This window comes from Gastrolobium bilobum, unplaced genomic scaffold, assembly GCF_033153095.1.
Source record: "Gastrolobium bilobum isolate Gb01-03AN ecotype WA unplaced genomic scaffold, APGP_CSIRO_Gbil_v1 utg13107, whole genome shotgun sequence".
NCBI classification, from domain to species: domain Eukaryota; kingdom Viridiplantae; phylum Streptophyta; class Magnoliopsida; order Fabales; family Fabaceae; genus Gastrolobium; species Gastrolobium bilobum.
In genome coordinates, this window is record NW_026895812.1 from 2,237 (window position 1) to 74,325 (window position 72,089).

The window sequence follows — 72,089 nt, forward strand, 5'->3', positions numbered from 1 at the left end:
GTGCAATGCATGCCCTAGAGGGATAATATTAGGTCGGAGAAATTAGCTTCCTGGTTAAGGGTTCTTGAATTAAAAGGGTAACCCTAATCAACTTGAACGATTACTCTTGAATAAAATCTATTCTTATTGTTTCCTGAGTTGACGATTTAGAATTGCATTTAATTAATATGATAATCCACCAAACCACTGCATCCATAAAAACAAACCAAAGAAGATGTAGGCATAGTGTTTGATGAAATGCTCGAATGAAAATATACTTGGAAACTGAATTGGAAGCCATTGCATGTAAGGTGTTTGAGGAATTGCACAAAGGGAATTAGGAAAACTGTGTAATCTTTTGTCATTTTGTTCTTATTGCTGTATTGTTGCATTTTGGGTATAGTTCTGTAAAACATTGCATCATGGTAAACTTTCCTAATGTATGCCTGCGTAGCGTTTGATATAATGCTTGAAGAAAATAGTTTGAAGCATGTATAATTAGTTAGGGGATTAGATTGAGAACCTCAATGTCATATGCATAAGTAACCAACCTGGTTCAACTATCATGGTACTAAGATACACATAGCTAACCTTCTATTCCCAATCACTTATTGAAAACAAAAGGATACATCAGTGACTTGTTTTGAATGTTATGATTTTAATGGGCTGACTGGCGTAATGCATGCATGTGTGATTCTAAATATCCTAAATAGGGTTTGCAAAATTCTTATGCAGTACTTCAAGTCCACATAATTGCTTACTATTTCCAGTTTGCATATTCTGTTTTTACAATTAGAAATTCTTATTATATGCTAAGTTCGGGAATATATGCACTCCTTTAGAATAACATGGAATAGATACAGCATGAACCTAATGCATTATGAGAACACTCTGAGATGAGATGTTACACTCAAGGTACATGAATTAGGGAATACTGTACTGAATTACATGCATGTATTCTGCAGTATGATATCTATTAATTCATAACTGTTCTGATATTAATCTGGGAATTGCTTTGTGGAATTGCTTTCTGAAATACATACTGATTTGGAAACCTTTCTATTTTTCAGGAATGGCACCCAAAGATAAAATTTTTGGAAAGAGGGCAAGGAAAACCAAGGCCACAGGGGCTGCATCTAGCTCCACCCCCTCCGAATTTTGACTCACATAGGTTCACAACAGCTGAGCATGAAGAAAGATACAAAATTGTGGCAGCCAAACCTATCATTCGAGAAAGGAAAATGGTGCTGAATGACGGAGAGCACCCAGATTTCTACAACAACTTAATCCGCAGGAGGTGGAACTCTTACGCAATATCACTGACAGATAGCTCCGACACAATTTGCAAGGAGTTTTACGCAAATGCCTACAATTTTGAGAAAGGGGCAAGGCAGATATACAAGAGTTATGTCAGGGGCAAGAGCATATTCTATGATGCAGATGCATTACAGGAACATTTGAAGACAGCCCATCATCATAGAACAGCACTGTGTAATTACAGAAGGCTACTCAGTAGGCTTGAGTATGGGCCTGTCAGAGGCAATGATCATGATACCTGGAATCTAGTGGAAGAGGCAAGACCTATTCTGCAAACCATTGCACTTCCAGAGCAAAATTGGGAGCTAACTGCAGATAGCCGCCGTCCCAAGCTGTTAAAGATAAGACAGCTGAATGCAGTAGCTAAGATATGGTTCCAGTTTATCATCAACAACATCCTCCCTACCACTCATACTTCTGAAGTTCAGGTCAGCAAAGCAGCTCTCATTTACACCATTATGACTGGTGGTACAGTGGACCTTCCTTGGCTGTTGGCAGATGGTATTTATGATTTTGCCCATCATAAATCTCATAAAGCTGCTCTTGCACACAGCTCCCTTATTCAGACCTTGTGCCAAAAAGCGGGAGTAGAGATACCCACCGAACACAAGCCGGTGGAAGTGTGCCCCCTATTCATGCTGCTTTCATTAACTACACCATGGGTATCCCTCCAGCACCTCCAGCACAGCATGTTCAGCAGGGAAGACAACCAGATCTCCCTGCTATATGGGAAGCGATGCAATCACTGCAACGCCAGCAGGGATCTATGCAGAGGAGAGCTCGGTACTCTCAGAGCAGGCAGATGGCCTTTCAGGATTATATGAGTGCACAAATAGTGGAGTTATTCCGCTAGAGAGAGATTCCGGCATTACCCTTCGAGTATCCAGCATATGTTGGATCTGATGAGGAGGCCCCAGGCACGACCACTGCTGCTGACACTGAGACGGCTGCTGCTGAGAGTGATGCAGTCCACATAGATGATGCCACTGCTGCTGAGGCCATAGTTAGAGATGACCAGGAGGATGCAGGAGATGAGGACACACCCACCACTGATATGGAGGAGGACTGATCCTCATATCAGTTTATCTGTTTTCAGACTTTTAATTTTCTTATTTTGCTGTTTTTACTATTAGTCTAGTGCATGTTGATATGGATGTATATTGAGCCTGACCTGACATGACTGATATTTTTTGGATATATGACATGCTGACGTAGTTTCTTTATCTGTGACATGTGTGCAGAGTACAGTATCATTTTTTTCTGATATCTTGCTTAGGATTCTTTTTAGATTTAAATTTATTGCTGAGGACAGCAAGATTTAAATCTGGGAATGGGTACCCACGCAATTTATCAGACCATAAACTTCACATGGTCGGAAGGAGAAACTCATGATTACACGGAGTACACAGAAATATCCAATTTACAAATGCAGTTTTTCAGGGGAGTTTCTTAATATTATTTTCATATTATAGTTCATTATTTTTTACATTATTTAGTATTAGTTTATTTTAGAATTATTTTGATTACATATTAGTTTATTTTAAGGTCTTCATATATATTAGTTAGTTTACTATTTAAGTTTTTCTTTTTAAATTAGTTTTAAGACCCATTCCATCCTTAGTCAATAAATAATTAGTGGATCTTAAGAGATTTTCCATTGTGCTTGATATGGATGCATAATGAATAATTACATGAAATTGGTTGATAGTTGATATCAAGAGTATAATGATGTAAATAAATTTTATTTTCGTACATAAATGAGCGTCAGTCAAGCATGCTTCATAGTTCACTGGAATAAGAGAAGAATAACTAGAGTAATCAAAGAGAGAGTGAAAAAATAAGTCTCACATCCTTAGCCGTAAGCTTTTGAGCCTAAACAGAATTTTTTGTGTGGTGTGAACTTTACTGTTGAATCACTCTAGAACTTGTTTTGTTTCTCTTTGAAATGGTCTGTAGTATACAATTGTTGAAATGATAGAGGCAGTTCTTTTTAAAAGCTAGATAGCCAAATAGCCACCCTGAAGGTTTATTCTTAGATTAAGCCCTTTTGAGCCCAGGCCTGTTTGTTCATTGACAGTACATTATGAATAGCCATTCCATACACATCCTTGCCTGAACTGATTAATTTTCAAAATTAAATGAGGAACTGGATAGGATTGAAACAAAAAGAGGAAATCAAACTCTAAGTGTATGGGAGGAAAAGGTGAAAAGAGGGAAATTGCCACAAGGTGGTGGAAAAAGGAAATGAAAAGAAAAAGGTTGAACTGTTTATCTGTACAAAAACAGAAAAAGAAAAACAAAAGGAAGAAGGAAAAGAAATAAAAGACTTATATTATATGAATAAGTGGAAGAAGAAAAGAGGAGGAAAATAAGAGAAATTTGTTTACTATATGTTGAACAGTTAAACTAGTTCCTCTTTGAAGTTGAATTTTAATCAGTTATCTTAAGCCACTTACCCAGATGATTCCTTTCCTTTTACCTAAGCCACGTTACAACCTTAACAAAGACCTCTTGATTGACTTTGTATACTAGTAAGACTGTGGAGAGTGAGAATATAAACAAGCTTATGGTAGTGTTAATTTAGTGAAGTAAGAGTGAAACACATACCCTTAAACACTGAATGTGAGTGAATAAATAAAAATCCAGTGAGAGGGTGTTGTGGAAATTAAATTGTACTACTCTTTCTTTTGAGAACGCATGTTATGATTTTATGACTGGTGAATTATGACTGTTTGCTTGAAATTGATGTGTCATTGATTTTTAATAAGTCTGAATACTTTGATATCTCATTATAGATCAGTTTTCTGCCTGTTATTCATCAAGCATGACTAGCCGTCTCCAAACTTTCCCATAGTTTTATTCTAATTAATTGCTGAGGACAACAATGTTCAAATCTGGGGATTGTTTGATAAACCTTTAGTTTATCTTATTTTATAGACTAAATTAATATAAAATATCAAGTTAAATAAGTCAAAAACTAGGGTTTAATATAATAATCATGAACATTATCTGAATTTTTGTTTAATGGAATCATCTTTGCTATTTTTTAGGGATTTGTTGACAAAAGGAGTCAAAGATGAAGATTGGATAAATAGATATCACAACTAGAAAAGATGAGATCAAGAGATGATAGAAGAAGATCAAAAACAATAAGATTGAAGATCTTATCAAGTTGTTAGAAGTGGGAGCTTAAGCCCCCATTCAGAAGCTTAAGCTCCCTAAAAACGCAAATAGCTACTGCCTCTGGGCGCTTAAGCCCCCAACTCAGGGCTTAAACGCGCCACAAGAAGAAAAAGTTGTCGCGAGGAGCGCGCTTAAGCGCCCTTCAGAGCGCTTCAGCGCGAGTCAGAAATCACTGTCCTAGGGCGCTTAAGCGCGCTACAATAGGCTTAAGCGCCCCGACAGATCCAACTTAGGCCCATTCGAGTTTTCTACTAGGATACAAACTCTTGGCCAATAAAAGGGCCATTGGGGACCAGAAATACATAACTTTTACATTGCTAAACAACTCTTGGGTGCTCGGAGGCTGAAGGAACGCGTAGGAACATCAGATTCATGTTCGTGAGGGGCAGAGACAGATCAACGTCAAGTGTTCACTAGAGATATTGAAGATCCACCAATCACCTATGGAGTTTGGGGGAGCTTTTCTATTTTCTTTTGTTCTTGATTTTGCTATTTTCGGCTAGTTCTTTAAGTAGTTAGGGTTAGATGGATTTTAGTCGATTTATTATGCTTTGAACAATTCGTACGTTAATTTTCCTTTTTATCATGAATGAAGTTATCTGTTTTTAATGCTTTATATAGGCTTGAATCTTATATAATGATCATCGGTAAATGCATGACAATAGGATGTTGGTGTGTGATCCATATCTGATAACTTCATCGTAAACGCTATGATTCTAGGGATAGACATAGAATTTGCGTAACCTTAAGATTCTTGAACTTAATGCTTGCATTCTTGGGGAATAACCGGGGAACTAGGGTTCTTCCAAGTTTGTAAAGGTTTTAGGGTAACAAGGGATTGAGCTCTAATAACACGCGAAAGAATTGGTTAGATTGATATTAAGGACGGTTAACGTAAAGAAGGACTTCGAATCATAATAAGGAGATTAAAGGAAATCGAACCCCTAACTACGTTTTTATTTTATTAGTTAAATCACATCTTTAATTTCTTGTCTTTAATTCTTGCAAGTAATTAGCTTAATATTTAATATTTTAATTTTGCAATTCAAATCCTGTTTCCAAATACACTTTCGATTGTCCAACTAAGTTTGCGATAGTGAATTAGTGCTTGAACTGTAATCCTCGTGGGAACGATCTCTTACTTAATCATATATTACTTGTACGATCGGTGCACTTGCCGTGAGTAGCAACAATTGGTTTACCAGTTTTCGGGTCGACGCGGCCGGGTCGGTCCGGGTTTAATAACACTAGTATTAAGAGTTAAATTGAGCAAGTAATGAATTTAAATTCGGTAAAAACACATGAAAATTGTGATTTAATTGTTGATTCAATTTAAGGAATATTTTCATGAAATTATTGTGTTTTATAGAAAATTTTCTGATTAAAGAATACGAAGTTTAGAGAGCCAAAGAGAGTTACAGACAAATGATTCCATTTCTTTTAGTTGGCGCTAAAAGTGTTAAAATACACTAAAGTTGGCGCTAATAGCGCCAATAAAGCCTAGTCTTCGATTGTGGCACTTAAAGCATGATGGCGCTAAAAATGCTAGTCTCAAATCCAAAAATTGTTGTTCTTTGTTTGATGCGCTAAAAGCGTCCATCCCTCACACATGGTGGTGCCAAATGCCCCAAGTTCCAGCAAATTCAGTGCCCTCTCACAACATAGCGCTTTTAGTTTGCGCGCCACTCTTGCCACTTCCTCAAGTTTGATTTGTTTTGAATTTAATCACAGGAAGATCTAATTGAAGATTCAAATTGGAGACTTTAAAGGATAGTTCTGTTCAAATATAAAATGGAGGATTTTAAGGAAATACGAGGAAGCTGATTAGGATTTGATTGGAAAAATTAAAGGAAACTTTCCTTGATTTAAAAGAAAAGGAGGAACCCTCGAATTCATTCATTCTTGCGCGGGAGAAAGCACAAGACGGGAGAAGCATTTAGAGACCAGAGATTGTGAAGACGATGACTGAAGGGAGATCGAAGCAATAGTGGAGATAACCCAACATTCCTCATCTAGGAATTTATTTTAGTTTTCTTTTCTTTTAGGGGGCGTTTGGTACATCAATTTTATTTGGATTCCAGGGAAAACAACATTGGGAATGGGAAAAAGCCATGTTTGGCACCGAAAAAGTGTCAAGTTTTCTGGGTAAAATATTTTCTGATTTTTTGTTTTTATGTGGCAAATCCTGTACGATCAGCAACCCTGGTTGTCCATGGATAGTGTGGAATTGGTTGTTGCCCGGGGAAGTAAAAAATGAAGCACGAAAAATTGGACCAAAATATCCTTCTTGATTGTACGATCTGTGAATAAATGGTTAAGAGAGGATTGACCTCATAGCTGGTGGAGTGTACCATGTATGAACAAATGGAGTTTGTGAGTTGTGGTTCTGCGATTGCTCCCTCCGTTCTCTATGCTCGTAACTGACAACGAAGGAACAGTACAGAAATAAAGGGAGAGGTTGAGAGAGGTTGCTATCAAAGAAGGTTATCTTTTATTTATTCTATTTTCTGATGAATCTTCTGTTTTACTTCAGTTACATATTTTTAGTTCACTTCCTCTCCAAAATTGTTGTTGTGCGCGCAGGAAGGTTGCACAGACAAGAACCACACTCTCCCACAGCACCGATGATAATCATTCATGGAGGAAGTACGAACAAAGGGTAAAGGTGGGACCCACATTCCCACTAATATTTCATAATCAACCAAACACAAACTCAGTAAAATTAACTTAATTTTTCCGAGAAAATATGAGTCTACCAAACAACTTTTTATTAACATTCCAGTAAAATATATTGCTCACTACACTCCAGTAATAATTATTTCCTGGATATAAAAAAAATTCTCTCGTACCAAACGCCCCCCAGTATTTTGTTTAAATCAGATATGTCTAACTAATTTTTTTATTAGTTAGGGTTATGGATCCGATGATAACTTTGATTTGATTTAAATTGTTTTTCAACAATATCTTTCTCAATTGAAATGTGTTTATCCTGAATTATTTGTTCAATTTCTTGTATGACTTGATCAACCATATAGAAATAAAGAGGGTTGAGTTCTAAGTGAAACACTTGGGATCTTAATCTGGACTAAGATAAATATCAATTTTTGCATGTTTTAGACATAGATATGCAAGAATGACAAACTTGTGAGATTCATTGTGGATAAGACTTATTCTAAAAGGAATTTCTAAAAAATTAGAATTATAATTAGGTTAAGGGGTAAATAACTAAGACATTACGAATTTAACCAATTATTATTTATATAATGAATCGTTTGATAACAAGTGAATTAAAATTTTATTGAATTAATTTAATTCATTTAAGGGGATGAGAGGTGAAGTAAACTTTAACTGTATCTTTGTTCTTAATCTCAAGTTCATCTTTAAATCAATTAAATATTGGTTACCTGTTCAAACCAATTTTGAATTGTCCAACTTAGATAAAAACGGTGAATTATTGCTTGAATTTAGTTCTCATAGGAACGACACTTACTCATCATTTTATTACTTGAAAACGATCGGTATACTTGTCATGTTCGTAACACTTGCATTATGCTGATTTTTGTACAAATCGTATATAAGATGATGTCTAATTTAAACACACACATTCATATTAGATAAATAAAAAATTTCTGAGAAGAATTAAAAGGGTGATATGTTTTATTTTGTTTTTGCATTAAAGCAGTAAACAAAAAAACTGACATACGTTTACTAAAAAAAAAAAAAAAAAAACTGACATACAATCACCTCCGCGTGATGCACATTTTAATATTTTATTATTCATGGTATGTTTCATTGGTGGAGTACCCGTAACGCCCCTTCCCTGTATGTAATAGCGGACTTAGAATTTTTTTTTTAATGTCTGCATACTTAAAATAAAAGAATAAAAGAAAAAAAATTTAAAGAAATTTTAAATATATAAAATACAAAAGAATATAAAAAAACATTAACTTAATATAGAAAAAGTAATCAAGAGTCAACTAAACTGTTACAATAGAACATTTTGGGTCCTCAACAAAAACTACGGGCCTCAATTTAATCTTTTAGGGAAAAAAATTTACTCTGATCACTCAAAATTCAAAAATAGACCCAGATAATTAAAATCATGGTCCTCAAAAATTCAAAAAGATCCATATTAATCCCTCAAAAGAACTACCGTGGGTCTATTTTGGAATTTAAAGTGATCATGAGTTGACTTTTTTTTAAGAGATAAAATTGAGTCATGTAATTTTTTTTTATAACCCAAAATATGTTTTATTTTATTTTTTTTCCAAAAGAATTTGTGTGTGCACTTGCACACACTTGCAAGTACACAGGTCCGCTTCTGCCTATATATAATGACATGATGCATCGATATTGACACAGGACACGACATAACATGTCGATACGTTAATTTTAAAAAATGTCATATTCCGACACGTTGGGACACGTTTTGATATTACATAATATTTTTAATATATATAATATAATTTATATTTAATATATATAACAGCCCATAATAAGTCATATAACTAATCAAATATTCAAATTTTATAATATAAATATAAATATAAATAATTTTTCGTACCTTATTAATTTTCTTGTCAAATTTCATAACAGAGAAAAATTGATTTATAAATTATTTTTCATGTTTAATTAATAAAATAAAATTTAGTTATAAAAAAAATGTGTCGGATGCGTGTCAAAGCGTTGATCGCGTGTCGAAAACAGTTGACTGCGTGTCAAAAAAACGTGTCGAAGTATTCAATGCATGTCCCAAAATATTTATCGCATGTGGAATGTGTGTCAAAAAGTGTCAAAGCATGTCAGTGTACGACACATATTTTTTGAAAAAATCAACGTGTTCGTGCATGTGAGATAATGACAATAGTGAGTTTTGGTCTTTTCATTCATGGTTCAGTTTTGAACTGATTGGCCTCTTTATTATTGACATTCCAATATCATTACCTTCTATGAAGTCCTTTTTTTGTTTTTAGTAATTATAGGATTTACTCATTGCATTTATTCGTGGGAGGCTTGAGTTTTGAGAAATAAGTCATGGATTTATTGTAATAAGTGGCGGACTCAGAAAATTTTGTTTATGTCCGCACATTTAGTAACGGGGGTTCAAGGGCAAGGCCCAGAAATTTTTTTTTGTAAAGAAAGTTTAAATCAATGCTTTATTACAAGGTTATGAACCCGCTCATATTCTAGTTGCTTCCATAACAAGCTGCAGGCAATAGTTTGACCAATCATTCCCCCTCTAAATATTACCAATCCTCCAAAATAAATATGAGAATAAACTCCAGTATATTCATCCATCATCATTCTATTTATAATGGCGAATAAAAAAGTCAACATTACATGTACAGAAGGCAAGCAAAATCACAGTAAATGCTCTTGTATCTAGAGATTAACTTATTTGAGAATGTCACACTTGCAATCAATCCTCTCTTTTTAAGCCAGAATATAGCACCAAAGCTGAAAGTAAACCCCAATAAAAAAAAGGTCACACAGAAAGTAGGACAAGACTCATTATAACTCACATTAAGAAACAAAGAAAAAACCTATAAGCTAAAAAATACCTTCTTGAGAAAAATATTCCTTCAATACATGCAAAAGCAACAAGTCTCTCCGCAAATGAAGTGGAACTGTAGCCCATGCATTACAAGAAGTATTAGAAAACAATATCTATGTTACATTTAGAGGATATAAAAGTCATTCCCTAATTAAACCCGACTACTGAGTCAAAGATATGAAGCAAAAAAGTTAAAGCAACACAATAAAAAATACCAAATAACAGCAAAAATAATAGAAGCTAATACCACGTTGGCAGTAGAAGATTACAAAAGCATTCTTCGATTTTTCATTCTTTGAAAATATTGCATTATATCTTCATCATCAATGTTATCAAATATATCACGTTCAACATAAGTTAGCATGCATGCGTTAAACCAATAATCACTTATCCGATTGCGCAACTTATCCTTAACAAAAGTCATTACAGAAAAAACTCGCTCAACACTAGCAGTTGCTACCGGTAGAACGAGTGCCAGCTTTATCATCAAATAAACCAATGGATAAACAATATCCTTTCTCTTCTCAACCATCTTCAAAGCAAGGTCAGAAATTCTTTTCAAATTGACAAAATCAGAATTAGCTCTTAAAACAACAATAAAATTACCGAGACTTGAATAAAGAAAAGGAATATCTGCAAGCTCATTAAACTCCAAAGGATAAAATCTAGCAAACTCAATCAATTTTTCTTTGTTAAAACTAGCAAATGAATCACGAGGATCAAGACAACTCAAAGGCTCAAGCATCTTGGTATTGACATTATCAAATCGATCACTCAACTCTTGAACCTGAGTATCTATCACTCTATTAAATAACTCCACTTTAAAGTAGTGCAAGAATGTGAATGATTCCAATCTCCGTCTTGATCTCCCTTTAGGATAATAAACATCCTCCGTATTTGGAATGTCAATATCATATTTATTTGCAAAAATGTTCGTTTCTTGAAGCAATTCATCAAAACCATTATCTCTCACCTCTTGTAAATGAGACTCGACAACCTTCACTAAACCAATTGCATTTGAAAGGTCTTGATCTTTTCTTTGTAGTGCTTGTGACAACTCATAAGAAATCCCTAAGATAAGTTGCATAAGATGCAACAAGAATGCAAACTCATAATCAGTTCTTGCAGCATCATTCCTAGGCTCGTCTTCAATAATTTTCATCAAGGAAATTATTGGAGAAAATAATGAGATAATACTTGTAATTGTACCAAAATGGGAACCCCAACGAGTGTCTCCAGGTCGCTTTAAGGTTGTCTCTTGATTTAAACCTTTTCCAGTTGGTATTTCACCGCGAGCAATTCTTTCAACTATATGCTCATATTGATTCATTTGAAGAATTTCCTTCCGCTTGCATGAACCCCCCACAACGGTAACCATCTTTTGAAGCATGTCAAAAAATCCTTGAATCTTTTTGTGATGTTTTGCAACCTTCACAAGTGCCAATTGTAACTGATGAGCAAAACAATGAATGTATAATGCAGATTTATTGTCTGCCAAAATCAAACTCTTAAGCCCTTTGAATTCAACCCTCATATTACTAGCACCATCGTAGCCTTGACCGCAACATTTAGACAAACTTAAACCAAGTTTAGAAAACAACCCATCAATCGCTGTTTTTAGTGATTTTGCAGTAGAACTCTCCTTGATGAATTCATGTAGTCAATATGTTTTAATTCAATTAATGACCTTAACTGAGAACTCTCCTTGATATAATAATTATGGGGTATGAAAACTGAAAAATTGTTAGCCTTCCAGGAAGAGAACTTTCCTTGATATATATTGCAATGACAAAAATTGCATTATGGATTCAAAATTATTTATAGAAACAGTTGTTTATATCACGGTAGATGAAGAGCTTGAGGAGATGTACCTCAAAAAGAGAAACTTAGGTAGATTCTTCCCATGGTTATTCCTACAATTGTAGTATTCAACCAAAACAAAAACTACCCCTACAAAAACACCGAAATGTCCTTGCTTATAATTCCAATGGGTTTCCTTCTCATGAGTGCCGATAAGTAGAAATTGCAGACAACAGGATAAAAACCATTATACACCATTAAAAAAAATGCTCAGTTGATACAAATGGAATTTTTGTCTGATGGCATTTCCATATCCTTCTAGACAATGATTCAGTTGTTCTAATGTGCCAGTTGATACAATCACATGTTCAAGCTATAAATTGTACAGATTTATAACTAGAGAAATTGAAATCATTTTTAGCAAAAAATAAATAAAAATGAAACAAATAATCAATTATACTGAAATAACTTTCTATACGTTTTCACAATTAAATTTTCTCAAATGAGTGCCAAATAAATGCAGATTTCAACCCACATAAAAGAACTTACAGAATAATAATTTGAGCCTTTTATTTTGTAAGCTTTTACTTTTGATGCGGTGCAGATTCCTTCTCCATGATTTTCTTAGAGTTTTTGCAGAAGCAATCATCCATCAAAGCCATTTGCTTGCCCTCTTTGTGGGCACATGTTTGATTATTTAAAAAAGGAAGCTTATAAGCAGAATTCAATTAAAAATGGAAACTGAAATCCACCACCCAAAAGAAAAAATTGAAGTAACCTGCAAACGCTTTGACCAAATCATCTTCCGCCTCCCTCAATTTAACATTAATCTCTTCTGGTTGAATAGGGAGGAAAGAAAGAAAAAAATTGAGTGAGAGAGTGTAGGTGAGAGAGACTCAGCTGATGAAGCGAAAGTAAAGAGAGAAAAAAAAAAAAAATCTAAAATTGAAATTTCTATGTCCGCACGTGCGGTCATTTGACCCCACGTGGGTCCGCCCCTTGTAATCAACAACAGAGGAAATAAACATTTAAACCTATGTATGCTTTTGTCCTTTTTCGGAATTATCTATGTAGTTCTGATGATTTGAGAATGTCTCATAAAAAATAAAATATAAATAATATCATTTACACATTTTTTATTCGAATTATATATTTTATGTAATAGATATTTATTTATTTTAATCTGTATGCATCTAACATTTCTGATTAAACGACCATTTTAATGCATTTAAAAAATGAATAATGAATTATCAATGTGCAACTAATTAATATTAGTCATGGTTAAATTGTGATTATTTTTGTTTAAAAATTACAGTAAACCTCCAACTGTAAGTGCATACGACACGTGACTGTCACATATGAGAGGCACGTAAGACTTATTATAATAGATTGGCATTATGTTTAAAAATTTATTGGTGAAGAAATTTTAAAAAAAGAAATTTGCATGAACAAAAGTCGTTTATGATGCACACAGTTACCTCATTTCACATAACCCAACCATTGATTTATGAAACTTTAAGTCAATCAGAATTTTGATCCAATAAGTTTGACTCAATAAGTATGACTCAATTATTTAAAATATCAAATTACGATCAAACCAAGTCCCAAAGAAGTAGCAGATATGATTGTGATTTGTTTGAAAAAAAAGAAAAATAACACATTTGACATGATTTGAGATTTATGATTTATGATGTGTTTTGAATGATGGGTTCGCTTTTGCTGCAGTTACTGCAGATAAGTTATCTGCAGTAAGTCCAATACGACGTTGTTTTGGACAGAAATCATGGTGTTTTTATAATTTTAATTTATTTCAGGATTATTATAGTCTTTATAATTATAATTTTTTAATCTTTCAATCCTAAAACGACGTCATTTTTGAAGTAAATGTAGATAACTTATCGCATTAACTGCAGAAATATTTTTCTGTTGAATGACTTAATTTTAATTAATTAATTATTTATTTTTAGAATTTAATTACTGTTATATTTATTTTTTCTTATTTTTTCTGTTTAGCCACTTTCTATGCGCTTTCGGCATCATTCAGTATTAGAGCACTAGGTTGTCTTCAACCAGTGGCTGAACAGAATTGTAGAGGTTGCCGATGGCGGAGTCGTGATGGCAATGGACTTGGATTTGTTCCTAAAGAAGACAATAACTCTATCAGATAGATCCGCGTGACATAGAAAATGCAGAGTTCTGAAGGCGGATCCGGGATTTGAAGCAACAACTTGAGTAAGCATTGGAAAAGAAAATGCAAGTTTTAGAGCGACTACTTGTGCGGGCGCAGAGAAAGAAAATTCAAGATTTTGAGCAACAACTCGTGTGGGCTCATACTGAGAAAATCCAATTTTTGAAGCGACATTGTAGAGGCACAAAGCATAAAAACCCAAGATTTTGGGCGACGACTTACGCGGACAAAGTTGGGCATTAAATCCTAGAAGGAATGAAATTAGAGGTAGGGGTGTTCATCAACCAATTCAAACCGCGGCGATCGAACCGAAAAATCGAAATCCGAATAAATCGAAAATCGATAACCAAAAAAAAAATCGTAAATTTTAATTGGATGAGATCGGTTTTCGATTTGGTTGATGAAAATCGATCTGATCCAATATATTAACTCCCCTCTACCTACTTGAGTATTTCCCCAATCATAGCCCAAAAAATTCTAAACTCAAGACCCATTAACCCATCAACTAAACCCAAGAAAAAAACTAGCAAAATTTCATCTATATAGAGCTTCATATCTCATTGCCAAAAAAAAAAACTCTATTATCGTTTACTGATGCTTCTGTATTTCAAAAAAAAAAAAAAGCCTTTACAAAGCTAATATATACACAAGATATGTTATTTGCACAATAATAAATTTTAGGTTTTTCAAAAAATTGAAAATTGATCTAATCCAAACCGAAAAAAATTGGATTGAATCGGGTTGAATTTAAAAAAAAAATCCAAACCGATTTTAAAAAAAATCCAACCGAATGGATGATTACCTGATCAAACCGAAACGATTGGATCAGATAGCTTTTACTTCCAAAATCAAATCCAATCCAGACCGCAAACACCCTTAATTAGAGGACGCATCTAATGTTGAAGAGAAGGACGTTAAACCTTTGGAGATTTTAAATTAGGGACAAATTTAGGAAGAATGACTTGAAAATCAGTCCACTTTTCAAGATATCGAGATGTAAATCAACATTCTTGACTTTTATGTCTACGATCATAACACAATTTATGATGATAATTCAATTTGTGATGATTATCCCATTTATAATGATTATCCATCTTATAATGAAAATTCAAATTATGATGTGTTGTAAATAGTAATTATGTAGTCATTTATTAGTAATTATGTAGTCATTTATTTGTATTTATTTAGTCCGTTACTTGTATATTGGGCCAAGCCCATTAGGTCAAAATTAGGTCAAGAAGTCTCTATAAATAGAGACCCCTATGTACAGATTCAAATACAAATCAATAATATTTCATAACCCTTTTTCAAGTTGGTATCAAAGCTCTCGATCCTGACTCTGCTTCTGCGCCTATTGTCTTTTTTTTTTTACAAAACCCTAATTTCTTTGCCTCTTGCCGCTATCAGCCGCCACCGGAAAAATTTTTCGGGGCCCTTTTGGACCAAGGGGACCACTGTTGACCTTCTTTTTTTTCGTTCTATCATTCTACGCAACGTTCCTCCGCCACAAACGACCCAAACACCTCCGACCGCCTTCAACTTGTTCTGTCTTCACCGTTTAGAACCCTTTCTGGTGGCTTTTCAACCGCAACCACCCACAGACAGGTGCGCACTCACTGGACGACCACACCAGAAATATTTCAGTCGGAGAAGCCTTGCCACGCGCTCTCACGCGCCGCCTCTTTGTCCGAGAGTAAAGCCCACGCGCAGCTGCTTTCTCCGGCGCGTGGAGGCGCGTCCGGCGGTGTTTCTGGACTGGACCACCACCATTCTTCTCGTCTCCTTGTTCTCTTTCTGGATCTGTGTTGTTTTCTCAGATCGGACATCGTTTGGTATTTTTTCCGAATTTTTTGGCTTCTTAGAGCCTTTTTCGTTGACTGTTTTTTGTACAGTATGGCCTCTTCTCAAAGGAGTTCCTTTACAAAGTTTTATGATGGTGCATCTTCTAAACCTAAGAGAGATGATCGATGGTGTTCTTATTGTAAAAGAACAGGTCATATCAAGGATTTATGCTTTCGCCTCCATGGAAAGCAAACTGTCTTAGAAAAGATGGCAAGGATGCGTGGTCAAGCGCATTTTACTTCCTTTGGAATAACTCCTGCACCTAATGAGACCCAACCTGCATTTCATCTAGATGAGTTAGAACGGCTCCGAACCATCCTTGATTATTTGAGTAAGCCATCTGATACCAGTGCTTTGGCTTTGACTGGTATGAGCCCCAAAACTCATTCTTTCCTTTCTTCATGTAATGATTTTAAACATTCTTGGGTTGTTGATTCTGGTGCTACTGATCATATGGCTTGTTGTGCTGACTCCTTTGCTTCTTATCATCCTACCATTGGAACTCATACTATAGCCATAGCTGATGGCTCACATACACCAGTTGCGGGTTCTGGTGACATAAACTTACAACAGTCCTTACATCTTAAAGATGCTCTTCATGTTCATAAACTCTCCACGAATCTTCTTTCTATTCATAAAATTACAAAAGATCTGAATTGTACTGTAACCTTCTTCCCTACCCATTGTGTTTTTCAGGATCTCGCCACGGGGAAGACGATTGGTAGTGCTAAAGAGCAAGGTGGGCTGTACTATCTGGTGTCACAATCTCCCGCAAATAAAGTAACAGATCACATCTTGATGTCTCATGGTCAATCAACTGCTGATTCTTTGATTTGGCTTCATCATAAGCGCTTGGGACACCCTCCATTTGGTTTACTCAAGTCTTTATTTCCGTCATTGTTTTTATCTAAGCCTGTTGAGTCTTTTCATTGTGATGTTTGTGAGTTTGCTAAGCATCATCGTGTGTCTTTTCCTTCTAGTAGTACTAAGAGTGTTGAACCTTTTGATCTTATTCATTCTGATGTTTGGGGTCCTTCTAAAGTCCCTCATGCTTCTGGAAATAGATGGTTTGTTTCTTTTATTGATGATTACACTCGTGTAACTTGGGTTTACTTAATGCATGAAAAGTCTGAGGCACCACATCTGTTCTTTCAATTTTATAAAATGGTTGAGACCCAATTTGGTAGAAAAATCAAGAGACTAAGAACAGATAATGGTACTGAATATGTTAATCACAGTTTTTCCCAATTTATAGGAAATCAAGGTATGATTCATGAACTTACTTGTGTAGACACCCCTCAACAAAATAGGGTTGCTGAAAGAAAAAATTGTCACCTTCTTGAAGTTGCTCGTGCCTTACTGTTTCAAACACATGTACCCAAATGCTATTGGGGAGATGCCATTCTTACTGTAGCGTTCTTGATCAACCGTCTACCCACTCGGGTTCTCGATCATGTAAGACCTATTCACTCCATGACTTCTTTTTTTCCTTCTGTTCCAACTTTGCAAAGTCTTCCTCCTCGAGTGTTTGGGTGTGTTGTCTTTGTTCATATTCATAAACAGCATCGCAGTAAGTTGGATCCTAGGGCTCTTAAATGTGTCTTCCTTGGATATGCTCCTGATAAGAAGGGCTACAAGTGTTATCACCTTGGTAGTCGTAAATTTTTTGTTTCTATGGATGTTACATTTCAGGAATCTGAGTCCTTTTTCCAAGGTCCTCATCTTCAGGGGGAGAATAATTCACTAGAAGACTCATCACCTTCCTTCTTTGAATTTGAATCTTCAGTGTCTACTCCTTCACCTGAGTCAGTGTCTCTTCCTCTTGTTCCTGTTCCCAATGGTCTATGTCTGATCCTCCTGTGACTGATCCTCCTATGACTGATACACAGTCCACATTGCCTCAGCAGCAACCTCAATCGTCTGAACCACTGGTAAGTCCTGAATCTCATATTTCTGATCATGATACTTCTGATGACTTACCCATTACTACTGATTCTGATGATTTACCCATTGCTCTTAGAAAAGGAAAAAGATCATGTCCCAAGAAATCTTGTTCCTTTTGTACTCAATACCCTATCTCCCATTTTGTTTCCTCTGCTAATCTATCTGTGCAGCACAAAAGCTTTGTTTCAGCACTAGACTCTATTGCAATCCCAAAATCAGTACATGAAGCCTTGAAAGATGGGAATTGGGCTCAAGCCATGCAAGAGGAGATGAATGCATTGGAGAAAAATAAAACATGGCAGGTTATTGATAGACCTACTGGAAAGAAAGCAGTAGGGTGCAGATGGGTTTATGCCCTGAAATATAATTCTGATGGAACTCTTGAGAGATACAAAGCTCGATTAGTTGCCAAAGGTTACTCTCAAACCTATGACATTGATTATGAAGAAACATTTGCTCCAGTTGCAAAGATGAATACGGTGAGAGTTTTGTTATCCCTTGCTGCCCATTACAATTGGGATATAAACCAATTTGATGTGAAGAATGCTTTCCTCAATGGTGAGTTAGAAGAAGAAGTCTACATGGAAATTCCGCCTGGTTTTGATTCTGTGAAGGGAGAAAATAAAGTTTGTAAATTAAAAAAGGCCTTGTATGGATTGAAGCAGTCACCTCGTGCCTGGTTTGGAAAGTTTACTAAGGTTATGATGACCTTAGGATATAAACAAAGTCAAGGAGATCACACTCTTTTTTTCAAGCACTTCCAAAATGGGAAGCTTACTGTGCTCCTTGTATATGTTGATGATATTATTATCACAGGTGATGATTTTGTGGAGAGACAGATTCTGCAAACACGGCTTGCCTCTGAGTTTAAAGTCAAAGACCTTGGGAAACTGAGATATTTCCTAGGGATAGAAGTAGCTCATTCGAGCAAAGGAATCTTTATCAGCCAGAGGAAATATGTTCTTGATCTTCTCAAAGAAGCAGGAAAGCTCGAGTGTAAACCCTCTAATACTCCTATTGAGCAGAATCACAAGATGTGCTATGAAGAGGAGAGTCCTCCAGTTGATAAAGGACAATATCAACGGCTAGTTGGGAAATTGATATATTTGGCCCATACTAGACCAGACTTAGCTTATGCTGTTAGTGTTGTCAGTCAGTTTATGCACGATCCAAAGGAGAAATATATGCAGGCAGTAGAGAGAATTCTTCAGTATCTGAAAGGTACTCCTGGTAAAGGGTTGTTATTCCGACGTGATGGAAATCTATCTTTAGAAGTCTAAGATAGAAGTCTACACAGATGCTGATTATGCTGGATCCGTGACTGACTGTCGTTCTACCACTGGTTATTGCATGTTTCTTTGTGGTAACTTGGTGACATGGAGAAGTAAGAAACAAGATGTGGTCGCCAGATCAAGTGCAGAAGCTGAATTTCGAGCTATGGCTCAAGGCATTTGTGAGTTACTGTGGCTGAAAATTGTACTTGATGATCTAAAAATAAAATGTGAGGGACCTATGAAGATGCTATGTGATAATAAGTCCGCTATTTGTATAGCTCATAATCCAGTTCAACATGATCGGACTAAACATATTGAGGTCGACCGCCATTTCATCAAAGAGAAACTTGATAGCGGGTTGATTACCACTCCATACATTTCCACTGGGCGTCAATTAGCTGATCTATTGACAAAGGGGCTTCCTTCAGATAGATTTCAAGAACTTGCTAGCAAGCTGGGAATAATAAATATCTATTCCTCAGCTTGAGGGGGAGTGTTGTAAATAGTAATTATGTAGTCATTTATTTGTATTTATTTAGTCTGTTACTTGTATATTGGGCCAAGCCCATTAGGTCAAAATTAGGTCAATAAGTCTCTATAAATAGAGACCCCTATGTACAGATTCAAATACAAATCAATAATATTTCATAACCCTTTTTCAAGTTGATGATAATCCAATCTATGATAAATCTGATAGAGAATCTGATGATGAAGATCTAATAGAGAAAGAATTCTTCATTGAGTTTTTACCAAAAAAAGGTTGATATCAGTAAAGATGAAGAAGATTCAAGGACAAATTTTTTTCTAACAGGGGAGAATGATGTACTTGCAATCAGCGCATTGTATATGACCCAAAAATTGATTCAAGAAGTTGAGATTGAAGCATAATTGTGGTCTAATAAGTATGACCCAATTGTTGGAAGAAACAATTATTTAAAATATAACAAATTACGATCAAATCCTAGACCTAATAAAGTAGCATATATAATTGTGATTTGTTTCATAAGAAAAGAAAAATAACATAGTTGGCATAATTTGATATTTAAGATTTGGAATGTATTTTAAATGATTTAATTATAATTATTTATTTATTTATTTTTAAAGGTTAATTGCCGTTATATTTATTTTAGGAATTTTTCTTAATTTTAGGATTTTAAATTTTAAATTTTAGATTAATTTATAATTAATATATAAAAAATATTTATAACCCTTATTATAGTAGTTAAATTTTTATTAATAAAGAATTAAAAATGGGCATTATTTTTCTTATGCAACAGATAACAAATCTTATCTTATGCTGACACAAAATTAAGTGGGCCATCCATTTTTTTGAAGAAAAAAAAAAGAAAAAAAATGGGATTCAATTTTTGATGTGAGGAGAGTAGGAAGGAACACTCTCTTGTAGGCTTGTAGCATAAGAAAACAATTTCTCATAAAAAATTTACTCTTTTATATTGTATCCTAATTTTTTATTTAGTCACTTTTTATGCGTAACTCTTCACGTTTGTTCGGTCTGTATGGCAGATACGAAAATGAGATTGAGAGGAGATTGGAGAGACATGAGTCATTAGTTCAGATTTGTGCTTCTTAACAATTGGACCAATTCATTGGTTTGTTTAGAAATTTAATCTATTAATATTTTTATTAATTGTACAAACTGCTCTTGTCTTTTAGCTTGAGTTGTTTACTTGTTTTCCTACTTTCAGAATCCTTATGTAACTTGTTGACCAAGGCCTTGACGTGCGATTTTATACTTTGTCATATCATATCAGAAATCAAATCAAATCTAGTATATTTATGACAGTGACATGAATTATGTTTAAATTCACATATATAATTTTAAGGGCTTATAATTTTTCGTGTTGGATGTGAGATTCAAGTTTTTCTATAAAGAAAAAAAGAGATGAGATCCACTTTAAAGAAAAATAAAAAATAGAAAAGTGATTGACACGAATATCAAAATGAGAGTGGTAGAAGAGGAGACTTCTCATGCAAGATGAGAAGTCTTTTTCTCTAATTTTAATATGAATTATAGTATACAATTATATATATATATATATAGGAAAATGATTCGTTTATAAATTTTTTTATAAATTTATGCAAATTGCACTATGTTCTTCCAGGAAAAGATAGTATGATTAGTGTTCTCCCGAGAGAAGATATTGTAATTTATAAGAGTTTGTAAACAAAAAATTTTCTAAATATAACATGTCCCATATATATATATATATATATAACATAATTTTATTATTTAATCATAATTGTTTTTTATGTCTCTACACCTTAATTATGTCACATTATCAAATGTGAAGTTATGTGTTTTCGCTAATGTGTCATAAGCATTTTTTTCTCGTATGATATAAATTCTTATATGCTTTTGAAATTTCTAAATGCTTTTAGAGTGTCATTCATGATTACGTTTATTTTATTTATATTTTAATAGTTTAAGCTTAATTATAAATGAAATTCATCACTCATTTACATATTTATTATTTTTTAAAAAGAACAAACATTAAAACCTATGATAGTAAACATATAAGCTATCAAGCATCGATACTTCAAAAATATTTTGACGTGTCGTGTCCGACACTTTTCGAGACTCACTGATACTCCGACACTTCCTGACACTCCAATACTTGTTGCAAAGACTCAAAAAAGTTTCAAAAGTTACGTTGCGTTACATTTTGAGTTCTAACTATTAGATTTGTTGGATTACAATTATGATTTTATTGAGTTTAATATAAACATATGAGATATCTTGTGTTTCTTTACAAAATTGATAGATATTATAAATTTAAATTTATTTTTATGTTAAATTATTAAATATTAAATATAATATACACTACATAAATTAAAAATATTATATAATATTAAAACGTGTTCTAAATATAACGTTGTCGCGGAATGTATCTCGCGTTTCGTATCCGTACAACATAGCATAATACAAGTAAGCCTTTTCAATTATTCAAGTTAAAATGTCAAATCTGAATGAACATAACGTCACCTTTTGAGTAGCATGTATTTACTTCTGGTGGACTTGAAGAAGGTGCCAAAAGCATCATTGTCTTTGATATCTCTCTTTCTCACTAGTCCTTTTGGGAATTTTGTGTTCTTTGTTGGAAGTCGCATATAGAAGGATTTTGAGTGGAGGAACCTGTGTGAAACAAGAAGTGAAGTTCTCTTTCAAACATGGAAGAGGAGAATGTTGAACAACCATTGTTGAAGAAAAAGTATTATGAGAACTGCCCAGGTTGTAAGGTGGATCAAGCAAAAGAGCTGAAAAGTGATGTTTCCATTCTAAATCTTTCTTATATTTGGATGGCAGTGTTATGTGGCAGTAAGAACTGAACTGAATTTTCACTTTTGAACATGTTCCTAATTCTTTTGCGTTGATTTTAAGAGCTAAGTTTGCTGATGCTACCATTCTAGCGTTTCTATTTGAATATGCCATGTGAGAGCTTCCAGTTTTGGCAAGGTCTTACGTTAACATAGAGGTTGCAAAAATTGCAAAAGTTCAACAGAAATGGTGTCTGATTTTAAAACAGAAAATACTTCCCTTTTGATTGATGATTGCAACAAGCTTATACTTTTTGTAAGATTTTCATTCTTTTCTGCCAAAATTGCAATACTACTATTTTTCAAGTTGTACTTTCTGTTGCGAGGCCATAAGGGAACAAATCTGAGTCCATAATTGTTTTTTTCCTTTGAGAAATTTTGTTTTTAAGAGAAAAAAACCACTCATTAGTTGTGATTGGTTGAACTCATTATGGTTTCATCTTCCTCATTTAACATATGAAATTGAGTACCATAGCTAAAAATTGAGTGACTCCAATAATAGTTGTGTGAAAAATTTGAACTTGTTATGGTTTTAATTCAGTTAACCATATTCAAACTATAATCATGGTTGTGTTCTATGTATTAACTCGTTATGTTATATCATGTCTATGCATTCCTCAGTTAGCTGATTGAAACAGCTTCTATGCTTCTCTCTAATGTATCTTTCTTTTGTCATGTGCAGCGTTGCCTGTATCATCACTCTTTCCCTTCGTTTATTTCATGGTGAGTTTAACTTTCTACTTGGATTTATAGTTAACTGTCACATGATGCATGCTCTGATTCTGTGACATTTTGAGTTCTTGGAGGTTGCTCTGAATGCTTATGTAGAGCAATGTTTTGGGGAGTTACCATATTGATTTCAGCATTTTTGTTTCTACCTTTACTTATGTTCTGGCCGGCCCAATCCACCAACCCGGCAAAGCAGGCCCAAGTCACCTCAGCCCTAAATGACTAGCTATACTGGCACTACCTGAATAGCAGACCAGCTCCCCAACATAAAATATCAAAATGGATTACCTTGGAAGGCTCCCCTCATCCCTTTTGTCTCCGCAGGTACCTAATATGGAGCACTAAAATGCTCCCTCTCATCTTTCCCTACACAGCAGTTGCTGTCAGCAGACAATAGCTGCAAGGCGCCTTGCTCCAACTAGGCCAAGCTACTTTGTCTTCCCCCATACCATTTGACTTGGCACACTCTCCCATCAAGTTGGGGCCTATAAATACCCCCTTCCTCACCATATGATACTAACTTGAACTTATGAGCCATTACCATGTCCATTTGAAGAGCCCTCATAACCACTAACCATACCTCCACTCTGTATATTTCATTGCTGGGAACACCTAGTCTTGGTCTTCACCATAGCTGTGTTAGGTACCCCTATAGTAACCACACTCCCCCGTTGGGATTACATATTGGGCTCTCACCACTAACTTAATGATCAGTTAAGATGTTCATACACATTTTGCTTTATTCGTCACTGTTTTTTCTTCTTGTTGATCTTTTTCATAATTATTTTCATCATTTCAAAAAATGAATTTGAGTACTAGTTCTCTGTTTAGTCAAAAAAATTATTATATTATTTTTAAAAATTAGTTTCCATTCTGCTGGTCTACTTTACTTGGATAAAACTATGCAGTAGAACTTTTGTTCCATTTTTAAAGGAACCTTTCTTCTACAAGGAGACCTAAATTTATGCTATAATGAGACAACTTCGAAATGTTCTCCTTAACTTAACCATAGTTCCTGCTTCTTGCTACAACGAGACCACTTCAAATTTCAATTTAAATAGAATTTATTTCAAATAAAACTCTCTCGAATTAACAGCTAATCCTAAGAGACAATTATTAGTGTAGAAAATCATAATTCAAATATGTTTCGGTTTTTTATTTCCTATTAATTAGGATTGATTAGGATTGATTATGATTGATTAGAATTGATTGTGATTAGGATTGATTAGTCATCGATGAGTCATTCTTAGCGATTCTTTCTTGTATAAATATACACTCATGTAATTTATTCAAAATCAATATACAGAAACCCTTTTTCAATATGGTATCAAGAGTGGGTTCGTTCCTACCCTAAATCAGCCACCTTCAAGGCTGAAATCATCCCAAAACCACCCAAACACAATCCAACCTAAACCCAAATCCCAGAAAACCATACCTACAGACCTCCAATCAAGAAGGTGGAGGTACCATTCAACTCAGAAGGCTCCGACGAGTTGAACGCAGCCGGACCCGTCGCCGTCAGACCTCCCACGCGCCGCCACACGCGCGGCTCCTCTCCGGCACGTGTAGTCCACACGCCGCCTTCCCGGATTTTTTTTCCGGCGCGAGCTGCCCAGATCACCTCGTCGGCCTCCTCTGTCCCTGTTCCAGTGGTCAGATATCAAATCGGAGAAAAAAAAATTTGGTGTCCATGGTCAAACCTTCACTTTCTACTCATGGCTTCCTTGAATTGTTCTTTCGCCTCCTCATCTGCCCCAAATTCTCAGCCCTCTGGAGACAACTTAGGTTTGCAGATCACTAATCACCGGTTGAACGGTAAGAATTTTCTGCAATGGTTTCAATCGGTTAAGTTGGTCATCTGGGCAAAGGGTAAGATGGGCTATCTCGAGGGAAACATTAAGAAACCTACTGAGGATTCTCTTGATTATGACGATTGGGAGATTAATAATTCCTTGGTCATGGCTTGGCTGACTAATTCCATGGAACCACAGATTGGCCAAACCTATCTGTTCTTCGATACTACCAAGGAAATTTGGGATGCTGTTCAAAAAAGTTACTCAGATCTGGAGAATACCTCTCAAGTCTTTGAACTGAGAAATAAGTTGAGAGACTTTCGTCAAAGGGGTATGACTATTACTGAATATTTTACTGCAGTAACAAATTTATGGCAGGAATTGGATTTTTATTATGCATCCGATCTTAAAGGATTGGAAGGTAATACCCAATTTAAAAAACACTTGGAGAAGGAAAGACTGTATGATTTCCTTGTCGGACTCAACTGAGATCTTGATGAGGTTCGTGCTCGAATATTGGGGCAGCGACTGTTACCTTCACTTGCTGACGCCTTTGCTGAAGTTCGTAGAGAAGCCAGTAGACGGAGAGTTATGCTGGGAGAAAAAGAGTCGCTTGATAAGTTTGATGATATGTCTGCATTAGCTTCCAACCGTACCATTGACCGTTCCTCTGGAGAATCAAAACGGGATGGTCGTCCATGGTGCACCCACTGCAATAAAATTGGTCATACCCGTGAGAAATGTTGAGAAATCCACGGGAAACCTGCAAATTGGAAGCCCAAAGGACAAAAAAAAGGTCGTGCATATCAGGTCTCTACTGATGACAAGGTTGATGAGCCCCATGCATCCCCTGACTCTGATGGTGTCTTTCTTAGCAAGACTCAGTTTGAACAACTTCAGAGACTTTTGACTCAACCTCCTAAGGCCACTAGTAATGTGGTCCAGCAAGGTACAACTTTCCATGTTGATATTCAAAATCATTGGATCCTTGATTCTGGAGCCTCTGATCATATGACAGGTAATCTTGGCTTGTTTTGTTCATACACTCCATATTCTGAACCCTCTCGGGTCAAGATCGCCGATGGCAGTTTTTCCTAGATTGCGGGACATGGAACCATTAAAATCTCTGAGCTGGTTAATTTGACATCAGTTCTTTATGTTCCTTCTCTGGCTTGTAATCTCATTTCCATTAGCAAGCTAACTTCTGAGTTGCATTGCTTTGCTAAATTCTTTCCACATGGTTGTGTTTTTCAGGAACAGGGCTCGGAGAGGATGATTGGCAGTGCTAGAGAGGATGGTGGACTTTACTACTTTGAGGAAGATGTGACTCATGAAGCTGTTTTCGTAGAAAAAAACTCTATGTTTCCTTTTGATTCATGTAATGATGTTATGTTGTGGCATCGTAGGCTAGGCCATCCAAATTTTATTTATCTTCAGAAGTTGTTAGCAAACTTATTTATTAATAATAGTCCTAGTTTGTTTTCTTGTGATATTTGTCAACTTGCCAAGCATACTCGTGCTCATTATCCTTCTAAAGTTCACCATGACTCTTCCCCATTTTCCTTAATTCAGAGTGACATATGGGGTCCAGCCCGTGTTAAAAATATTTCAGGTACTCGATGGTTCATTACCTTCATTGATGACCATTCCCGAGTCTGTTGGGTATATCTCCTAAAGGACAAGTCCGATGCTGCATCCGTGTTTAAAAAATTTCATGCCATGGTTCAAACCCAATTCCAAGTTGCTATACAAATTCTTCGTACAGATAATGGCAAAGAGTATTTTAACTCTATTCTTGGAGAATATCTTTCCCAACATGGCATCCTTCACCAAAGCTCGTGTCCTGACACACCCCAACAAAACAGAGTTGCGGAAAGAAAAAACTGACATCTACTTGAAGTTGCTCGGGCTCTTATGTTTACCACGCTTGTTCCTAAATATCTTTGGGGAGAGGCAGCTCTCACTGCCTCGTATCTGATAAATCGAATGCCATCTCATATTCTAAAATTTCAGTCTCCTCTTTCTAGTCTTTTTCGTACCTTCCCTTCCTTCCGAGGCGTCTCCTCCTTACCTCTCAAGTTATTTGGTTGCGTTGTATTTGTCCATATTCCCCCCCATCAACGGTCTAAGCTTGATCCTAAGTCTCTCAAGTGTGTCTTTATTGGTTATTCTCCTACTCAACGTGGCTATAAGTGTTATTCACCCTCTCTTCGTAAGGTCTTTGTCTCTATGGATGTCACCTTTTCTGAGAATGACTCTTTCTTCCCCTTGACTTCTCTTCAGGGGGAGTCTATAGGAGTAGATGAAGATCAGTCATGGGAACCTACTGATGCCACAGTATTACCTCTACTTTTGGAAACATGGGGAGCTACAGAATCCTCACCATCAGAAACCTCCTCAAAATGGGGACAAGTTTATAGCAGGCGAAAGCCTCCTCAAAGTGTGAATACCCCAGAGCCTCTACACTGCCAGAATTCTGAACCATGTTCTAGTTCCAGCACTCCAATACTTGAGTGTCATGGTGAAAATGATCTTCATTTGCCCATTGCTCTCAGAAAAGGTACTCGATCTTGTACTACTCATCCTATTTCTAATCATATTTCATATGAAAAGTTGTCCCCAGGGTTCCGTGCTTTCAATACTATGTTGGATAGTACAAAGATACCGAGAAATATACATGAGGCTCTCGATGATCAAAAATGGAGGGATGTTGTCTTTGAAGAAATGAATGCTTTAGAAAGAAATGGAACTTGGGAGATAGTGACCCTACCCAAAGGAAAACAGACAGTAGGATGAAAATGGGTGTTTACAATAAAATTCAATGCAGATAATAGCATCAACAGATACAAGGCAAGATTGGTTGCAAAGGGTTTCACTCAGACTCAGACTCATGGGATAGATTATCATGAGACTTTTGCTCTGGTTGCTAAAGTCAATACCATCTGAGTTCTCTTATCTCTTGCTGCCAACCTAGATTGGCCTCTGCAACAGTTAGATGTGAAGAATGCATTCCTAAATGGTGACTTACATGAAGAAGTCTATATGGATCCTCCACCTGGTTTTGAAAAGGGAAATGGATCAGTGTGTAAACTAAAAAAGTCTCTATATGGATTGAAACAATCTCCCAGAGAATGGTTCGACAAATTTCACACAAGCAGTCAAAAGAAGAGGCTTCATTTAAGCACAGACTGATCATACTCTCTTCCACAAACACTCTAAGGATGGTAAAATTGCTATTCTTATTGTATATGTAGATGATATAATTCTTACAGGTGATGATATTGAGGAATTGAACACCTTGAAGAAATTTCTAGCAGCTCAATTTGAACTCAAAGACCTTGGCTCTCTCAAATATTTCCTTGGTATGGAAGTTGCTAGGAGCAAAACAGGCATCACTCTCACACAAAAGAAATATGTTCTAGATCTTTTGTTGGAAACAGGAATGTTAGGGTGTAAACCTGCTGAGACACCTGTGAAACCTAATACCAAGTTAGGTATTGAAGATGGGAATGAGGTGGATAAAGAACAATATCAGCGATTGGTTGGTAAACTAATTTACTTATCTCATACGCGTCCTGACATTACCTGTGCGGTGAGTATGATTAGTCAATTCATGCACTCACCCAAGGAGAAGCATCTTAGTGCAGTCTATAGGGTGCTTAGATACCTCAAGAACACTCCTGGAAGAGGATTATTCTTTAAAAAGGGGTATAAAAGGACAATTGAAATCTACACTGATGCAGATTGGGCAGGCTCATCAGTAGACATGAGATCTACCTCAGGCTATTGCACCTATGTGTGGGGAAATCTTGTTACTTGGAGAAGCAAAAAGCAAACAGTGGTTGCAAGAAGTAGTGCTGAAGCAGAATTTCAAGCTTTAGCTCATGGAGTTTGTGAAGGAATCTGGTTGAGAAGACTTCTTCAAGAATTGAAGATTTCATATTCCCTACCAATAAAAATATATTGTGACAACAAGGCAGCTGTTAGCATTGCTCAAAATCATGTGCATCATGATCGAACAAAGCACGTGGAAGTTGATCGTCACTTCATCAAAGAAAAATTAGATGATGGAAGTGTGCGTATGATATATGTTCCAACCAAAGAGCAAACTGCAGATATCCTTACCAAGGGCCTACACCGTCCGGCATTTGAAGACTTGATTGGCAAGTTGGGAATGATCAACATTTACCTCCCAACTTGAGGGGGAGTGTAGAAAATCAGAATTCAAATATGTTTCCGTTTTTTATTTCCTATTAATTAGGATTGATTAGGATTGATTGTGATTGATTAGAATTGATTGTGATTAGGATTGATTAGTCATCGCTGAGTCATTCTTAGCGATTCTTTCTTGTATAAATATACACTCATGTAATTTATTCAAAATCAATATACAGAAACCCTTTTTCAATAATTAGAAACATTTCTTCAAATTGCAAAGTACTATTCACTGTTTTTCCTCAATATAACAATTGATTCCATGACCTTAATTATCTCTTTTCGATGAGTTGGGTCCCTCGAGTATTCCCATATACCAGGCAGGAAAAGGGGCCATATAGATATGAGACTAATTCTAAGTCAAGTAGCGTAACAATCATCTAGCTCTAGCACTAAAGATTTTCTTTAGATTTCAAACAATTCGTCCGTCCTAGGACTTGTATTGCCACTTGACAACTCTTACGGTTAAATATAACAATTTATGATTGCTCATACAATATAGTTTAGATTTTAAACTGATAATTGCTAAATTCTAGATGTCGGTTTTTTGACCATTGTAGCCTTTATTTAATAATTAATTATCAATTCGACCTTCAACCAAAACATATCACCCATCTGCCCCTGTTTTACTGTGCACAACATAAAATACCCAGGTACATAGGCATTTACCTGGGTATATTTTGAAAATTTCACCCTATCCGAGTAGTCAAGTGAAATATCCGAGTATTGTTCAAAATCTGGAAAATAGCTTGAATTATTTATCCGGGTGGGAAGGGGGACACCAGATATCTATTCATTACAGCAAGATCACAGGTTTGACAATAGGGGCGGATTTGTGAAAAGAAAAAGTAGGACTATGAGCAGATAGAAAAAATAGGACCCAGGGAACCTTGGCATTTCCCAGTTTTTCGTAAGAACAGAATCCACGACGCTTGTATAAAATTCACAGAGCAACACCAAAACTTACAGATTTAAACTTAAATAACAGCATACTCATTTATTCTTATTAAGTCATGAACTTAATAGAACATTCCAAGTGCAGAATTTTGCATGTCCTTACATATATAAAACGGTATAAAAATGACCTTAAAGTCGGAAAAAAACAGTTGAACCTGAGTTATCATAACCAAAGAAAAGTTTCATCCTTGGAAGGTTTAAATCTTAGAAGCATTGCAAAGAAGTCCAATATCCATATCTAAAGAGAAGAAACAGAAAATCCACACAAACCATGGTCTAGAGGTGGAACTTCCATATCACTAAAAATCGTGAAACTTCTTTTGGGCATCAACAAAGTCATTCATTTCATCCTTTGTCTTGTGAAGCTCCCGAGTTAGATGATCATGCCTCTCGCGAAGCGTACTGAGTTGAGCCCTCGCATGGTCCACCTCGGGGTCCCTGACCATAAAACGTTGACGCATTTCATCAACCCATGACCTCTAGAATCCAAGTTGGACAACAGCATCGCATGGTCTATGGAACTCCTTTTCTCGCTGAGAAGTAACACTAATGGGGCTTTCATCTCAAAGGATATACTGTTATTGCCTTGGCAAGCAGAGAAATTTGTGCATCATCTAGATCAGCTAATTGCTTATATGCTCCCAATTGCGCAATAATCGATGAATGGCTTATATGCTCCCTGAGATACCCGGGTATCCCCCTCTCTGCCCGGGTAAATAAATGCATACCCGGGTATCCAGGTGCCTTATCCGGTTAAAAACTCAACTTGTGTAAGAATAATTATATTTCGCGAAATATATCCGAGTAGGGAGTGGGATACCCGAGTATCTTAGGGGTCAACGGTCAAACAGATGCAAATTGGTATTATGTTTGTTGAAAAAGTTAAATTTTTGCGATAGTTTATAAGCAGGATCAATTTAATAATTAATTGTTAATTAAAGATTACAGTGGTAAAAAAGACTCTAGATGTCCCAATGTCACTTTCTAATTGCATTCCCCTTTTCCTTTCTCGTTAGTTATGAAATACTCAAAAAATCAAACTTATGTTAATGATTGACCTTAGTTACTGCTGCACATAATATTCATCCTCAATATTGTAACATTGAAATATACATATAATAAATATTTGTATTCAGGTAAAGGATTTTAATATTGCAGAAAAAGAGGAAGATATCAGTGCATATGCTGGTTACGTGGGTAAGATTTCTTTTAGTACTTCCATTCTTTGATGTCTTCTACATTACTTGTAAGTTCTTATTGATTCCTTTATGACTTCAAAATTGTTATAGGATCTGCATACATGCTTGGCAGAACTTTAACATCTATATTATGGGGAGTAACATCAGATCGCTATGGTAGAAAACCTGTTATAATTATAGGGCTTATTTCAATGTAAGTATATATATATGTCACTCAGGTGGATATGGTTTCTTTCAAACTATGTAAATATGTTTTCCCCTAACAACAGTGATGCTTGATTTTTCAGTGTCATTTTCAACACACTATTTGGTCTTAGCACAAATCTTTGGATGGCTATTAGCATGAGATTTCTTCTTGGAAGTTTAAATGGTTTGCTTGGACCAATAAAGGTGCTTTTATATATATATCAAGGGATAATTAGCAATTTAATGTTTCAAAATTAAGAGTTTGAATTTGTATAATTTCAGGGTTCTTTAAGTAAATCCATTATTCCATCTAATTATTGCTTAACCTTTTCTATTAACAGGCCTATGCTACTGAAATTTGTAGAGAAGAGCACCAAGCTCAAGCACTCTCAATTGTAAGCCTCACTAGCCTTTGTCGACTATCATTTCTTAGAATAACATGTACAACATAATAATTCAAAGTGTGATGTGATTTCAGGTTGCTGCAGCTTGGGGAGTAGGTTTAGTCATTGGGCCAGCATTGGGAGGTTATTTGGCTCAGGTAATTTTCGATTTTTATTATGTTGGGATTCGAATTCAGGAAACAACATTTTTGTAAACATGCAAGGGTAATACTGCATACTAGGATTTTCCTCACCTGATGGAAGTGGTTTATTTATTCCTTCCACGATGAAATACTTCTTTAGAAAAGCCATGAATTATTTGTCTCTTCTGCCACATTTAAATAAATCTTTCTGTTACTTATTTCTCTAATATTTTGGGAAATTTTGTATTACAGCCAGCATTGAAATACCCACATCTATTTCCAAAAGATTCCTTTTGGGATAAGTAAGTAGATTTTTGTTGTTTTATTTTATAAAAGATAATGTTTCAATTTTGTTTTCCCTCTTTCTTGTTTAAATTCTTGTTGTGAGTTTCATTTGTCAAAACATAAATCTCGTTGCAGGTTTCCATATTTCTTGCCCTGCTTTATGATATCAGCTTTAGCATTTGCAGTAGCAATTGCCTGCATTTGGCTTCCGGTATGTGTCTTTAGTTCTAACATATCTTGCATTAACTACAAATATCTCTACTCTCTTTATGTTTTTTGACTTTTATTCTAACATTAGTATGATGACTTATCAGAATATAGAACCATTTGCGTATAATGTTTGATATATATGTCTGTATATTTATAGAGACACACACTATAAAGTTTTACATCTTTGGTCAACAAAATTGTTTCAAAATATTTGCATCATGCATCACTGCAGGAGACACTTCACAACCACAATGGTAACAATGAGTCCATTGATAACACTGAAGCTTCAGAAAATGGAAGAAGTGGGGCTGGCAAAGACAAGATGATTCAAAAAGATGAAAACATTCTCCTAAATTGGCCCTTAATGTCATCTATCCTTGTTTACTGTATTACCTCACTTCATGATATTACTTATCAAGAGGTAGTATTCCTACTTAATATCAATCCATTCAGGCATCTATTTATTGTGTTCTAGAAAATGATATTTCATCTAATTGGCTATATGCAAATACCATTCTACATTTTTGTTAGGTTTTCTCATTATGGGCTGTGAGTCCTCGAAGATTGGGGGGTTTGAACTTTTCAACTGATGATGTTGGTAATGTTCTTGCTATATCAGGTACATCTTTTCCATCTATGAATTTCTATATATTTGTTAATTGGGGTAGTTTATTCTTACACCACTGTAAGAATAAAAAGTCTTACACTCAATCTTAACTCTTGATATGGTTACATTTAACAGCTCACATATCTAATAAAGCAAAGTAGTTAGATATAAATAGAATCAACAGACAAGATTGAAAGTGTAACTTACACGGGTGTAAAATAATTCTACTTTGTTAATTTTTTCCTTTGTAACTTTCCATCTCCAATGACTACACTTGTACATAAGCTTTTATGCATTCAAGGCCTTTCCTCTAAACTCAAACGAATTCTATTGAGAGAATTTCACTTATTTGGATTTCCAAACATGTGTCTTCAGATAGATCTAGATAATGACCATAATTTAGTGTTTATTTTAAGGATGAGTTCTGTTTTGGCCAGCCCTTTTAAGCCCAGCAAGTTGGGTCTAATCTTAATAGCCCACATCTATAACTTTCTGCAGGGCACCCCCAAGGGATTCCCTTTATCCCTGCACTGCTGCCCACTGTGCACTGTCAGTCGGTGCGACATGCCTTGTTTCAGAGATAAGGCTTGGCTAGGTGGTACAGCTCTTGTCTCCCACTCCCCATTCTTTCCCCCACGCTTGGAGAGTGACCTCTCCTCTCTAAATACTCTCTTCTCCCAGTGAAGGGACACTTCTCATCTATTATATTCACGAGCTGTTACTCTGCAAGAATGTATAACCACTATAGCCATTTACACACTTCCCCCTTTGAGATATAGCACCTGGGAAACTCTAATAGAACCTTGGTCCATACCATTTCTACTAAGAGTACCCCTAGATTTACATACTTCACCCCTTAAGGGATACATCTGTGGCTCTGACATACACAAGCAATTCATTGGCGCCGTCTGTGGGAACTTTAAATTCCTATTCCCATATGAAAATATGGTAAGAATGCTCTACTAACAACGTAAGCCAGCGACAGTGGAGGTTTGCAATAGTGGAGTGGAGTGAAGAGATACAATACTCCTAGAGTATAGGAAATCAGGATTCAAATATTTCAGTTTTTATTTCCTATTAATTAGTAGATATGATAGATGACTCATTGATAGGATTGATTACTCATCGCTAAGTCATTCTTAGCTATTCTTTCTTATATAAGTGCTCCTTATGTAATTTATTCATACAATCAATATATAGAAAAATAATTTCTTTTATATTTCAATATGGTATCAAGAGCGGGTTCGTTCATACCCTAAATCAGCCATTATCAAGGCTGGAAACTATTCCAAAACATACCAAAACACTGCCCAAATCCATAAAACATACTTACAGACCTGCAATCGAGAAGGTGGAGGTACCATTCATCCCGGAAAGCTCCGACGAGTCGAACGTTGTTGGACCCATCACCGTCCGGTGTCTCACGCACCTCCACGTGCCTCCACTCCTGGGTTACACACGCCGTCACGACATCAATACTCAATACTCTGCACCATATGACTATGGTTGCAACTGCCTATCAAACTTCTCATAACTGTTCTGAAGCAATTATTGTCAATATTATTGTCTCTGGCTTTTCTGGTCAACTCAAAGGTTGGTGGGATAATTATCTTTCTGAAGATGAAAAGAATTTTGTTCTTAATGCTGTTAAAATTGATCCTGATGGCATTCCAATAATCTCTAATGATAAAACTATTCCAGATGCTGTTAATCAATTAATTTTCACCATTATCCAACACTTTATTGGTCATCCATCTTTATGGAAAGATCGTTCTGCTGAACTCCTATCCAATCTTAAATGCAGAACCTTAGCTGACTTTCGTTGGTATAAAGATACTTCCTTACTAGGGTTTACACTCGAGATGACAGTCAACAACCTTTCTGGAAAGAAAAATTCTTAGCTGGTCTTCCAAAATCTTTAGGAGACAAAGTTAGGGATAAAATTCGTCATCAATCTCCAACTGGAGATATCCCTTATGAGCAATTAAGTTATGGACAATTAGTTGCTTATATCCAAAAGGTAGATTTAAAAATCTTTCAAGATGATAAAATCCAACGTCAACTTGCAAAAGAAAAGACTCAAAATTGTAAAGATCTAGGATCATTTTGTGAACAATTTGGTCTACCTTGTACTACAAAACCAAAAAAATATAAAAACAAGAACAAAAACAGGTTAAAACTTTTAGGAATTTTCGTAAGAAACCAAATTACAATAAAAGGTTTAAAAATGAAAATCCTAAGCCAAATACTGAAACAAATAGATTACAAAATACATCCAAACCAATTAAACCAACTATTTGTTATAGCTGTGGTAAACCCGGTCACATTAGTAAATATTGTAGGCTTAAGAAGAAACTAAATAACATAAATTAAGATCCATCTATTGAAGAACAAATCAATAATCTTCTAATCCAATCCTCTGATGAAGAATCTGGATAAGAATCTTCTGAAGACTTAAATCAAATCCATGAAGATGATTTATCTTCTAGTGAGGATTCACAGTCCTCGCAAGAAATTAATGTCCTGACTAAAGAACAAGATCTTTTGTTTGAAGTCATAGATTCAATCAGTAATCCCCAAGAAAAGAGAGCTTACTTAGAAAAGTTAAAATCATCTTTGGAAACCAGTTCTTCTAAATCTAAAGAGTTGTTGGTTCCTAATAAGTTTAATCTTAAAAATACTCTTAAAAAACTAGAAAAGAGTATTACTGTCAAACTTATAACTGTCCAAGATCTTCAGTTTAAGATCAATATTCTCAAAACTGAAGTTAAACAAATCAAAGAACAACAACAAACTCATCAGAACATCCTTCTTCAATTACAAAATGAAGAATCAACAGGAACGAGTATGGAAAATACTCTGTCCAAACCAGATGAGGATAAAAATCTTAAAGATGAAGAATTTTTAGGATTAATTAGTCAATTAACAATTCAAAAATTCTACATCCCAATCAAACTCAATGTAGGTAACTTTGACCTTGAAATTGAAGCTCTGTTTGACACAGGGGCAGATTCAAACTGCATTCAAGAAGGTCTAATTCCTACTAAATATTTTGATAAGACTTCTGAACGGCTTAGTACTGCTAGTGGTTCAAAACTTCAAGTTAATTATAAACTTCCTAAAGCAATCATTGAAAATGATAATTTAAAAGTTGAAACACCGTTTCTCCTTGTTAAAAATCTAAAAAATGGAGTTATTCTTGGAACTCCGTTCATCAAATCTCTTTTTCATCTAACTATCACAGATGAAGGTATAATTACTTATCATTTGGACAAACCAATTATTTTTAAATTTCTTAAGAAACCCATCATAAGAGATTTGAATTTTATCCATTACAAACAAAAGCAAATCAATTTCCTTAAAGAAGAAATTTCTTTTAAGAATATTGAAAATCAATTAAAGCAGCACGAAGTTCAACAAAAGATCAAAGTTTTGCTTGAACAAATCCAGAATACAATCTGTTCTGATCTTCCAAATGCTTTTTGGCAAAGGAAAAAACATATCGTAGATCTTCCCTATGAAAAGGATTTTAATGAAAGGCAAATTCCATCCAAAGCTCGTCCAATTCAAATGAGTGGTGAACTTTTTGCCTTTTGTCAAAAAGAGATTGCTGATCTCCTTGCTAATGGTCTCATCAGGAAGAGCAAGAGTCTTTGGTCTTGTTCTGCCTTCTATGTCAACAAGCAATCTGAAATTGAGCGTGGAACTCCACGGTTAGTTACCAATTACAAACCTCTTAATCAAGCACTTCAATGGATTCGTATCCGATTCCAAATAAGAAAGATCTTCTCAATCGTTTGTATTCAGCAAAAATCTTTTCTAAATTTGACATGAAATCTGGGTTTTGGCAAATCCAGCTCAATGACAATGAATGTTACAAGACAGCTTTTACTGTTCTGTTTGGTCAATACGAATGGAAGATAATGCCTTTTGGACTGAAGAATGCTCCCTCTGAATTTCAGAGAATCATGAATGATATCTTCAATCCTTACTCAACTTTCACCATCGTCTACATTGATGATGTTCTTGTCTTTTCCCAATCTATTGATCAACATTTCAAACATCTTCATATTTTTGTAGATGTAATTAAGAAAAGTGGTTTAGCTCTTTCTAAATCAAAAATCAATCTTTTTCAAACAAAAATCAGGTTCCTCGGTCATACTATTTATCAAGGGACTATTACTCCAATTTGTAGAGCTATTGAATTTGCTGACAAATTTCCTAATCAAATCATTGATAAAACTCAACTACAAAGATTTCTTGGTTGTTTAAATTATGTAGCTGACTTCTTTCCTCAGCTTAATAATCTGATCAAGCCTCTCCATAATCGTCTTAAGAAAGACCCTCCTCCCTGGACTGATGTTCATACTGACGTAGTCAAACAGGTCAAAGCTAAATTAAAGGAACTTCCTTGTCTTTATCTTCCCAATCCTCAGGCTTTCAATATTGTTGAAACTGATGCCTCTGACATAGGTTATGGTGGCATTCTTAAACAGAGAGTCTCATACAAAGAGCATATTATTGCATACACTTCAAAGCACTGGAATTCAGCACAACAAAAGTATTCCACTGTCAAAAAAGAAGTTTTAGCAATTGTTTTATAATTTCAAAATTTCAATCTGATTTATTAAATCAAAAATTTTTAATCCGTGTTGATTGCAAATCTACAAAAGACATTTTACAAAAAGATGTAAAGAATCTAGCATCTAAACAAATTTTTGCTAGATGGCAAGCAATCTTAAGTGTTTTTGATTTTGAAATTGAATATCTCAAAGGCACCTCAAACTCTCTCCCTGATTATCTCACTCGTGAATTTCTGCAGGGAAGATAAACAGTGTCTTGACATGCCGAAATCGGTAAAATCAACCTCTTCTAAAGAGAGGAAAGGAAAGCTAATCCTGGCTGGGTTAGCTAAAAAATTAGAAAAAATTGGGTCTCCATCCCAACAATAATCTGGGTCATCTACCCAACCCCAAACTGGGTCATCTACCCAAAGAGTTGAGGATACTTCCTCTTCTAAACAATCCAAGGCAGACTATGCAATGCCAATCCAAACACTTCAAGCCTTCCAAGACCAAGGTTTGACGCATCTACCGAAGAAAACCTGGGCTGAAATTGAAAGTTCGAAATGGCCTTGAAGGCCGATGCATGCAAGAGGGAAAAACAAAATTTTTCTTTGCGGAATATACATGCACATCAAGATCATGCTTTAGGAAAGCATGATGTTACCTTGTTCGTGAAATCACCAGATGATCAAGGCCGGTCTGAAGGGTTCAGACCCTCTAACGTTGATCCACACCACCCACTCGTCTAGGTGCAAGAACTCCTTCTTGTGAAGCCACCGGATGATCACCACTAAGAGGCTTGCTAGGCGCTCTATGTGTGAAGATGGAGGCTAGGTGAAAGTGTTTGAAAAAGTGAAGCTCTCAATGTGAAAGCTTCACAAGTGGCGCAGGAGATAGGAGAGAATAGGCTAGGTTTTCAGAAAAACCCTTTGAGGAACAACAACCACATAGGTGCATAAGAGGAGAGTATTTAAAATAAAATACCAATCAGATTTTTCTCCTAAAAATCTGATCATTAGGCGCCAGATTGGAGAGAGAGAAGTGGAGCTGTTTTATTTCAAAAATTGCTAACAGTCTCCTAGAATATTCTCTTGAGAATTGGTTCAAAAACCTATTCAAAATTCTGATCAGAAATCTTCATAAGATCAGCTATATGGTGCGCCCCATATAGCCCAAAAAGGTGACCAGATACATCTGAGTAGTTGCATTCAAATTTGAATCAACTCACTCAGATTTTCTCCCAACTGACTGAATCTTCTGGAGCTGATTTTGATGAGCAAATCTTGCTCACCAACAACCCAAATCAGCGCCATATATGGCCTTGGATCTTGTCCAAAAGATTCTCTCATGATACTAGTGATTTGTTCCAACAAGATCTCATCTTATCCTTTTGTTATGAAACAACCTTTCATAGGCAATTCAAATTCAAATATTTGAATTCAAACATTCAAATATTCAAATTCAAATGTTCAAACATTCAAATTCAAAATTCAAATTTTCAAATTTCAAAATTCGAATTCAAAATCCAAATTTCAAAATTCAAATTTCAAATTCAAAATTCGAATTTCGAAATTCAAATTCAAAATTCAAAATTTCAAAATTCAAATTTCGAATTCCAAAATTCAAAATTTAAATGTTTGATAATTAATTTAACTAATTAAATTAATTAGTAATGTCTTGGACTATCCAAGCCCATTACAATGAACCATGCGCCCTCCACCCCTTTAGGTGGAGTTCCAAACAACTTCTTGGGCTAATAACTATTATTAGGCCCAATACCTTTAATGCTAGAGCATCTAGACAATTAGGTGTTTGTGTGTGACCCATTAGGTCCAACTTAGCCACTGACATAAATGGGCTTGGGCCCAATAAGCCCACAACCCATCTAATGACAACGCAGAGCACTAGCAATGCTTTGTTGCCCCAGAACTAGTTAGATTAATGATTTGATCATCCTATTAAACATATTTGGTTGCCGTATATATTTCCTTTCGTCTCGGTTACCTTCCCATAAAACCTAGGGTAAGGAAGCGTATCACCCCTGCGGTTTAGGGTAAGCTTTATTCGAAATAGGGAATCTTCAATTTACAGACTCTAAAGGCAGATCAGCTCATGATCTCTTTTACTATGCATAGATTCCCGAGTCCCTGTAAATGTCATCCTGATTTCTCCGGTTTACAGATAACCTAATCTCTCACAGAGATTTGACGAATTCCTTCAGCTTATCACCCTAGCCCTGTGTTCTTTCAGGACAAGCTCAACAGTATACTTATGAGTCTCCATGTTTCAGGCAGACGAGGTGCACAATCAAAGCATGCCTTCTAGAACACAGTCTAGGTAATAACTTCTGGTCTTAGGAAAGACATACCCAAATATAAAGAGACTACTCTAATGATATTCTCTGTGAGAGTTCCTCATAGAGTCTCTTTGTGGATCCGTTCAGTGCGAGCTATACCCTTATAGGTCCACCCACGACTTTAGCTAAGACATCTCCATATATGTAGCACATGAGGTCTATACCTTGTATCCATATACAAATAGATAAGTCGTGCTAGTCTTACCCGAGATTACTGACCCCATTCTCAGTATCTCTAGCTATGTAGCACCGATACGACACGCGACACGTGACACGACACGACACGACACTCCGACACGTCAATCCTAAAAAATTATGGATTTCGACACGTTGGGACACGTTTTAATATTAAATAATATTTTTAATTTATATAGTGTATATTTCATTTAATATTTAATAATTTAACAAAAAAGTGAAATTAAATTAATAATACCCATCAACACGTTATAAAGATGGAAGCTTTAATAAAAAAAATAAGAACTGGGATGAGAGATATATAATATCAGATAGAGAGATCAAATCATATTAGAGAGAAATCAGAGAGAAGAAGATACAACAAGAGCGTGATAGGAATTGACAACAATGATGCTGAGATGATCTCTTATCTACTTAAGGGGAAAAAAGACAAAAAGATAAAATTGATATGATCAGGTGAAAGTTTTATTAATATATTTTAACTTTTAAAAAAAATAAATTTTAAAAAAAAAAAATTACGAAAATGCCATTTGACCGTGTCAGACACGGTCAAATTCGCGTGTCGGAATGGTCAACGTGTCGGAAAAAGTCAACCGCGTGTCCGACACCGTGTCGGAGCGTGTCGAAGCGTGTCGCCGTGTCGGAGCGTGTCAGACTCGACTCTTCCTGTTTTTACAAGTGTCTATGCTTCCTTGATCTCTAGACTAGGAACATAAAATTAGGAATAAACATCCGGTATTCTTGAATCCTCATTATTGTGATCTCATCACAGATACTCAAGAGACACCTATTTTATTCCACGGGGTTTATCAAGTTATTCATAATATATTAATATTAATATCGAGACATAATTATGAAACAAGATAAAGAGTGCTTTTATTTATTTGCGACAATATTAAAAAAGTCTACATCTCTGTCCTTATTTAATCATAAGATTGTCTCTAGGACACCCAAATACTAACAGAAATAGCTTCAGAAGATGAACAGGAAGAAAGCCTTTCTGTTTTGATCTCTAACCTAAAAAACAAGCAGATCTCTAACCGTCCAAACAGGGCCTTAGAAATCCAACCCAGACCTATTTCTACCCAGAAACCAAAACCTCAAACACCGTACGTCTCAAAGAACAAGTTTCTAGACGTAATCCAAATGGAACCATCCTACTAGGATAATAAACCAACCAAGGTTCCTGTGAAGATTTTTCCCAAAGACTTCAAAGGACGTCAATTTCATTTCAAACCACATTCTCCAACTAAATCCCAAAAATTTTATGAGTTTATTCTACTTGATTCAAACTCTATTTCCATCAAACACTATAAGAGTCCAAAAGACCCCGAGTTTATTACTCATTCAACCATCCAGATTCTCAAGGTAATCACCCCAGCAGAATATGGAAATCCAAATAAAATAACCAAATTTTCCCAGCCTTATGATCCAATTGGATATAATTATTGGGACTATGAATTAGCCTGGACCAATGTCTTCTTCATGCAAAATAAAGAAAAAAAACATTCATGGTTAATTTACTTTAAGCAAAATATCCAATATAATTTCCCACAATGGTTTAATAAATGGTGGGATTATTTTGGACCAATCCTTGATATCCTTCCTCCACAAGTCTTTGAAGGAATGGCAATCTTTTCCAAAAAATTCGACAATCTAGCATATCCCTTTCCAATAGATTTGCATTTTTTCTCAAAGTTCTCTCTGGCATGGATATTTTCATGGCAGTACAATTACGGCGAGAAAACAGGCATCAGACTACCATTACTCAGGAGATAAGCTTTTGTTAAATGGTGGATAGAATTTGATGCTTCAAGAGCTTACCCAGAAAATTTCAAGCTCTGGTTTAAAAAACATCCAAAAAACATCAAGCCAGCTGATCCAGAAACCTCCCTTTTCTTGAATCAAAAGGCTCAAATCACTGCAGCATTAGCAGAATCAACCAGCAAAGAAAATTTTGCAAAGAATCTGCAAGGTATTCTTCAATTACTCCAAGAAGATGAAGCTGGAAGCTCTAAACAGAAGACAGGTTCTTCATCTCCATCTATCTCTTCTTCAGTAGAAGACTTCTACCAAAATGGGGATGATTGTTTTGGAATCAACTTAGCAGAAGACTGTTGAAGAAAACCATTGTAGTGACGCTGATGGCAAAATGACATGAGCATGATGTCAGCAGAAGGTGACGCATACAGTGACGTAATCAAAGTGTCGGCAGAAACTGTAGCAACACGAGTCAGTTACTGTTCACTTAACCTACACTGTTGAAATAGTACCGGTCATGTAACTTGTACTGTAGCAATAGAGATTTTTCAATCTATTTAAAGGGTTGCTTCAGTATGTTGAAGGCATCCTTTTCATTGCTGAGTTTTAGAGAGATAGTCTAGAGAGAGACTGCGAGGTACTTCTGAGTTTTCTCTTCTTCTCTGTTTTCTCTTTAATTTTTCAATTTGTAACTGTAATCTCAATCCTTATGTTTTGAATAAAAGTTTTATTTCATATCTGCTTATGTAATGAACTTTTCTCTTCTCAATCCTTCCACCCAAGTTTGACTTCGGCCTACCGTATACAGCTTGGGTTCTCACTTTAAATTTATTTATGCCTTTAAATTCTGCATTTTAATTGACTGTTAATATTCATGTAGTAGTCCGTCTACTTTCCTGCTTTCCATTTCTGCTCTAGTTTACTTCATTTCCCTCCTCACACTTCCGGAACCCACTGGTATCAGAGCCTATATATAGGACTCATCGTTTCTCAAGCTGCTTGAGATATAGGACTTATCGTTTCTCAAGCTGCTTGAGATAATTTTATCTCCAGCTATTAAATCAGTACAAAGATAGATCAATGATGATAAAGGAAGAGAGAGAAAAAGAGAATCATAACCATTCAAAGGTGAATCAATTAATATAAGAAAATAAATAAATAAAACGACGTAGTTTTGAGGTAACCGAAAATAAACTTATCTCAAGCTGCTTGAGAAACAATTTCCCTATATATATATATAAGGAAGGATATTGTAAAAATCAATTAGTATTACTATCAATATTATTACCAATCAATTTCACCATTAAATCAATTATGTTGATCCAATTGTTATATTTATTTTCATCTTTGTATGGTTATGATTCCTCATATTTAATACTTTATATTTAGTTTCACTTTTGTATGATCATGATTTTCTATATTTAATGTTTTCACATTAGATATGAAAAATCATGACAAAGATGTAAATAAATATAATCGTTGAATCAATATATATATATATATAGGGGAATGATCCGTTTACAATTTTTTTTAAAAAATTACACTATGTACTCCCGAAAATATATAGTTAACCTAGTGTACCGGAAGTACATAGTGTAGTTTGTAAAAGTTGTAAACATAAAGTTTTTAAATATAACTCTCTTTATATATATATATAGAGGAAGGATTCGTTTACAAATTTTTTTACAAAAATTTTCAAATTACACTATGTACTCCCGGGAGAACATAGTGTAACCTAGTGTTCTTTCAGGAGAATATAGTGTAGTTTTTAAACAAAAAGTTTGTAAATATAACTCTATATATATATATATATATATTTATATAGCTTCAATATTTCTTTCGTAAATGCAGATAAGTTATCTACTTTCACTACCAAAATGACGTTTTGAGCTCAATATAGATAACTTATTTGCATTCACTATATATATAGTTCATTTTTTTGTAGTGAATGACAGCCCAATAAGTTATCAGCATTGAGACCAAAACGACGTCGTTTTGAGAGTAAATGTAGATAACGTTTTTTTTTTTGTAGTGAATGACAATAAGTTATTTGTATTGAGCACAAAACGACGTCGTTTTGAGAGTGAATGAAGATAACTTATCTGCATTCACTGTAGAAACGTTAAACCCATATAAAGTTTATTTTTATCATTTTTTTTCTCAATCTTTTCATTCCTTCCTTTCGGGTTCTTCTACTACTAACTTCAATTAGTTTGGGATAAAAGTGTTGTTGATATTGATATTGAGTTAATAGATATGCTTCTAACACTGACTTCTCAACTTGTGTCAGGTTTTGCTCTTATAATCTACCAGGTTACCCTGTACCAATCAGTGCAAAAAGCTTTTGGACCTGTTAGCATTGCTCGCATCTCTGGGGTTAGCTTTCACCTTATGTGACAATTACAATGATTCAACATTTTATTATTTCTTTATTTTAAGTGTGTTTTGTTATTTGGCATGTTATGTAGGTATTATCCATACCTCTCTTGCAAAGTTACCCCTTCATTGCAATGTTGTCAGGCTTTTCACTGTACCTAGTGATGAATATTGCTTCCATATTGGCGAATCTTCTATCTGTAAGTGCACCTCTTTGTGTAGCTACTTATTAGTGATATTGAGGGTGAAAATGAATTGAATTGGCTTCACTTAATTTAACTGAGAAAAGGTTATCTTCATTATAAACTTACCTGATTGTATTATTTTTTGCATATCTTAGGAGACAATTGGAACTGGTTTATTCCTTCTACAAAATAGAGCTGTGGTAAATTTTTGGTTTCTTTCATTAGCTTTCATTTCCTTTCATAAGTTGAGATTATTCTTTTGTGGAATTGGGGCTTATATGACATGCTGATTTGAAAATCAGGAACAACATCAAAGAGGGGCAGCTAATGGTATTGCTATGATGGGTATGTCAGCATTCAAAACAATTGGTCCAGCTGGAGGTGGTGCAGTGTGAGTGTCCCTTTGATTTCTTTAGCTTCTGTTTGACTTCATTGTTAAAAAATGTGATTGTGAATCTCTGCAGGGGTTTGATATTTTAAATGAGACTTGCTAAAATAGTGCATTGTACATGATGCACCAAAAATTGGCTTAGAATTAGGTGTGCATACTTGCGTGTGTCGTTTTGAGGGTTTTTTTGGCTTATTTTTATTTTTAGTGATAATATCATAATTTTAAATTGTAATTTTAATTGTTTACTTACTTTATTTTAAGTGTACTGAATTCTGATTGATTTATAATCAACTATCTTTATTTTAAGGGAATCTGTTACAGAGATATAATGTAAAATGTATTAATGAGTCTTTCCTTAATAGCTTGAGTTGTTGAGTTAAATGGTTGATTTACATGATATTAAACCCATAAATAATTTTTATATTATATCTCTGTAACTGCATCATTTTTTTCGTTTTCGGAGCATGTTTTATACATGATAAATCTGATAGTAAAGGAATATATACATGATCTGTTAAAATAAGTCTGAGACAATTGAAAATAATGTTTTATATTATATCGCTCATGTTTTATGCATGATCTGCTATGTAGATAAATTTTAGTTTATTTGAGTCTGAAACTTTTTGCTAAGTTCCTTTTTAAGTATTCAAGCTTTCCAAAGTTCATATTTTCAGACTTCTTGGTGATTCATTAACAGGAATATATATTTTAGGCACATTATTGACAAATTTAATTACTTGGAGAGAGGTCATGGTAGAGAAAATCCTAAATATTTAGGCACACAAAAGTAGCTCTGACTGAACCTTTAATAGGAAGGATAAACTATGCACATTTATAGCAGAATATATTATTCAAGAGAGTATCACAACCCCAGTGTACAAAAGTAATTAAGGAAGATATGCTACATAAATTGGAAATGTCTTGCAACATTTTATTTTGTTAATCAAGAAGGAATATTCAAAATTTCAAATAATGAGACTGTTATAGTATTAGAATGTTTGCTTTCAGATAAAGATGTAGCTAGCCTATTTCTTGTCATTGTATACTTTGAGCCCATCAGTAATAATAAGAGTTAATGGAGATTACTTATTTACAAAAAAAAAAAAAATGGAGATTACTCTGCACTTTCTTATCTAATTTCATTTTCATTGGTAAAATATTTTGTGCAGAGTATGACATATAGCATTGATCAACAAAACTTTCTGACTACAATGATATATTGAAAATTATACCCAGATTTCATATCCTGCTCTTGGTCAATGCAGATTAACTTGGTGTCAAAAGCGGATAAATGCTTCTTTCCTCCCAGGTATGATCCTTAACTAATTTTTTTCAGCTGATTTCTATTTCATATTCTAAAATATGGGAATCCTTAATAACTGTTAGTTTTTAGTTCACTTAGTGTTCCTTAATAGCAAAGAACATAACAAGATTTTTTTTTTAACAGCATAAAGAGTTTTGGCCTCGAAGCAAAGAATGAAAATGTAATTTTAGAATGACAAGTTTGAACTCTTGCTCTAACCCCTTCAGTTGAGTGTTTTATTTTTTTCTTTTCTTACTTAAAGATCACGGGTTCAAATTCAAAATATAGACCGCAAATATGTAAGAATGAGATTGTGTAAAAAAATCGTCCTTACCCCATCATTGCTAGTTGGGATTTAACGAGTAATGATTTTTTTTTAGTATGGTAGTGATGGTACAAAAAATTAATTGGACAGAGGATTTCAATAGCAACAAAATATATTGAAATCATAGACATTTAGATATACACAGAGAAAGGGGAGAATACTGAATAATATGTGAATAATATTATATATTGATGTGTTATGAAGTGACATGATACAAAACACAAGCCTAATCCTTAATTATACTAGTTGTAAACTCTAAAAAAAGGAAACAAATAATAAAATATAAATGAATAGGGAAACTAAAGGGACGTGACCAAAATGTCACGCTTTGGCAAAAAAATTATCAGAATGCCACGCGAACAGTAAAATTTTCCAAACTGCCACGCGACATAATTCGCTACACAATGTAGCGAACTATGCATGCAAGTAATTTGCTACATAGTGTAGCGAAATATGCCATTTCAGAACCAAAAAGTGTCATGTGTCATAATTGTTGAAATTCGCTACATAGGGTTGCGAATTTCAACAATTATGACACATGGCACTTTTTGGTTCTGACATGGCATATTTCGCTACACTGTGTAGCGAATTACTTGCATGCATAATTCGCTACACTGTGTAGCGAATTATGTCGCGTGGCAGTTTGACAAAATTTACTATTGGTGTGGCAGTCTGGTAATTTTTTTGTCCAAACGTGACAAAATGGTCACTCTTCCGAAACTAAACGCAAGAGATTCTCTAAGATACTCTAAATATTATTAAAATATAATCTTAATATTATACAATATATCTAAATATTCTCTCATCCCTCAATTCTCATCCTCATCCTTATCCTTATTCCTAATAGAACATGTTTTCTTTTGTTAGCTGTATTAGTGGAAGGTCACTGTTTTACAATTAACTGCAGGCACCCACATGGTCTTCCTTGTACTGAATGTTGTTGAAGGACTAGCAGTATTGTTGATGTTCAAACCATTCTTAAGTCTAAAGAAGAAAACACCCTCGGAGCAGTTACCCTGATACCAATAAATCTTACATGAGGGATGAAGCATTTCAGAGTTCTCTAATACATTAGTTTTGAGATAGTCAAATTGAAATATTTATGGATGATTGTGTGTTGGACATTTACATAATGTCAATTTGGAATTCGATTATTCATATTAGTTTTAAGTTTTGACTTATATGATTTAGTTTGAAATATGTAATTTCATTTGAATATTTATTTTGCGTCAGTATATTATTATAAATGCTTTTATATTTCTTTATTAATAATCATAATTGGTTGAAGTGACAATGGATTTTTTTCTCTTAAATTAATTTTGAGTCTTTATAATGGAGAAAAATAGTATTGAGAGAGTCGTCCCAATTTGGACCGGACAATATTTGAACTTTCCAGACACACACACACATTGAGAGAGTCGTCCCAATTTGAATCGAACAATATTTGAACTTTCCAGATACACACACATTAAGAGAGTCGTCTCAATTTGGATCGGACACACACACACATATCTATATCTCTCTCTCTCTCTCTCTCTCTCTATATATATATATATATATATATATATATATATGTGTGTATTATATTAAAAAAATATTATGATTATCTTTTTCACCTTTGAATAGTTATGATTATCTTTTTCTCTCTCTTCCTTTATCACTTTTAATCCATTTTTGTACAGTTATGATTTACTAGCCAAAGATAAGATTATCTCAAGTAGCTTGAGAAACGATAAGCCATATATATATATATATATATATATATATATATATATATATATATATTAATTGAATTTATATTGTATGAACTTTCAGAAAGAGTTAGCTCGTTTCAAGTGTGGGTCAGGATGGGCTTTACTCAAACTGATGTAAGTGAGAAATGTTTTGCGCGGCCCATTAAAAACCCCTAGTTAATTTTCTTATATGCATAAAGTCCTATCTCTAAAAAAAAGTGAAGAATTGAAGATTGTCATTTTTGTAACCTTTCCCAAAATAGTTGTATGATAGTATCAATTAAGCGATAGTTGATGTATACAAGTAAATTTCATTCTTGTAGAGTATTTGGTCTAATTTATAAATTAACAAAGCTAAGTAAGAAAATAGAATTTGTTAAACAATTATTTTAAAAAAAAGACTCATCTAAAATAATGAATAGGTGAATTAAGAGCCTGTTTGGATTTTTTTTTAACTAAAAGCTACTTATAAGCTAAAGCTAAAAAAAAAGAACTTAAAAAAAGTTAAAAGATATTTGGTAATTATATAAAATTTGAGCTTAAAAGCACATGTTACAAGAAAACTATCTCTCTCTATTTTTATAACTCTTCATTTAAAAAAAAAAAGCACACAATTCAAGAAAAGCAGATAAAAGCTTAAAAAAAAAGCTCCATCTAGGATTTTTTAGTTTTTTTCTTATTATAAATAAAAGAGTTTTTTATTTTAAAAGTTTTTCTCAAAACCTGTTTAGGGTAGCTTATGCTTATAAGTAACTTCTAGTTTAAAATGAAAAAATCCAAATAGGCACTAAACAGTAGATGAAAACTATTATAATTAATTCCATAAAAGGATCAATTTCCACTATTAACTTATTTTACCAAATTAAAATAGCGTAATTTATTTTTAAAATTATTTAAAGGATACAAGTTTTCAAAAAAAAATCAAAAAAGTAGCTCAAAAGTACAACTTGAATGTCTAAGTCATACTTTCTAGTATTTAATTCACTCAAGTCGTAAACCGTATAATATTAACCTCAAATTTTTATTTTTATTTATAAAAGTGGGAATTGAAGTATAACCTAATATAACTTATTCAAACTCCTTACCATTAGACCAAACTTAATGGCTTTTAAAAATATTCTTTTATAAATAATTGTTCAATATTATATTTAAAATATTTTAAGAAAAAACATACCACACGCATAGGATTTGACTTAAGCAAGTTATATATATGAGAAGGTTATATTTACAAATTTTTTGTTTACGAACTACACTTTGTCTGACCGGTCATACTTTAATCAAGAATATATGACCGGTCATATTTAGTGTAATTTGTAAAAAAAAATTGTAAACAAATCATTACCATATATATATATATATATATATATATATATATATATATATATGTATATATAATGTTTCTTATGTAATAGGAGATAATATTCTCATACACACATAAAAATATAGTGTGAGTCCCATATGGACCATGTGAAAAAAGAAATAAATAAAAATATAGATTTCACATATTTGTATACATATATATAAGAAATAGAATTATCTTATATAATATTACAAACACTTATCCATATTATACGAATGTTATGTAGACGATTCATACGCCCTTGTATTTAATTTGTCATCTGGATGCACCTACCAAATCGTTAACAAGTTTCAACCATATCCTTGACTTTACTACATTCAAGGTATTTCAAAATAAAAAAATTGTAATGTTAAAGTGCTGCGTTGGCGTATCTAATATGAACTCAGAAGCACTTATTGAATCCTGGATTCAAGTGGTTATTGTGAACATGGAGTTGCATCACAGTGGGTGGCGCACCTATAAATTTTTTATTTATATCTCTACATTTATTGTCGGGATTTTGGGGCAACGTTTTTGAATTTTTTTTAAACAGTTTTAAACGCATTGAATATAAAAAAAATTGTGGATAGGTGCACATCAGTAAATTCGCCACTGGTCAGGTACCGCACCAAGTCTAATAGAAAAGAAATGATAGCATTGCAATTAGGGGTGTTCGCGGTCTGGATTGGATCTGTTTTGGAAGAAAAACTCATCTGATCCAATCCCTTCGGTTTGATCATGTAATCATCCATTCGGTTTAGATTTTTTTTCAAATCCGATCCGATCCAATCCAATTTTTTTCGGTTTGGATTGGATCGGTTTTCGATTTTTTGAAAATCCTAAAATAAGTTTCATGATTATTGTGCAAATAACATCTTTTGTATATATTGGCTTTGTAAAAAAAAAATTGAAATACAAAAATATCAGTAAACAATACCATAGTTGATGAGACGTGACTAAGTTTTTTTTTGGGTTTAGTTGATGAGTTAATAGGTCTTGAGTTTAGAAATTTTTGGGCTATGATTGGAGAAAGGACAAGTAGGTAGAGAATAATTAATATATTGGATCGGTTTGGATTGGATCGGTTTTCATCAACCCATCCGAAAACCGATCCAATCCAATTAAAATTTGCGGTTTTCTTTCGGCTTCCAATTTTTCGGTTTTCGGTTTATTCGGTTATCGGTTTTTCGGTTCGGTTTTCGCGGTTTGAATCGGTTTGGATCGGTTGATGAACACCCCTAATTGCAATGCACCCTGAGTTCTTTCAGTGAACTGTCTTGACAGCTGACCAATTTGAGTCTCCAAGTTCCGAATCGAAGCTTCTTGATTCCGGAATGAGGCTCTTGTCTCCTCTCTAAAGGAATTTGAATTCTGAATGTAGTTCGAGGTGGTCTTGGACAGCTGTGCAAATGCTTTTTCCCACTCTGATTGTGGAGGTTGCTGTTGTTGTTGCAATGGCACAGGAGGATTCAGCTGGTAGTTTGACTTGTAACTCAACCCTGGATGTTGATTCTGATTCTTCTGATCATACCAGAGTCCATTGACCTCTGCTAGTGGCTTTTTCCCTGCTCTTATGTATTCACAATCCTCAGTTGCATGAGCCTCCTGACAAATATCACATTTAATGTTAGCATTAGAAACAGAAGAAACTTGAGAAATATTAAATTTTTTATTAAGAGCATCTAATTGTTCTTGTTGTTTCTTGTGCATTTGTAGCATTTGTTCATTCTGGGCCAAGAGTGCATCATAGCCTTCAAGCTTCATGATTCTTGATCTTCTTGGTGCAACTGGGGCTGGAGCATTGTCAAATTCTTGAGATGCTAATGATTCCACAGTTCTAGCGCTTCCTCTGGAGTTTTTGTTTTCAAAGAGCCTCCTACAGCAGCATTTACCAGTGTTCTTGTGCTGGATGTCATCCCTTGGAAAAAGATTCTTGCTTTCTCCTATGCTTCAATTCCATGTTGAGGACGCTTCCTGAGTAATCCTTTAAATCGTTCCCATGTCTCGTATAGAGCTTCGCTTTCTTTTTGTTCAAAAGCATTGATCTCCGCTTTGAGCTTTGCCATCTTTGAAGCTGAGAAAAATCTAGCCAAGAATTTTCTTGCTAAGTCATCCCAATTGGTTATGCTTCCTTCAGGTAGAGACTGCAGCCAATCTCTTGCTTCATCCTTCAGTGAGCATGGAAATAGCCTGAGCAAGATAGCATCACGAGGAACTCCATTTACTTTTAATGTATCACAGTAAAGTACGAAGTTATCGAGATGATTATAGGGTTCTTTGTGCTTCCTCCAGCGAACTGTTCTTTTTGAATCAGTTACAGGAGTGCCGGCTTCAGTTCGAAGTTGTTAGCCTCTATGTTTGGTCTAACAATGCTTGCCGTCTGTGGAACTCGAGTTGGGTCATGTAATCTCCCAACGTCCTTCGAACGATTTGATTGTTTTCTGCCATTGGTTCCTCCTTAGGTTCCTTTCTGTCTTTTCTATCTCAAGATCAACTGCAAGATTCTTGGGTTAAGAGTACCTCGCATAAACTAAGATTGAAAAGATGTGCAGAAAAAAAATAGAAAATGCAAAAAAATAATAATAATAATAATAATAAAATAATAATAATAATAATAATAATAAATTAAAAAAATTAAAAATAAAATAAAATAAAAATAAAAATAAAATAAAAACAAATAATGCAAAAAAAAATATGCAGAATTGTTTTTTTTTGTGTGCAGAAAAATATTTTTGAAAAATGTTTAAAGTGCAGAAAAATAAAGTGTCCAATCTAAAAGTTAATTAGTTACTTCTAATGTTGAAGAATTCGATCCCCGGCAACGGCGCCAAAAACTTGTTTGCGACACGGCAAGTGCACCGATCGTGAAAGTAATAAAGTGTACCGGAGTACGAGATCGTTCCCACGAGGATCAGAATTTCAAGCACTAGTTCACTAATTGCGTTTTAGTTGGACAATCAAAGGTTAGGTTTGAGAGAATAATGAATTTAGATGAAGAGAATTGTGGTTCAAAGAACCTAAATTTAAAAACAATGCAAGTATGAAAGTCTAGAATTAAAAGAATGAATGGGGTGTTGTTTGATTAAGATTTAAAGAAACGTAGTTAAGGTTTCGACTTCCCCTAATATCCTCAATATGTTATGAATTAAACAGTCAAGAATCCGTTTCTTAATATATTTCCAATCAATTATATCTGAGTTAATTAGGGCTCAATTCCTTGTTACCCTAAATCTATGTAATCTTGAAAGAACTCTAGTTCCCCGATTATTCCCCAAGAAAACAAGCATTAAGATCAAGAATTTCAAGATTGCATAATTACCTTATGTATATTCCTATTCCTATTCCTAGATCACAAGGATTATGATAAATTATCAAGTCAAGGTTCATGCACCAACATCCCTATTGTCATACAATTCCCCAAAATCATTCTATAAGGAACAAACTCATAGAAAGCATTAAAAACAGATAATTTATTCAATTATAAAAAGAACAGGATTTGGAGACAATTTAATTCATAAACATAAAGATTCAATTGGGTTCCATCTACCCTTAACTACATAAAAAACTACTCTAGCATACTGAAAAGAAAAATAACAATAAAGAAAAGAGAACCCCAAGCCTCCATTGGTGTGATGTTGACTTGGTTCCTCAGTGTTCCAGCGCTCCACAACAGGATTCCTCCTTGGAGTATGAATGAATTGGTTTGTGCTCCCAAGCTCCTTATTTATAACCAGAGGAGTTGTATCCATCATCTAATCTTCCAATGAATCCATACAAGATTTGTATTTGATTTCATCTTTGTTTCCTTTTTCATGTAAAATCTTGGAGATTTGGTTGATGAATTAGAGTTTTAAATCTTGTTGTGATTGCTTCAATCTTCTCAGGAATCATCTTGATTTGTTTCTGTTTTAGTTCCATATCCTATCTGAGCAAATCTTCTTTAAATCTTCAGCAAATCTTTGGTAAATCTTCTCGCTGTCAAATAACTGATTGTTGTCTGCCTTAGCACGTTTTGGCGTGCTGTAGCACGCGAAAACGTGTTGTTCGAATGGTTTTTGGTAGCTTTCTGGACGTTTTGGCGTCCCGTAGCACACCAAAGCGTGATCTTCCATAGGTGAATCCTTGAATTCTTGCCTTCTTGTGACCTCATCTTCACTTGATGTCTTCCTTTGGTTCCAAATTGACATAATAAGTCTTAAAAACCTTGTAATTCAACATTACGACTACATGTTAGCAAGATATTCAATTACTGTAACTTTTACAGCATAAAACCCTAATTTCCATGCAATTCACAACATTTATCAATCAGAATTAAGCCTAAAAACATGGTAAACTAAGGGTTTATCAGTTTACATCCCCTTTTTATAGCTTAATGTCAAATTTTCCCAAATCTTGATCAAATATTTGATATAGAATCCTCCTTAAACTGTAATTTGATCTACATTTAAAATTGGTCGCGTGCTTCCATTACTACTAGCGCGACAATTATAACGGGGGGCATTTGAATCCCGCGTTACTAGCGCGTAACATTGTGTATTTAGGAATTTCCTTGCGCTACTAGCATGGATCCCGCGCTTGTAGCGCGGCACTTCTGTGTTGTGAAAATTTTCCCGCGCTATTAGGGCGGATCTCGTGCTTATAGCGCGGTAGCTTTGTCTTTTGAGAAATTTCATGTGCTAGTAGCGCGGAAGCTCTATCTTTTGCTTTCTCTTGTGCTTAAGAACACATTCTTTTCTAGTATTTTTTCCTACAAAACAACAAAAATTCAATGAGAGAAGAATTGTGCATGGTTTATCAACTTTATAACAAATATAAGCCTTTTTCTTTCAAAGTGGATTAAATCCTTGCTCTTTTTAACTTAAAAAACTATATATACTGGAGGTATATCATCTATGCTCTTGCTCCACAAGGCCACTTGGTCTCACACACAATACACTCTAGAATAAAGGAGAGATGAGTTTCTAAGCTCCCACAGCCTCAAACTCCATCAAAACTCATATTTTCCATGAAATTCGAAATCTTAGGGGAAGAATAACTCTCTCTACAGTGAACCTCACTCAAAAATACTGGTACCAATGAATTTCTCTCAAAATTTCTGATAAGTTTGGCTTTGGAACGAAGTGCTTTGGAGGTCTCTAGTTCAAGTTATGAATTTTAGAAGATTTTAAATCAAAATTTTCGTTTCTTTTTCCTTTGCTCTCTATCGATCCATTTTTGAAGAAGAGGGGCAATAATGACTCACTTGAGTCACTTAAATGAGTTCATTATACCAGCAGGTATAAGCTTATTTATCTACACACCTTCGTTCATTACCAAACTTTACCCAATGGACTAGAATATTTTTCTAGTCATGTTTCTATATATACTTTCACTTTTTGAGTAACTTTGTTTATCCACATTTTTACCCCTTAACTGTCATTTTAACTCCTTTTTCACTAAAGGTGACTTTTTTTTTTTTACTTATAGGCTAGGGTCATTATAGTTGCGAATAGGATTAAAGCAAGTGGACCGTCTTTGATTGATCCGGAGTCGATGGAATCAATGGACCTTGACTTGGTCACTTGAGTTGAATCAAGTGTGGGTAAGCTCTTCGCTTGTGAAATGTGTATAATTGCTTAGATTGTTGATGAATATTAATGTATTCATGTATGCAATTAATTGATTGCATCGCACCTTGGTGTAGATGTGTATTTGGTAAGATTGTAACTTTGACATAAAGTTGATTGTGTGCAAACTTGGTGGAGGACAAAGGTTAGATTGGAAGCGATCAAGGTAAGCCTTTGAACCTTGAGATTTATCCCTTTATTGTTCCATCAAGATCTGATGGGGTAGTGGTTATGGTTGTCTATATAATTATAATAGAGTAGTTTAATGCATTGATATATGTGTGTGTGTGTGTGTGTGTGTGTGCAATGGGTGTGGCATACGATGATATTTTTCTATGTTTTGTATGTTGCATGACCATGCGTAATTCATACTTAATAGTTTAGCTGACCAGTAGGACTATTTGCATATGAGAATCCTTAGGATGATGAGAGTTCCAGAGGGATGTCTTATGGAGATGTTTTACACACTGCATGGAGATATATATATATATATATATATATATATATATATATATATATATATATATAGTATTATTTATTATTATTACTTTTACACTATAAGTGAACTTTGGGGTAGATGAATCCTCCAAGGACCCCAAATTTAGTAAGATATTTATCTCATCTAGTGTTTTAGGGATCCCCTTTTAGGTACTAGCATAGATGGTGCAGGTTTGACACGGAACAAGAGGCCTAAGTAGGTTGGCATATGATAACATGTGATTTTTAATTATTTTGATGTACATCGCATACACTTCTATTTTGACGTATCTTATGCTTATTGATAGAAAGATATGTATAGGATGTATATTTGGTAGTTATGTTGTATTAGACTGACATTGTGTATTTTTGAGGACTTAGACCATGATGATAGTCATTTTGTATCCCTTGATGAGGAAGGGAGCAAAATAGCCTTTTATCATATGTTTTGTTAAGTCTAAGTCCTAGAACCAGATTATTGATGTAAATGCTTGATGTTGGAAGCCGTGATGTAAACCTGGACTTGTATATAAATGTAAACGGATGTAAGTGTACCTAGGTTTGTTGGGCTTTTAGTTGCCGTTCCATGTCTATTAGGTTGTATGAACCCACAGAGGGTATTTGCGTTACCTTGAATGTTGTCAAAATAGGGTATTTTAGCTTCTGCCTAGTGAGTATTTGAATACTCATGGAAGTATTCAAATACTTCCCGAGCCAAAAATCAGCCACTATCTTAAAAGTATTTGAATACTTGAGAAAGTATTCAAATACTTTTCGTACAATATTCGAATAATTTTTTAGAAGTATTTGAATACTCCCTTGGACAGTGGTGTTGTTTGCTTTATTCAAATTGGAAGTTGAAATTTTATGCCATATTATTTTTGGGGACTTCAGGTAGAGTCTTGAGAGGCTTGTATGATATATTTAAGATAAATTTGACATTTCGCAACGTGTATGGTTATAATTAAACATGAAATGTTTTAAATAAGGAAATGGTTTTAAGCAGTAACGATAATTATTTAAAAAGAAAAAATTAATTCGTTTTTTAATCAACTACTATGATTGTAACTGCGCTTAATATCATACATAATGATAACAAATCGGTTCTAGAATTGAGTGCTACACGTTTGGCCAAGCCGCCCCTCTCGCTAAATGGTTGGGTGGGTTATATTTTACAACCTGCCTATTATCTATAGGGTAGGTTAACCCGTATAACCTTTTTTTAATATATAAATTTTTACTTTACACTTAAACTTTGTGTTTGGTTATAATTTAATATCTGTTATCTTAACATTAACTTTATGTCTGCTGAATACTCGTAATGGTGACTTATCAATATCCAATTCATTTTTTTTAAAAAAATATAATTAATGTAGCTATCCTTGGTCTTTTCTAATATATATATCTTATTTGGCGGGTTGGCGGAGCGGGGCGGGGTGTTGCGACTTCGGCAAGTGCACCAGTGTAAAAGTAATAAAAGTGTACAGAGTATGAGATCGTTCTCACGAGAATTAGAATTTTAATCACTGGTTCACTATTTATGCTTTATTTGGACAAACATAAATGAGAATTTTTCAAAGAAAATTTAAAACGAACAATAAGAATAATAACAGAATAATAAAAACAAGCAAGTAAATTGGAAAGTCTTTAACAATCAAAAGAGCATAGTTAGGATTTTGATTTCCCCCAATTTTCCCTTTATGTCGTGAATTAAACTCTTAGTTAATCGCCCTTAATATATTGCCAACCGATTCCTCTGAATTAATTAGGACTCAATCCCTTGATACCCTAAATTTTTATGATCTTGAAAGAATCCTAGTTTCCCGGCTATTCCTGAAGAAAATAAGCATTAAAATCAAAAATCACAAAATTGCATAATTACTCTATGCCTATTCCTAGAATCATAAGGATTACAATGAATTTAACACCCTTTTTGGTCCCTGGTAATATCTACGAAAACCTTTTTAGTCCCTGACAATAAAAAAGGACCAAATTGGTCCCTAACAGTATGCAAAAAGGGCCACGTTAGTGACGGAGGAGTTGACATAAGGACTAATGTGGCCCTTTTTTTCATTATTTTAGGGACCAATTTAGTCCTTTTTTATTGCCAGGGACTAAAAAGGATTTCGTAGATATTGTCAGGGACCAAAAATGGTGTTTACTCATGAATTTATCATGCATAGATCATGCACCAACATCCATATTATCATACATTCACCCTAGATCAATCTACAAGGAGCAAACTCATAGAAAGCATTAAGAGTAGATAAATTCATGCAATACAAAAAGGAAAAATTACATTAAACATTCAATCCATAAACACAAAGGTTAATTGGATTCCATCTAATCCTAATTACAAAGAAATCTAGCCTAGCATAGCGAATTCGAAAATACAAGAAAACAATAAAGCTTTCCATAACTCCATTGGTGTGATGGTGTTGTGAATCTTCAAAGTCTTGAGCGTATTCTTGAAATCCACCCGCCTCCGTTGCTCCAAAGCATGAAGAACACGCTTATATGACTTGAACCAGACTTCTGCTCTTCAAAATCGTTCAAAGGTTCTCAATTGGTTCTGAAATTCCCTTTAAATAGGTGTAGGATTCGTGCCCTGGGTTAAATTCATGAATTGGGTTTTAATTGGATTGTAACAGTGCGCTAAAGCGCTAGTGAGCGCGCTTTAGTGCACTGAAAACACATTACAAAATGAAAGCCCCCTGGATCGCTCTCTTCGAAAGAAATTCTGGATGATAATGCATGTTAGCATGCTGAAACGCTCTAAAGCGCGCTCTTCTATAAGGTTTTAGCTATTTCTGTACAATTTGCGCGCTATTCTGCGCTAAATTGCCTTCTTTATGTAATGAAATTGCATCTGGAACAAGCTTAAGGACTTCTTTGATCTTCCATCTTGTACCCCAAGTCTTTTAACTTAATCCTTGCTCAAATTTACATCAATTTACCTTCAAAACAAGCAAGAATCAGTTATGTCAGTTTATAATCCAACTTTCATGCTTTTGCAATAAATAACCTTTATTTTCATGTTTTTGACTATATAATTCATATGATTTTAGCATTTAAGACATAATAAACTAAAGGTTTATCACGGGGCGGACAAGTTAGAGGTGGAACGAGGCAAGTTGAGTTTCTCAACCCACTTTCAAAAACGGGGCGGGGCGGCTTGACTTATTTTTAGTCTGGTTGATGTTAAAATAAAAAACTACTTCTCAAATCTAATTAATATAATGGAAAAATATTCTAGTTTCACTGCAGAAAAAGTTTCTCCATCATATTTTTTTTTTTAAATATTTCTATCGGTTCTTTGCTTCGCAATTAATCCGATTCGGGGCGGGTTCAAGATTAAGTCTTTAAACCCCTCCCAAAGGTGGTACTGGGAAGATTCGAATACATACTCTCACCCCTACCTGCTTAGCTCTTATGCGCCAACTTAGTTACCAGTATTTGGTAGTTTCTCTATCATATTAACATAAAAGTAAGTAGGTCCATTAGTATTTTTTTTCTCTTATCTTTGTAATGAGATCCACTCATTTTTATGTAAATGTGAAAGAGAAATTTTTTATAAAAAATTAAAAATATTAAATCCTTAATAATATAACGAGAAAACTAGCTAGGAATCTCAAAACCGCCTTTGGAGGTGGTTTGTGAAAAGAAAAGAAAAAATAAAGTGCGCACCACGAGTTATTATTATTATAACAATAATTATTATTATTTTAGATAGATGTGCCATAGTTAATTATGTGTGTTTAAAAAATAATGCCAAATCTTATTCGAAAATTGTAAATGAGTCAAATCTTGATTTGTTTAATGTATTCACGCGAAACATATTTTTGTAGCAATTAGCAAATGAGAAAGGAAACAAAACAGTACCAATATATAGAGTTGTTTAATCAACGAAGTACTTTTATTTGCTCATGCAACACTTATTATAATTGTTAGGTTTCATCCTGCGAAAAAATTGACGGTGAATCAGGATCACCGTGATCCTTCAATTAAAATTTTGAAATTTGGTTTAAAAAAAATTAATTTTTTTTCTCTCCTCTCTCATCAGTTTTTTCTCTCTTTCTCACCTCTCCACCCTAGTGAATATTGTGTGCATCAAGAATACTAAATATCCTCTCCCATCCTACATGTAAAATATAGTTTGAATTACTAATCTTTAATTTGACCTATAAAATATTTTTTTCATTTTAATTTTTTTCCCAATCGATTCATAAGAAATCAACTAGTTCGATTCAAGTACCATCAAACTCATATAAAAAAACGACTCTAGAGATTAAAGAAAATAATTTGTTTATCACTTAAATCAATAATGATTAATTTAAACTTTCATTGATACCATAATACTTTTCCTTTTTTTTATCAGGTATTTTTGTAAGTATATGGTTGTAAGATTATAACACTTTTATATATTGTTACGATTATCAAATGGTGGCAGTTCAGTTGATAGTAAGAGAGTTGAGTATACCTACACAAAAAAAAAAAAAAAAAGAGTTGAGTAAGTGTAAACGAGAGGGTACTATTTTTGGGACGATTTAAATATCTTTATGTCTGATTTGCTCTGCAATCCGGATTAGTTTTATAGCCAGCTCAAATAATCAAAGCTTGTAGAGATACTGAGAGAAACCAACTCGCCTCAAATAAATAATTAGAGTTGAGTTAACTAAAAAAAATATTGTTACAATTAAACTCTTTTATTAATTATTATTTTTAAGGTTTGAACTATGACTTCTTCTTTCTCTCTTTTTCTGAGAGCGAGACCCTTTTATTATCCTAACCAATTATAAATATACAAATAAACAAATTTACATTAACCGAAATAGGATAACACGATAAATGATTAATTCAATATGTAGTTTTGAAGAGCTCTCCAACATTTCTTTGTATATATGAGGAATAATTATATGAAGTTAACGATTATCCTTCCTAACCCCTTTCTGACCACTGTATCGTAAAATTAAGTTGTGCAGCAGCATTTTATATTTTGAGCGGTGTGGGCGTGTGGCAGGTAGATTTGAATGCAAAATCAAATAGTCAAAATATTGAAGCTAAAACTCTTGAACCCACACATTTGACGCATTAAACATGAGCACGTGGTTTTTGAATATACATTGGTTACCTATTTGGTTATTGATAAAATAATCTATTATACAGCTAGTTGTTCCTACTCAAACTAAAAGTACGAGATTAGTTTATGAATTATATAACGTGGATGATTTTAGTTCTTAATAATAGAGATTACGTATGAGATTTTGGTACGTCTATTATTTTTGTAAAATTAATTTTTATGTTAAAAATCCTAAGGTCCGTTTCATATAATACAAAATAAGAAAAATTCTATTATAATCTTTTTTTTACTTTATTTGATTATTAAAATAGAATAATATTGAAGAAAAAAGTAACTTAAGATTTGGGGTGTAAATACGCTGGATTATTTTAGATTTTAGCTTACATAAATCAGACTAATGTAGAATAATACAAAAATATTGGTCTGCCTTATTTTTTAGGCCTGACTTATACCATGAAACGTATAAGACCTATCAAATTTATTAGTAATTTCATCTAAAATATCATAAACCGCTTTAAATAACAAAAACACTATTATATAATACTAAACATTTATTATAAAACACAATAAATTTTTGGAGAATGTTATATTTACAAACTTTTTATTTACAAACTCTTACAAATTACACTAAATATTAGGCGTGTTCGCGGTCTGGATTGGATCGGTTTAAAAGTAAAAATCATCCAATCCAATCCCTTCGGTTTAATCATGTAATCATCCATTCGGTTTGAATTTTTTTTCAATCCGATCCGATCCAATCCAATTTTATTCGATTTGGATTGGACCGGTTTTCGGTTTTTTAAAAAGCCTAAGATTTGTATGATCATTATTTGACAATAACATATCTTTTATACGTATCGGCTTTGTAAAGTTTGTATGATGATTATTGTACAATCTAGAAGCATTGTACAACAAAAAATTAAATTATCATCTTTTACTTTCAACAAAAAAATTATAATATGATTGCCTGAGATATGAAGTAACCCAAACTTTCATCCTATAGAGGAGCTGTTGTATAACAATAATCTATGTAATAAAAATATATTATGTATCTTACAAAAAAAAAACATAACATAAATCAAGCACAATCTACTTTCTCCAACATGATGGCTTAATAGGTCTTGGATTTAGAATTTTGCTATATTGTTTTTGAGCTATGATTTGGGAAAGGCCCAAGTAGGTAGATGGTAAGGTTGGGGAATAATTGGATCGTTTTGAATTGGTTCAGTTTTCACCAACCCATCCAAAAATCGATCTAATCCAATTAAATTTTACGATTTTTTTTTCTGTTTTCGATTTTCAGTTTTTTGGTTCGTCACCGCGGTTTGAATCGGTTTGGATCGGTTGATGAACACTCCTACTAAATATGACTGGTCATACTTCAATGAAAAGTGTATGACCGGTCATACTTAGTGTAATTTGTAAAAAAAAATTGTAAACGGATCCTTCCCCTAAATTTTTTACTTAATAAATAATTATATATATATATATATATGTATGAAAAAAATTATTCTTCTATTACATGAGTTAAGTTTTTTCTTCTTACATATCATTCGATAGCCATGCAATATTTTTCTTTTATTTCTTTTTTATTATTTAGGTGGTGGGCCCCGCCATATATATATATATAAGGGTTCATTTCTCAAGTTGCTAGACATCAAGTTAGGAATCATAATCATAAATGGGTGGGTAAAAGCATTAAATACGGAAAAAAATGAAAATCAACAATCAGGATTACTAGCTGGACGTCCAGCAACTTGAGAAATAATTTCACCGTATATATATATATGGCTTATTGTTTCTCAAGTCACTTGAGATAACTTTATCTTTGGCCACTAAATCATAACCGTGCAAAGATAGATCAATGGTGATAAAGGAAAAGAGAGAAAAAGAGAATTTTCACCATTCAAAGATGAATCAACCAATATAAGAAAATAAATAAACAAAACGATGTAGTTTTGGAGTGTACAGAGATAAATACATCTCAAGTGACTTGAAAAATATTGTTCTCATATATAATGAGATTGATGTTTTTCGTATAACATGAGATAAAATTATCTCCTACAATCTTAAAATGACGTCGTTTTGTGATTTAGGAAATAAAAAATACATGATATTTTTGTAAAATTATATGATACAAAACAAAAATAAAATTACTAAAATACCCTATATATATTGTTTGACTTATTTAAGGACAACATAAATCTCTAATTTTTTTATTATTATTATATGGCAAATCAGATTGCAAAATTATGCTCAGTATAAAAAGAGAAAGAAAACCAATAACACCCATCTTTGATAATCTCAACTTTATTCCCACTAAACGTTACATAACATGCAGAGTATTATAATAAATTTTACATTATTCTATTAATAAATATCAAAATTTTCTAATCCCTTGTATATTGGTCATAAAAAAAATTAAAAACAAAAAAAATTATCATGTGATCTAATCATTTATGTTATACAGCTATTTTTGTACTAGCATTCAATATACCTCAAATGTAACTAAAACAATTATTTTAACTGTATATATATTAATTAAATCAATAAATATGTATTCAATTTAATATCTAGATAATAATATAATCCAAGTAAGATCCCACAATTTATGAGCTGTTTACATGTTGATTTGGACGTGTGCAGTGTTGTCAAAGTGTTAAACATTCAGACTACCAAAAAAAAAAAAAAAAGTGTTAAACATTCGTTTCAGAGTAAGACAGCTGGTCCCCACTCATTGTCCTTTGAATGTGAACTACTCTGATTTCTTCTACATTTAACATCTATACTGTTCTAGCGAAGCTGCACCGATTTATATTCTTCTTTCTTTCTTTACATGCACAGAATAGGTACAGTTAGTTTCCTTCTGAAGGGTATGTTTGAGTCCTCAAGCATTTGTTCTATATCTTTCTTGGACTTATGTCATTCTGATTAGTCTTTTTTGTGTTTTTTTGTTGGATGTTACATATTGAAGGAACCATTGTTGTGTGGAAACAAGAAGTGGGGTTCTCTTGCAAACATGGAAGAGGAGAAGATTGGAGTGCCATTGTTGGAGAAACATTATGTTGAGAATTGTCCAGGTTGTAAGGTGGATCAAGCCAAAGAGCTCAGAAAGGATGTTACCTTTCGAAATATCTTCAATATATGGATCATTGTGTTGTGCAGCTGTAAGCATTGTACAAGAGTTTTTGGAATGAATCCTTTCATGTCTTATATTTGAACATAACTATTTCATATGAATGGTGGTTATTTTAATTGTTGATAGTTGATCTATCAATAATGAATGATTGGAATTTCTTAAATTATGTGGTCATGTTAAAAAGAGACATTATTTTTTTCATCTCTAATGGCTCTTTTGTTTTTGTGTTGTAAAGCTCTGCCTATATCATCTCTCTGGCCTTACCTTTATTTCATGGTGAGTTTATTTACCAACTTTGGTTCACTGTTACCTTCCATTTCCCTACATGGTTTCATCCTTCTGGTTTACTGTAATTGGATAAACTTCTGCCTTAAATCTTTGATCCGGTTTTATTTTTTAAGGAAAAATATGTTTTGTGTAAGAAGAATGTCCTTTCTTAAAGCTGTTCCCACAACTATTAACTCAAGCTGTTTATGTGGCTTTTGGAGTATCCTTGACCATCATACTTACCGATGAGAGGTTTTGACTATAGAAAACTACTGCTATACAGGTTTAATATTTGTATTTTTGCTGCAAAAAAAAAAAAAAAATCTACACATAAATGGGAATATAATGGAATCCACTCACTTATATCTGAGTGTAGTAGAAAAAGTTTAGTAGACAACTGCAAACTTTTGGATATGTCAATTATAATTCCTAATTGCTTTCTTCTTTCTCCTTTTCTTTTCTCATTTTGTTATGAAATAGTCAATAAATCAAACTCTGTTTTAACGATTGATTTTGATGAATTAGTGCTGAACATAATATTCATCCTCAATAATGCAACATTTAAGATAACCATATAATAAATATTAATTGTTAGGTAAAGGATTTTAACATTGCCAAAAGAGAGGAAGATATCAGTGCCTATGCTGGTTATGTGGGTAAGATTATTTTTTAGTACATCCGTTCTTTGATGTGTTCAGTCATCATAAGTTCTTTATTTCTGATCCTCATATGACTTTGAAAATGTTGTAGGATCTGCATTTATGCTTGGAAGATCTTTGACATCTATATTGTGGGGAATAATAGCTGATCGCTATGGTAGAAAACCTGTTGTTATTATAGGGATTATCTCTGTGTAAGTATATATGTCACTAATGTTGATGCTTTCTTTCAAGTTATATCACATGTTTTTCCATAACAACATTGATGCTTCTTTGATTTCAGAGTCATTTTCAACACATTATTTGGCCTAAGCACAAGTTTTTGGATGGCTGTTATTATGAGATTTATTCTTGGAGGTTTAAATGGTTTGCTTGGACCAATGAGGGTACTACCAATTTACACACTATATATACCTAATGTTTCATTTCATCCATTAAAATATGGCACAATTAAAAGTTGAAATTTGTGAACTTGGGTCTCGGTTTATAATATATGTATGTCATACCCTATTGTATTAACAGGCTTATGCTACTGAAATTTTTCGAGAAGAATACCAAGCTCTAGGACTCTCTACCGTAAGCCACACTTTCCTTTAACTACTATTATTTCTTGGCAGCACGTGTTCATCATAATAATTCAAAGTGTGATCTAATTTCAGGTGGTTGCTGCTTGGGGTGTAGGTCTAGTCTTTGGGCCAGCATTGGGAGGTTATTTGGCTCAGGTAAATTTTTTATTTATTTTTTCCTTTAGTGTGTGTGGAGGGCAAGTCTTGGAGTAGCTGTAAGGTTTTTCCTTGTGATCGGAAAGTCACGAGTTCAAAAATATAAGGGCATGGCTGCATACAATCTATCATCATCCCTACTTTTACAAGTCGGGGAGTCCTAGGATTTGCCTTTTTTTTTCTTTTGCCCTTTTTGTTAAGAGAGCGAGTCTCTAGCAGTGGTGGAACTATTCCTTTGTGATATATAAGGGTAAGAATACAAGGATTGCCCACACCACACCATCGTTTTTAAGAATACAAGAAGTGGTTTTTTTCTCTAATACATTTTGAAATTTTGTATTGTAGCCAGTAGACAAATACCCACATCTATTTCCAAAGGGTTCCTTTTGGGATAAGTAAGTACATTTTTGTTTTTGTTTTTTTGTTTTTTTTTTTAAATTTTATAAAAAAAAAAACTTTAATGATTCAATTCTGTCTTTCCTTCTTTCTACTTTTTTGCTTTGTTGTACTGAATTTCATTTGTCAAAACATAAATCTCTCTGCAGGTTTCCATACTTCTTGCCCTCCTTTATAATATCAGCTTTTTCACTTGCTGTAGCAATTTCCTGCATCTGGCTTCCAGTATGTACATTACATTAATCGTAGATATCTTTGCATTTTTTATATTTTGTGAGTTGTGACTTCTATTCTGACCTTAATATGATGACATATCAGAACGTAGCACCTTTTTTCCTATTTATGTTAGAGATAAAATAAAACCATTCACGTGTCTTTTTCCAAAAGTTTTTGGTTCATGACACTGTCAACTAAATGTTTTGAAATAATTGCATTACTGAAGGAGACACTTCACAACCATAGTGAGTCCACTGACAACACTGAAGCTTTAGAAAGTGGAAAAAGTGGAGCTGACAAAGATAATATGATCCAAAAAGATGAAAGCATCCTCAGAAATTGGCCCCTAATGTCATCTATCATTGTTTACTGTGTTTTTGCACTTCATGATATAGCTTATTCAGAGGTATTATTATTCCTGCTTAAAGATGTTGCTGTTTTGACTTCTTTTTGTTTTCTACAAATTGATATTCATCTAATTGGCTATAAGTAACGAAACACCATTCTACATTTTTGTTAGGTTTTCTCATTATGGGCTGTGAGTCCTCGAAGGTTGGGTGGTTTGAACTTTACAACTGATGATGTTGGTAATGTTCTTGCTATATCAGGTACATCTTTAACATCTATGAATCTCCAAGGATTGCACTTGTACATAATAAACTTTCACATCAATAACAATATCATGAGGGTGAGCCTTAGAGCAGGGGGTAAAGTTACTCCTTATGACTGGAAAGTCACGGGTTTGAGTCTTGAAAACAGCTTCCTTGCATTGCAACATGCAAGGGTAAGGCTGTGTACAATCGACCCTCACCCTCTACCCTTGCAAATCGAGGAGCCTTGTATAATTTCAACATTAATATAATATAATATATATACACTTGAACTCTATTAATTTTATTCTCATGGATTTGCATAGAAACAGATGATATACACTTTTTATTTTTTTGTGCATTACTTGATAGATATGCTGCTTAATTACTGATTTCTCAACTGGTCAGGTCTTGCAATTATAATCTTCCAGCTTGGCCTATACCAATCAGTGCAAAATGTTTGTGGACCTATTGTCCTTGCTCGCATTGCAGGGGTTAGCTTTCTCTTTTTCTGTGGCAATTACTGTGATTCAGCATTTCGTTTTTTGTTTATTTTAAAACATGTCTTGTTTTCTGGCATCATGTGTAGGTGTTATCCATACCCATCTTGCAAAGCTACCCTTTCATGACAATGTTGAAAGGCTTCACACTGCACATAGTGATATATAGTGCTTCCATTCTAAAGAATTTGACCACTGTAAGTGAACCTCTATCTATATGTATATAACCAATCATGAGTGATATTGAGGGTGTAAATGAATTGAATTGACTTCACTGGACCTTGTAAGATCAGCTTGATTTATTGCAAAAGTTTATGTTCATTAAACTTGCCTAATTGTATTCTTTTTGCTGGACTTCTTCTATAGGAGATAATTTCAACTGGTTTATTCATTCTGCAAAATAGAGCAGTGGTAAATTTTTGACTCGTTTCTTTGGCATTTACTTCCTTACAAATGTTGAGATTTTTTATTTTAATGGAATTGTGACATACATGGTATGTTGATTTGGAAAAACAGGAACAACATCAAAGGGGGGTAGCTAATGGCATTTGTATGACTGCTATGTCAGCATGCAAAGTAATTGGACCAGCTGCAGGTGGTGCAGTGTGAGTATCCCTTTGATTTCGTTAGCTTCTATTTGACTTATGAGTCATTGTTAAAAAAATGTGATTGTGGATCTCATTAGGATCTTAGTATTTTAAATAAATCTTCCTAAAAATGGTGTATTGTAGATGTTATACTTTTTTTCTGACATATAGAATATTCATAACTCATTTCTGTCCGAAAGTTCATGCTGCTAAGTTCCTTTATGATATGGTCAAATCTTCTGTGTTCAAGACTTTTATTAGACTTGTAGTTTAACAATAGGAATAGCCAAATAGCTATTGTAGGCTTGACAAATTGGATCAGTTGCTTATGTAAAATGTGAATATTTTAAAATATAGAATGGTTGTTTCCAGATAAGGACATATTATAAGAACCTGAAATGGATTGGCACTGAAATTTGCTGTCAAACCAAACTGTATACTTTAAGCATCATCAGTTATAGTAACAGTTAATGGTTACTTTCTCTACTTTATGATCTGATTGCAGTTGAGAAATGTTTCATTAGTGAAATATTTTGTGCTGCTGGGAGTATGGCATTTAACATTAATCAACAATACTTTCTGACTTTAATGATATAATGAAAATTAAATCTAGTTTTCTGATTTTGCTGTTGGTCAATGCAGATTAGCTTTGTCACAAAAGCGGTTAAATGCGTCTTTCCTCCCAGGTATGATGCTCAACTTATTTATTTGAGCTGGTTTCTATCTCTGATGCTGAATTTTGAAATCTAAATCTAATTGTCAAGTTCACTCATGGTGTGTTCATTAATAGGAAAGAACTTACCATGACTAACCTCTTTTACAGCATAAGGAAAATGTTATTAAACATTGCCAGGTTATTGACCGGTCGAGGTACTAGGTTATGGATTCAACCGCATGACCCGATAAATATATGTAAATATATAATTTATATTAAAAAAATTATAAATATACTTAAATACCTGTAAAAGAAATGATACAAATTCCAAATATTTTAATATGTAAAACAATAAATTATACATCATTGTCTAACAAAAGATCAATCAAACATATAATACTTGTGATACTGGTGGTTCAGGTTCAATAGACGACATCTCTAACTATAAATCAAATCAAAATTCGCTACATATTACATGACCAAGATAATAATTATTGTTGTAAGTACATAACCTGTGTAACTCAATAAGCAATATATCACTCAAATATTTCAAAAGAAAAACAAATCATTCATGTGTGTGAGTGAAAAAAAGAAAGGCATTAATTGATAAAAACAAACTAGTTTTTTTTTTTTTTTATAAATCGGGTCGGGTTACGTGTTAAATCGACCGGATCACCACTTTTTACAAAAATTGGCTGAGTCGCACCAATTTCATTACATGGCCGGTCAAATATGAAAGTCGGACCAATTATATAAACAGTTCATCAGTTTCCGAGTCGACTCAGCCGAGCCAGTCCGGTTTTATAACATTAAGGAGTTTATATCTTGAACTGAAGTAAAGAAAGAAAATGCAATTTTTATCCTTTTTCCTTTATCTTTTCGTACTTTTTATTTGATTCATCTGCCATAGACCCCAACTAGTTTAGGATAAAGGTATTATTGATATTGATGTGAACTCTTGTTACACCCTCTTAATCTGTGTATTCATTTTAATTTTAATTTTAATTTTACTTCTTCTGGTGGATAGGATGGTTGTAGTTGACAATGAAATATTAATTAGCTACACTAAGATATCAATGGGAATGGATTAACATATCAACGGTTATAATCTTAACGTCAATTCGCAAAATGAAAAAGAGGAAATGATCATGTTAATTGCTAACCATTGATTTATTAATGAATGACTAAGATTTCTTATATAATGTGATTTTGTTAAAATGGTACATGAAAGGGTGCATTCCCCATGTCAATATAGTTAGAGACATGTTTTCTTCTGCTAGCTATATTAGTGGAAGTTCATTGTTGTACATTCCAACGCAGGCACCCATTTGGTCTTCTTTGTCCTCAATGTTGTTGAAGGACTTGGAGTGTTGTTGATGTTCAAACCATTCCTAACTGAAAAGAAGAAAGAAACCTCAGAGCAGTTACATTGATATCAATAAATTTTGCATAAGGGGTGAAGTATCTTAAGGTTAATTGTGTGCAATAGTGTTGAGATTGTAACGGCGATGCTTGCTGCTAATGTAGTATGTATAGCACCAAAATTCAAGATGTAATTAATTTAACTTTTTGGGCCAGCCCATTAAAAAGAACGAGAATGGGACCTTTAAATATGTGAGTATCTTCGGCTAGCCCTTTTAACCCGGAGGTCACCTATAAATGGCAGCGTGAAATATTTGCGTTTGGACATCGGAGATTTTAGATGTAAGATGTTTAGGATTAGTTTTGATGTCAATTGAGTTTGGAGTATGTAATTTCATTTGATTATTTGATATAGTATATATCTAAAATTAAATAAAATTGTTCTTGATTCTAACTAAAGTTTAATTGAGAAAAATATTTGTGATTTTAAAGTATATAATGTCATTTTAAATGAAATGATAGTATTTTGATATATATTTTATGCGATCTGTTATTCTACATATTTTTTTTATGCTTATTTTATCTACTATTTTCAAATACCGTTAGATTAGAATCTTAAAAAAAAAAAGAAATAAAAAATATTAGTTAAGATTCTGATTTAAAGGTTGGTAGAATAATTTTTTTCATATTTTATTGGGCTTTTATATTTTCTCTCCTCCACAAAATTATGAGAGAAAAAGAGAGTATTATGGAAAAAAAGACAATGTTAAAAACTAACAAATATGTATCATTCGTTTTAAAATAACAAACGTTTTTCCATTTTAATTTGCTTTTTAGATTTTTGGATTGCAACGGACAATTGGATTACATTATCTATCAGTTATTTTCTATTCACAATCCACTTCTTATCTCACAAAAAAGTTGTAATTTTAACACTAGGAAAATTTTAGTATTAAGATGTGAGGATTGTGTTAAAAAGAACATCAAAATACATTATGAAACCAAACTCCAAATATTAGTTTTGGCCTCAAAGGAATCGATATGTATAAGTTTTTCAATTTCTTCATTCTCCTGCCGTCTTCTATATACCATATTTCGATTTTGATTATATGAATTCCAATATCAATATGTTTGAAGCTTTTGGGTCAAGGTCTTGGATCCTTAGACAACATAGTTATTAATTCTAAATAATGCTCTCGGAAGTAAGATTGATGTTGAGTGGAAACATAACACAAAATCACAAATGTATAAGGAAATGCTAATAAAAGTTAAGAAATAACATTTCTGCATGCACCAGAAAAAAAAAATTATGTCACATAGAGTAAATCAAGAGTGGATCTATCATCTAATTAGTTTTCTCTTTTTTTATGGGTTTCTCTCTCCTTGATTTATTTTCTGTAATAAATTTTTTTTTTCTGTCACAGATACAGAAATATTATTCCCTAAAAGTTAACTATCAAAGGGGAATTTTTAGTTGCAAATTACAAGTGGAGTTTATTGGACCGTACGAGTTTACATAAACTCTAACAACTTTGTTATGAGCGAGGGTGAGATGATGTTGTTTTCACTTTAGTGCTTCTTCTTCTTCTTTTTTGGTAACAGAAAGGGGCATAGCCCCAAAAGAAACACCAGAAAACTAAAGAAGGAACTGGAAACAAACTACAAACAGAAAAACATCAAAACAAAACACTAAATCATAGCCTCCTAGGGACAGCCAGCACCATGTCCAGGGTCCAGAAGATCAGCAGCTAAGAGGTTGATAAGATCACTATAAGGGGACGAGATTGAGTTGAGACCATGTGGATCATCCACTGCCTTCTTCGCAATCCAATCCGAACATAAGTTGCAATTCCTCAGGATCTGATTCAACAAAACAGTCCAATCCTTCCGAAGGAATACTCGAATCTTAGCTACCATAGGGATCTTTCGAGTGTCATTACCAGCATTGGTAAGTATGCTTATAGCTTGTAAAGAGTCTGATTCCAAAACAATTTTCTTCCAACCATGATTCTAGGCAAAGGCTAGACCATGAAAAATAGCCCAGAGCTCTGCATGCAAAGGGGAGCAGGAACCAATGAAAACAGAGAATCCACCAATCCAAGAACCACTGCAGTCCCTTATAAGGCCTCCACAAGTAGCCCTATCCCCAACCATAGCACCATCAACATTTAGTTTGAGGA

General features: G+C 34.0%; 3 protein-coding genes and 1 non-coding gene across 4 annotated transcripts; 3 read left to right on the top strand and 1 right to left on the bottom strand.

Moving 5' to 3' along the window:
- Positions 1-10,298: 10,298 nt before the first annotated feature.
- Positions 10,299-11,567, bottom strand: LOC133296125 (uncharacterized). The gene has a single exon (XM_061495073.1). It carries the CDS (start codon positions 11,565-11,567, stop codon positions 10,299-10,301), a length of 1,269 nt encoding a protein of 422 aa, XP_061351057.1.
- A 10,703-nt stretch (positions 11,568-22,270) lies between these two features.
- Positions 22,271-47,601, top strand: LOC133296126 (protein ZINC INDUCED FACILITATOR 1-like). Its single transcript, XM_061495074.1, has 17 exons — positions 22,271-22,418; positions 23,100-23,140; positions 31,248-31,308; positions 31,401-31,503; positions 31,598-31,700; positions 31,838-31,891; positions 31,975-32,037; positions 32,275-32,324; positions 32,443-32,518; positions 32,750-32,938; positions 33,049-33,136; positions 44,292-44,377; positions 44,470-44,577; positions 44,718-44,762; positions 44,865-44,953; positions 46,219-46,262; positions 47,489-47,601. The coding sequence occupies exons 1-17, from the start codon at positions 22,271-22,273 to the stop codon at positions 47,599-47,601; spliced, it is 1,461 nt and encodes a 486-aa protein (XP_061351058.1).
- A 4,005-nt stretch (positions 47,602-51,606) lies between these two features.
- LOC133296133 (small nucleolar RNA R71) lies at positions 51,607-51,713 on the top strand. The gene has a single exon (XR_009749459.1). It is a non-coding gene; the product is annotated as a small nucleolar RNA R71 (small nucleolar RNA).
- Positions 51,714-64,190: 12,477 nt separating this feature from the next.
- On the top strand, positions 64,191-69,980 carry LOC133296132 (protein ZINC INDUCED FACILITATOR-LIKE 1-like). Its single transcript, XM_061495080.1, has 16 exons — positions 64,191-64,231; positions 64,818-64,878; positions 64,973-65,075; positions 65,165-65,267; positions 65,404-65,457; positions 65,541-65,603; positions 65,949-65,998; positions 66,149-66,224; positions 66,442-66,621; positions 66,736-66,823; positions 67,214-67,299; positions 67,395-67,502; positions 67,672-67,716; positions 67,822-67,910; positions 68,535-68,578; positions 69,868-69,980. Exons 1-16 carry the CDS (start codon positions 64,229-64,231, stop codon positions 69,978-69,980), a joined length of 1,266 nt encoding a protein of 421 aa, XP_061351064.1. The 5' UTR covers positions 64,191-64,228.
- The last annotated feature ends 2,109 nt before the right edge of the window (positions 69,981-72,089 follow it).

What these genes read in the sequence shown, in the direction of transcription:
- LOC133296125 (XM_061495073.1), bottom strand. Translation starts at nt 11,567, where the DNA reads ATGAGGGTTGAATTCAAAGGGCTTAAGAGTTTGATTTTGGCAGACAAT.
- LOC133296126 (XM_061495074.1), top strand. Translation starts at nt 22,271, where the DNA reads ATGGAAGAGGAGAATGTTGAACAACCATTGTTGAAGAAAAAGTATTAT. An exon ending in TTCCCTTCGTTTATTTCATG is followed by an intron (nt 23,141 to 31,247) that starts GTGAGTTTAACT and finishes ATTTGTATTCAG; the next exon opens with GTAAAGGATTTTAATATTGC. An exon ending in TGGGAGGTTATTTGGCTCAG is followed by an intron (nt 32,038 to 32,274) that starts GTAATTTTCGAT and finishes TTTGTATTACAG; the next exon opens with CCAGCATTGAAATACCCACA.
- LOC133296132 (XM_061495080.1), top strand. An exon ending in AAGCTCTAGGACTCTCTACC is followed by an intron (nt 65,458 to 65,540) that starts GTAAGCCACACT and finishes ATCTAATTTCAG; the next exon opens with GTGGTTGCTGCTTGGGGTGT. An exon ending in CCAGCTGCAGGTGGTGCAGT is followed by an intron (nt 67,911 to 68,534) that starts GTGAGTATCCCT and finishes TGGTCAATGCAG; the next exon opens with ATTAGCTTTGTCACAAAAGC.